This window comes from Eupeodes corollae, chromosome 1 (genome assembly GCF_945859685.1).
Source record: "Eupeodes corollae chromosome 1, idEupCoro1.1, whole genome shotgun sequence".
NCBI classification, from domain to species: Eukaryota; Metazoa; Arthropoda; class Insecta; order Diptera; family Syrphidae; genus Eupeodes; species Eupeodes corollae.
Window position 1 is genome coordinate 90,175,468 of NC_079147.1, and position 72,089 is coordinate 90,247,556.

Consider the following 72,089-nt stretch of genomic DNA (forward strand, 5'->3'; position numbering starts at 1 on the left):
TTCCTTTTTTCTTTTTGTCTTCGTGACGTAAACAAATGTTCAAGCCCAGGCTATTTACTCCACTAGCAACTTTTAATATGTTTGGGATTCCTTTCCAACACAAATACTTTTCATACAATGTAGATACCTATAGAAAAGAAAAACAAAACACCAAGTAAAAAGTCTTATATAATTATTATAAATATAAACACTTCCCTAGGGATTCACAAACATAAACTATGAAGTGCAATTTAAACACTTTTTTATGCACACAAAGGATACAGACAAGCCCCACGTTTGGACGCCAATTGTTGTGAAAAATAACGAACCGAATATTACGATGGCGGATTGATTATCCGCAAACTCAAAAGATTGTAATAAAAAAAACGAAAACGAATTAAAATTGAATAAAATAGGTAGCCGACGCGCACGAGTAGTACCTATTTGTGATTTATCTAAATCAAAGACAACTGTCAGACGCGAAAAGGTTTGTTCGTCAATTTCCTCACATACAGCAAAAGCAGTGCTGTCGCCCGATAGCTCAGTTTTGGGGTGGGTTTAATTAATTGGGAACAAGGTTAATTTTATTAATCGAAATTATCAAATTAATTTGATAGTGGGTTGCGAATAGGGTGTTCTTGAAATATGTATAAAATCAAATTTAGAAGGAACAAGATGGGCGCCAGTAATTTTTTTTTTTGTAAAAAAAAAGGAAATTACAAACCTTTTGGAGCGGAACCGACCAGAACAATTTGTGAACAAATAAAAAAAATGTTTTAAATGGATGGAATATTTTAATTCGTTTTCGTTTTTTTTATTACAATCTTTTGAGTTTGCGGATAATCAATCCGCCATCGTAATATTCGGTTCGTTATTTTTCACAACAACACGCATATTCGATAAGAACTCTGTAAAATCTTTACTTTCTTCAAAACGATGTAAAGATTTGTTCCTCTTATCGGTGATAATTAACAAGCGTTTCCATGACCCTAAAAGAAGGACAGTGAGTGCTTTTGGAAGATAGTTGGAGATTGACGAGGATTCGGCTATTTACTCACAGGTTGTGCAAATACTGTTGTCCATGCACTGGGAAAGAGATTTGTAGAAGGGGACAGATGGAAAAACGTTGAAAAACACCTTATTATTATTATCTCTTGGTTGGTTTGAACTTTTGAAGACAATATTTTCAATTGTTGTCAAAATTATGATTTTAATGCACTAAACTCGAATAAGCGTGGTTCAACCCCCTAAAAACGAAGCTCTACCAGCAAAACTCAACTTCATCGAAAAATGTTCATCAAATTCCTGGACTGTAATTATTGTTTTTCTTTTTTTTTTCTTTTGTCAATCCTTTGTATAAATGCTTGTGACCCTATGACCCTGTGAGTTTTCATGTGGAATTATAATTTTCAAAAATGTCTTCGAAGAGAAACAAACAACAGTGAGTCTGTCAAAGGAAAATGTACTTTTATACTCTTCTCTTCTGCATTCTTCCCTTTGTGAGCTTCACATCATTATCGTTATTATTACACTTAACCTCTTTTGTTTTTCTCTTAATGCTGTATTTAAGGTATTTAGTTTAATGCCAAAGACAATCAGAATTCCATTTCACGTCCATGCCAACTTCATAACGTCTAGAAGATAGACATCAAAGTATTATATTCTATGTGCAGAGCTGGAACTTAAAAGAAGTTTATAACGACGACGCGAAGGCGATACGATAATAATATAAATTATTATTATCATAATAGAGATATGTATCTCTGTTGCTATATAAAATTCTTAACAGCTTTTATTTAGGTTGGGTCTAGAGCCAGGCTGCTGACAGAATATCTACTACAAAAAAAAATATTATATTTGATATAATGACTCAAAATTTTGAGGATTAACTTTTTTGATTGGAATAATAATTTAGAGGTGAATCATTTTAAGGTATTTCTGAGGCTTTAGGGGTTGTCTTTGTCTGTTGTACTTAAGACGCCATTAAGGGTGATTTAGAACTAAGGCTGTGGTAAGCGGTGGTGGTCGGAAGGATTTGTTTTAGGCAGAAGGCTAATCTTCTCTCAATCGTTGACTGCTGGCACCGTTCGTTGTTCATAAAATACAAAAATATCATTTTATCGGCCTAGAGGAAATTTATATCGCTTCGTTGGGTTTATGGATGTTGAAATAAAAAACGAATGTTGGTCGGTTAGTTCGAAAACAAAAAAATTAAATTTTTACAAATGTAATTTGTGTGGAGGAGATTTAAAGTCCTTATGCTATGGACATATAAACTAGGTTATAATTCTTGAGAAAAAAAGTTTTACTATGCAAAAAAAAAATACAATTTGATTCACTGGAATGGGATAATAGGATATGTTATTTTATCAATTTACAGTTGAGCTCTATTTTAGACATACTGTATAGTATAGAGATTCTTTTTTTAACCGCAAATCGAGAATTTGGAATGCTATACCCAACTCTGTTTTCCCCTTGTATTTTGATATTCTAAACTTTAAGGCCAATGTGGAACAGTATATCCTCTTTTAACGTTCCCTATTTTTACCGCTCGCATTCTATTTAAACTGAATTCATGATAACTGAATAAATAACCTTCTGAGTGCCTACAAATTATATAAAAATAAGAGAAAGTATTTTTCAAACCACACCCTTCGAGTGAAAGTAACCTAACTTAAAAATTGCAACGGTTTATATTTATAGTTTAGTTTAATAATATTAATTTGTTCATAAACTTTCAATATATAATTTGGCAAATCATTAAATCCAATGAAATATTTGTGAAATACAATAAAAATTAATCAAAACTATATTTTCTTGAAGACTTTATTGGTCATTTCCCATAAGTTGCAATTTTTGAGTTAGGTCACTATCATTCAAAGGGTGCGAAACTATATTTAAATTACTTGTAATTTGGTTGAAAATGTATGGAATAATGAGCACGGCTAACGCAGATAAAGGCTTTCCTATATACAATGACGGATCCAGGGAGGGGGGGTCGTAGGGGTCATAACATCCCTGGGAGATAATTTGTTTGCTGTTTTCGTAGGAATTCCCTTCAATTCAAAACTAATCGTATATTGCGTTAATAGATATGACCCCCATTATATTTTGAATTATTTATTTTTTGTATATGATAACAACATTTGTATTTTACTTCCTTAAACTTTGTTGGTAAAAGTACTACTTTTGACCGAAGATAGGACCAAGAGCATAATATGAATCGGATATTCAGCCCTGTTCCAAAAACACAGCACAAATACATCAACTTTTGACCAATTGACGATTCAGGGGGGGTGGTCATATGAGCCAAAAAACTTATACAGTTAAGTTGTATAAGTAAAGATTTCATTTAAAGATTTATTAGTAATTTAACGACATTCACCAAAAAGTGGTTTGCTGTCAAAAACAACTCAAATTTTGATTTCCGCTCAATCAAGAACTTGACAAAAACTTTAGTCATGCTTTCAATTATTTTCATAAAAATTGGTTCTAAGAAAAAGAGCAAATATTCAGGTTCTTAAGAAGAAACCTTGATGATCTCTTAGATCATCAATTTTATATTAAGTTGCTTTGAATTCCTTAAATTAGCCTTTAATTTTATTATTACATTTTTTTGATACACGTAAATAGTGATTATTGAAGTGATTTTTACTGCGACATATAGGAACTAGAAAACTAGACAAACAAGAGTTTTTAAACAAATATTTCGAGGGTAGAGAAGTCGAAAAAAGTGGGTACCTCGATTCCTTCCGTCTGTCTGTCTTTCCTGGCCACTACAGCCCAAACAATTGTGTTGATTGAAATTAAGATTTTTAGGTGATTAGTGTAAGGAGTTTTTATCATTTTATTAATACAAAGAATAACAGCAGTCCCCACACAAATTTTTTGGTTCAAACATGTGATTTTTCTAGAAATTTCTCAAAAATTTGTGTTCTTAATTTGGCTTCTTTCTACAAGAAAAACATATTTTCGTATTGCTTCAGAAGGGTACCCCTCAAAAAAATTTTTATTTTGTTTTTAAGTTTTCTCAAGAACTAATGGAACGATTTCAAAATTCTTCTTTCTCTGTGCAAGCTCTTGTCAATGATCAAATTGATGATGATTTTTTATGATCAAAAATGTATTTTTTTTATTTTTAATAAAATACTAATTTTGTTTGCAAAACTCGATATCTCAGAAAGGGGACAACATTTTTTTACGATATTTGAATGTAAAATGTTCATATATTTATAAGCTCTTTATTTAGTGCTTATACCAAAAATATTTTTAAGACAAAATTTAAAATGATTTTCGAAAAAAATAGGTTAATCTAGATTTTTCGACAAATAAAATGGCATTTAAATTTTTGAGAAGAACTTATTTTGGAGGTACATTTTTAAATCTTAAAATAGAGGCAATATTTTTAAACAGACTTTTTGGAAGAAAATATCAAGTTCTTGCGACTCAGTCGTGCAAGAAAAAATAAAAATAAATCTACTTTTGATGAATTTGCTTTGGATGTTTTAGAACTGAGATTAACACGAATTTTAATAATACAAATGTCCCAAAAAATCAAGTGGCACTTTTGTTAAACTTTTCCTATCTATTGATATAAAAGCTTTGAAACGTATAATTTTTGCTCTTAAATATGACATATATAGAGAACTGTTCGAATCTTGGAATGCTTTCATATGAGTCATCCAAATTAAATAGTTAGACCATAACTTGCTGGACAACAGTGTTCTAAATAGTTTAATTACTAAAGTTGTCGTTTTAGCACTTATTAAATTTTGTTAGCATCCTTTACAAAACTTTTAAGAACATTTTTAAGCGGTGAGTAAAAACTCATCTAAGTGTGTGACCCCCCCTGATGAAAAATCTGGATCAACCCTTGGCTATATACCTATAAAAACAATAAATTTCAAGAAAAAGATTGTCGCCATCATTTCTTTTTAATGATTTAACATAATATTTGATTGATTGTTTGTCTCAAGTGAAATACTTTCAATAATTCTCAGTCTTTCGACATTTTCATGGGATTTAGGTGTCGAGTGTTCTTGCTTTCCTAAATCAATATTTTTTGGATGGATCAATTTATGATGTATTGCTTTAGGTCAATTTGAATTGTTTAATATTTTACCAGTCTTCAATGAAAAACAATGCGTATGGTTTCTTAATTTAATCAAAAGGAAGGCATGTTTTAAAACGTAATAAAGATTATTTAGAACGCCCTAATTTCTAGTCACAATTTTCAGAAAAACTTATAAATCAAATCGCATAACATTGCAGCGGAATAGTCGCAACTTAGTTTGAACGCTAAATATTTGATTTTAAATATTCTAAAGCACTTAAAACGCAGTCTTTGTGTTTCTGATACGGCCCGACTTAGTTTCGCCACAAATAGGGACGCTAATCCCAAGGTTTTGGAAGTCTTCTGGTTGTCCAAAAATATCGACTTAAAAGGATGGAAAAGGTCTAATGCTCATCCTTTTAGTTTTTCCCGAATTGATCTTTAAACCCACCGTTCTCCTGCACCTGCGGAAACGAACCAAATACATTCTCTATTGACACTGCCGTTCATGTCAATTTAATCTGTTTTCCTTATCGAAGTCTAAATCTGGACAGAAATTCAACTTTTAACGAATTTGATGCTCTGTCTGACTCCATTGACAGAATTGCGGGCCATTATCCTCGTCCATTATAATCGTCATTGCGGGCGATTTCAATGTACACAATTCTTCTTGGCTTCGCTATTCTGACCAATCAATAGCCGAAGGAAGGTATGTTACGGTCTTTGATGAGTTAAATTAATTTACTCAGCTTGTCAATGAGCCAACTCGAATCCCTGACATTGCAGGCCAATCCGCCAACACCCTAAGCTTGTTTCTTACCTCTGACCCTTATAAATAAACAATCAGTGTATTACCGTCTTTAGGCACATCAAACCATTGTCTGCTATCTGCAAAATTTCTCATGTCAAAAAACGCAGTTAAAGAAAAAACTCCTATGAGAACCGTTCAGCAATATGAGAACCACTGGGACAGACTCAATAAATTCTTCAGAAACTTTAACTAGTCACTATGCTTGCTCGATAGTGACATGGATTCCAGCACAGATATGTTTACAAATCTAATTCTTTGTGGAATGTTTGAACGCTAGTCCACAATGACACTCCCAATTTAAGCTCGATTGATAAAGCTAATTTAATTGCAGCTACCGGATAATGTCATGAGTCCTCCTGTTCTTGAGAGTGTTGTATTCATGGTTAATCTCAGCGCACAGTGGAACAAATCTTTACATCGTTTTGAAGAAAGTAAAGATTATTGCACTTGATATTTCAAAGCCATTTGATAAAGTTTGGCATCAAGCTCTCTTATCGAAAATGCGTGTCCTTTGGTATTGATGGATTTCTTTCTTGTTGGATTAGGAACTACCTTTCGAACAGTTTCAAATCGGAAATTCATAAAATAAATGCTGGTTTCCCATAGGGTTCTATTTTGTCTCCGACTCCCTTCGTTATATTCATAAACGATCTATTGTCTTCCACTTCTAATCCAATTATTCCCGCTTTTCATATTCGTTTTTAGATTAAAACCCTTGTTCTTTAAATGTGGAACTTCAACGTGCAGCGTATGAGGTCAAAATCAACAGATGCCAAAAGTGACAGATGTCAAAAGTGACAGATGTCAAAAGTGACAGATATCAAAAAAGACAGATGTCAAAAGTGACAGATGTCAAAAGTGACAGATGCCAAAAAGACAGACGTTAAAAGTGACAGATGTCAATAGCGGTTTTTGACAAAATTGACAGCTTTGAAAAGTGACATGTTTAAAGATTTAAAACACTTTGCTGAATCCACTGTCCATTATTTTAAAATTGAAAATTCTAGTAGGCCTTGAAGTTCAAAATTTTCTATAAATATAACCATCGACCTCAGAAATTTCATTGCCAAAAAGTTTCGGGAGTGAAAACATAAAATTTGAAATTTAAAAAAAAATGATTTCTTACCTTATAAGAAATTTATTAAAAAATGTGAGCAAAATTACCTTAAATAGAAAAAGTGAGAGGGAAGAAATTGAAAAAGATAAAGGAGAATATGATCTTATTTTAAAATATTATATGAGCTTTTGGAAATTCTAAATTTCAAATAGTTTATTTTTTAATATGATAATATTTTCTTTGTAAAGTTAAAAAATGTATTTATTTTATTAATTTATTAATTAATTATTTAATTAATTAAATGCTTCATTAGTTAAATAATTAATTAATTAATTAATTTATTTTTTTATTTATTTATTTATTTATTTATTTATTTATTTATTTATTTATTTATATATTTACTTATTTATTTATTTATTTTATGTGGTTTGGTAATTTATTTGTTTGATTTCAGTTTATATTTCTGAAATCAAACAAATAAATTACCAAACCACTGTCACTCACACTGCGCTCAGTAGCTCAAGTGTGACAAATCTCAAAAGTTACAGATGTCAAAAGTGACAGATGTCAAAAAAGACAGACGTCAAAAGTCACAGATGTCAAAAGTGACAGACGTCAAAATTGACCGATGTCATAATTGGCAGATGCCAAAAGTCACAGATGTCAATTTTGGTATTCAGAACTTTAAGGTATATCCTCTTAGACCCTTCACTATTTTCCTAACGCTAGGTCTTTGTCGGTAATGCAAAAGTATCGCTCCTAAAAAAAATGTCTTTGAATTAATTTATTTTCTAAGCTTAGTTACAAAATGTGTCAAAATTCGATCCTTATCCATTTCGAGCCATATCAGCTATAGTTTCATATTTTATAAATTTTTGTGTTTCTAATATTGATCTTCTTAAAATAATATCTGTTTTACTTACATCAAAAACTCATAACACATTAAAGCAGAAATCTCCAAAAGAGGCTATGTTAAATAAAATTGATAAATAAAACTGATTCAACAGTCAAATATGAGGAAAGCTTTAAGTACCAGAAGATAAGTTAGATGAAGTTGGTAAATAAGTGAAATGAAATGTAATTGGTCTAATAAATAATATTTATTTATAACATGATTAAATATTTTATCAATTTAATGTTTTATACACCAGAATGTTTTAAGCACCCTTAAGGAATTCCACAAATCTGTTAATCTATCTTTGGTCTTTTCAAACGGGGAAATGATCGCCGCCCACAACACAATCATCACGAAGATCTGCTTCTTGAAAAAAAAACGTAGCTAAGGGCGCAATGCAACGAAATATTGTCTCTAATTAATCATAATCATATCCTCTAGCACCAATCAACGAATCAAGTCGAGAGGGAATGAATTATGTTAAGATTATTTATATTATATATTTTGTTATAAAAAATATAAAAGGAAACTCAAAACTTCAAATTTATTAAATTTTTCTTTATTTTAGAAAACACCCTTTTCAAATCACAATTTAAACCGAAGTGTCCATGGTTCTTGTAGTAACCTCCATCTGACCTTCTTTTTATGAAATTTGTATAACAGTTGGTGATTTTTAATCCCACATTAGATTAATGGTAAGTTGACATTCCGATTGTGGCAGCATCCAACATTCTCCCCCCCCAGTGCACAAGGTAAACGGTCATATCACTTTGGTCGACCATAAGCGTTAAAGAGGTACCAAATGTATTATTTTAGAAAATTACATGCAAAAAGAGATGTGATTAATTATCTTTTCAATTACAATTTATTTTAAACAATATAGGTATGTATCAAATTCATTTACTTCACCAAAACCTATTATAGTTAATAAATTTCAACCTTCGTTTTGCCTTGCATCATGTAAACCCTAACAAAAAGTTAACGTCAGTTTTGTACGACATCCCTGACTTATAATTGCATATTGCAATCGAAGCTTAAGAAAGTTCGATACTCGAGACAACATATGCAGTTTCCTTTCGATTCCGACATTATTTTTCATTCAGGTTTATTTTGTGCAGTACTTATGTATATTTTATTGTTGGTAAAAAAAATAAAAAACATAATTATCGCGATCGGTGTGTGTTCCATTTTCCATTCATTTATTTGTTTGGTAAGTATATGTTAATTGTTCCTTATTATTTTGATATTTCAGTAAGTAATAAATAATTTAATTCAATCTAAAGTGTTTAATTTGTGTACCATAATCTGTGTAATATAATTTATGTGCTATATGTTCGAAATGTTCTTCCGTTATTTCTTACTTTGGATCCTCAATTAACTATGTACATAATGTGTAATTTCTTTTGAAGAGGTTCGCGTCATTGAGATTTTGTCCAGTGTTGTGATTTTAATTTACTTTTAGCTGTGTATATCTTTATATTTCATGCGGCATTATTAATTGAATACCTCCTATTTATTTTGTTTATATGTGAATTATTATACATACATTTGTACATATATTTTGTTTCATTCTTAAACAGGTTGATTGGTGATTATTATAGTTAAGCATAGATAAGCTGCTGATGCCGACGCACGATGGTAAGTTGCAATTATTTTTCGCAATAATGGTTTGAATATATGTATATATGTTTGTTTTCTTTTTCAGGTGTTGTTATGGTTGCCACCTCAGTTAATTTGATGAATTTATTTATGTGAGTTTTATTTTGTTTGTTTTTGATTTTATATTTTATATTAATAATTTTAATTAGATTATATTACTGAGTTTTATATTTTATATTAATAATTTTAATTAGGTTATATTATGAGTTTATCAATTTTAAATTTATTTTGACTATTTAGTATGTTTTCTCTTTTAGCATTTCTTTAGTGGACTGTATGTGTTGAGTTGAGCTGTGATATATATGTGGGATTGTATTTTGAGCACAAAACACCCCATTTTTTTTATTTTGCTTGGGTGGAAGTTGTTTAAATATGTGTTGATAATTAATTTTATATAAATGTGTTGATTATATGATGTACCTATATGTTTTGAGTTTATTTAAATGATTTGTAAATGTGTTTTAAATGTAATTTTAATATAATATAAGATTTTTTCAGTACATTGTAATTTGGTTTAACCGAATTTTGATTGTGTTGAAAATATATGTGTGTGTGCGTGTGTATGTGCGTATATATTTATACATATCTATAGATATATATATTCTGGTTTTTTTGGATATAATTTTTATCAGTTTCTTATATGTTTGGGTTTAAGTTTTTTTTTTTTTTTCACAAATTTTGCGGTATTTTAATTTTTTTTTTCAATTTAAGTTGATCTTTACACTGTTGTGGTTTCTGTATCAATGTTGTTCGATGGGAGTGGGCAGATTTTTGTGATAGGCCTTTTGAATTCGTTGTTCTGGGTTCTTACTTTTACAACGCGGATCAATTCATCTTGTCCTGGATAGGTTTCAACAATCCTTGCTAGGGACCATTGTGACGGTGGAAGTCTTTCATCTCTCAGCAAGACTAAATCTCCGATCTTAGGTTGTTTTTCGATTTTCAACCATTTCGGTCGATTTTGAAGCCTTGTTAAATATTCTCCGCTCCATTCCTTCCAGAATGACTGCAGTAATGCTTGTAGTCGTTTCCATCTGTCCAAGTAGCCTATCTTTTCAGTTGGTAGGTTGGCTTCAGGGACTGTATGCATTGATGTGCCGATCAAAAAGTGCGCTGGTGTTAGGGCGTTAAAATCATCTAAGCTATCTGTAACGGGACAAAGGGGTCTCGAGTTAAGACAAGCTTCTATTTGTGTTAGAAGCGTACTGAGCTCCTCGAATGTTAGGGCTTGGTTTCGGGCAACCCGTTTTAAGTGGTATTTGACTGATTTCACTCCTGCTTCCCATAAACCACCAAAGTGAGGAGAAGCAGGAGGAATAAATTTCCACTTGGTACCCAATTTACTTAGTGAGTCAGCTATTTCTTTATAATCATGTTTGGCTACATTTAACATCTTTTGAAGTTCGGTATTAGCACCCTTGAAATTAGTACCGCAGTCGCTATAAATATTTGAACATATTCCTCTTCGAGATATAAATCTTCTGAACGCGGCGATAAAGGCTTGAGTTGTGAGATCTGTTACAGCTTCAAGATGAATTGCTTTGGTGGAGAGACATATGAAAATTGCAAAATATCCTTTAAATTTCTTGGAATTTCTTCCTTTCCAAGTTTTAACTTCCAAAGGGCCGGCATAGTCTACACCAGTGTGAGTGAATGGTCGTGACATATTTACTCTGGGTGCAGGAAGGTTTCCCATCAGTTGTTGCATTGATTTGGGTTGATTACTAAAACAAGTGAAGCATTTACTCAACCACTTCTTCACTGTTCTTTTCATATTGAAAATCCAAAATTGATTTCGAATAAAAGCGATTGTTTGCTGGATACCTCCATGTAGGGTTTTCTCATGAGCATCTTCAATGATGAGTTTCGAGAAGTTATGATCTGGTTTCAATGCAATAGGATGCTTTTGATCATATGTAAGATTGGCATTTTGTAGTCGGCCACCAATTCTTATAATACCAGATCGATCAATAAACATGTTTAGAGATTTATTAAGCTTTGTTCTCTTAGTAAGTTCGAGTTCTTTTATGACATCGGAAAACATGAATTGTTGAACACTCCTTATGGTTGTACGCAATGCAATGTCAAGTTCTATGGGTGAAAGAACTGATTTCATTCTTAAAACATCATCCTTTCTTAAATTATAGATAAATCTGTTTACTAAGGCGACGATTCTTAATACCTTGATAAGCTTGGATTTTTTGCAAACTACATCAAGAATGCCATTAGCATCTTTGATGGTGACATGAGTCTTGATTTGTTTCTTTTCTTCTTCAGTTTCTAATTGGGCAGGTTGTTTCGGTACTGAGAAATCCCATTTTTCATGAAAAAAGTGTGGTCCATTCCACCATAGTGTATTGATCTTCAATTTCGATGGAAGGATACCACGAGATATTAAATCAGCTGGGTTTAATTTGGTGGGAATATGTCGCCATATACTTACATTGGTCAACCGTTGAATTTCGGTGACTCTATTGGCTATGAATGTCTTCCATTTTGATGGTAATCCAGATATCCAGCTCAATGTTATTGTAGAATCAGTCCATGCAAATAATTGGACGGTTTTAAATGGAAGAACTGATCGGGTATAATCGAGAAGTTTTGCCAGCATAACAGCTCCGCAAAGTTCTAATCTTGGTAACGATATTGTGTTTACAGGCGCTACCTTTGTTTTAGAAATGAGCAAATGAGTGTGTATGAGGTTCTGGTTGTCTAATACTCTAAGGTAGACGACGGCTCCATACGCTTTAATTGATGCATCACTGAATCCGTGGAGTTCTATTTGTTTGATGTCAGTTTGAGTGTTTATCCATCTTGGAATGTGTATGTCTTCTAAAATGTCTAACTCTTCTTGAAAAGAGAGCCATTCTTGTTGTAATTCAACTGGAATATTGTCGTCCCATGAGAGGCCCTTCAGCCATAATTGCTGCATGATGATCTTAGCCTTGATAATACAAGGTGCTATCCATCCTAATGGATCAAAAAGACGAGCGATGGTTGAAAGAATGGAACGTTTTGTAACGATATTGTCGAGAACGATCTTTTGGAAAGAAAATGAGTCAGTAGATGGGAACCAACTGATTCCAAGAGTCTTCGTGTGATCCAGAGATCCGAAAGTCAAAGAAACACTTGTTTCTCGGTCTTCTTCCGGAATGGATTTCAAAAATTCCCTGTCATTACTCATCCATTTACGAAGATGAAATCCAGCTGAAGTTAATAATGTTGAAATTTGATGGTACTTTTCGTTGGCTACCTCTAATGTGTCAGCACCTGAAACTAAATCATCTATGTACATGTCTTCACGGATTATTTGGGCGGCTAGTGGGTATGCTGATTCTTCGTCAGAGGCAAGTTTTTTGAGAGTTCTGTTCGCTAAATATGGAGCTGGAGCAGTACCAAACATCAAAACCTTTACCTTGTAGAGTTTAACTGGTGTTGTTGTATCTTCACGCCAATACAGCATTTGATAATATGCATCATCTGGATGAATGTAGATTTGTCTATACATCTTTTCTATATCAGATGTAAAGGTAATTTTATGTGTTCTCCACCTTAAAACTATTGCTATAATATCTGTTTGTGTCTTAGGTCCAGTCATAAGATGGTCATTCAACGAAGTTCCATTCGAAGTTTTAAATGATGCATTGAAGACTACACGCAGTTTTGTGGTTGTACTGGAGTCTTTTATGACGGCATGATGTGGAACGATGTTGTGAAAAGGTGAGTTGTAGATGCTGTCTTGAGTGATATCCACTTCTTCCATTTGGTTAAGTTTGAGATATTCTGCCAGACATTTATTATATTCTTCGTGTAATGTTGGGTTGATAAGTAACTTTTCTTCTTGCTTGTAATACATCCTTAATGCTGTTTGTTGTGTTGATTTTAGCTCTGGCCGTTGATTTGCCTTGAAAGGTAACGATACTTCAAAACGCCCTCCCGGCAACCTCTTGACGTGTTCTAAAAAGTGATTTTCGCACGCTTCATCTTCCTCTGTTTCGGTTTTTTGGTATGGAGATTCCTCAATCTCCCAAAACTTTCGCATTTGTGTGTCTATGTCGACAATTTGTGTGTAGACTTGAATAGAGTTGGGTTTTTCAAGCGGTACTTTTCCTAAAATGATCCAACCAAATTCGGTTTTTTGAGCGATTGGACATATTTGTTCATCATCACGAATGACTTCATTCAAAATTATTTCGCAATAAACGTCATTCCCTAACAAAATATCGATGTTTGATGGTCGATGAAATGTTGGATCGGCTAATTTTAAACCTTGGATATGTTTCCATTTTGTTGAAATAATTTCATGACTTGGTAAAAGCCCTGTTAATGTTTTATATACATAACCTTTTGTCGACATAGTGAAATCTGAATAATTTGAACTTAGGGTAAGTTCAATATAGTTTTGACAAGAACCGCTTTTGTTCTGCCCTAATACCGAAATATCAAATGAAGTATTGTATTTTTTGAGTCGCAAAAGTTGAGATGCTGATTCCGTTATAAACGTAGCTTGTGATCCAGGATCAATCAAAGCTCTTAATTTTATAAAGTTTCCATCAGATGATTTGACTTTTATGATTGCTGTTGCAAGTAGAATTTGTGTATTTTTAAAGTCCTTCAAGTGAAAGCAATTTGATGATGTTGATGGTGGTGGATCGTTTGGATAGAAGGCTGATGCATTTGGATTGAATTCTGTTGATATATGGTGTGCATGTGAGCTGTTTGTGTTATATGTGTTTGGATTTGTGTTGTTGAATGAATTTGTTTTATTGTGTGGCATAGTTCTGGTTTGAGTTTGAGAGATTGTGTTATTTGAATTGGGTGGTAATTGATTAGCTTGAGTGAATGTTTGTCGTTGGTATGTGTTTTGTTGATTGTGTAAGTTGAGTTGGTTTTGTGCGTTACCGAAATGAAGCAATGAATTATGTTGCTTTTGACAAAAATGGAATTTTTTATCACTAGGGCAACTATTTGTCTTATGGCTATATGCCAAGCAGTTAAAACAGTTCCCTAATTGTTTTACAGTTCGTTGCCTTGTGTTGACATCCATTTTTAAAAACTTTGTACATGTTCTTAATGAGTGTGCACCCTTATGGCACAGTTTGCATGAAAAATTTGCTGTTTCAGCATTAACATGAAATACTGTTTTTAATGTGTTGAGGTTGATTTCACATTTTGTTGCTCATCAACCATTTCCAGTGTTCGGAATCTTGTCTCTAAGAAATCCGAAAATTCCTTATAAGTGGGTATCTCTTTCTTAGTTCCAAGTGTTGCTTCCCATTTCGTTTGTACTGTTGATGGAAGCTTTTTTAAAAGCATGAAAATGATGATTGCATCCCAATGTTGGACTGGCAGTCCTAGGTTTGTGAGGGCGTGTAAAATTTTGGTTGAATTATCCAACAATTCGCGGATACCTTTCGAATTCTCCTCATGAATTACTGGTAATTCATAAAACAACTTTAACTCGTTATTAACAAGAATTCTCTTAAAATCATACCGTGAATTTAATAATTCCCATGCCTTTTCATAGCTAGCATCATCTACGATTATATGTTCGAGCAAAATGCCTGCTCCTTCTTTACAGCATGACTTTAAATAATGAAGCTTTTCTATATTTGTTAGTGATTTATTGCTATGGACCAAAGAAACGAATTGATCTCTAAATGAACGCCAATTCTGATATTCACCCGTAAAAGTCGGAGGATTAATTTTGGGTAAGCGTACATCGTGATACTTATTATCGTCAGATTTTGCAACTGGAGGAACAGCAGGAGGTATTTCTTTCGCTTTCGCCTCTGCAAACTTGTCCAACTCATCTAATAGCATAGATCTGTAGAGCGTATATATCTCATTTGCTTCATTAAACAATTCTTCGGTGCTTTTTACTACATCTTCTTTGACGTCATCACTGCAAATCACTATTTGATATTGGTTTTTTATGTTCACCCAATTGCCTTCAAGGGTTTCGAGACGTGTGGTTACATAATTTTTGGTTCTCCGAGTGGGGCTCACAGTCTTTTTAAAATTTTCAAAATCTTTTGAAATTTGCGTGCAGGTGTGTTTTACGATCTTGGTTGCGTTCATTGTTTGTATTTATAAAACAAATTGTATTTCTATAATTGTAATTATTTCAACAAATAAACGAAAAGTGTACTCACTGTGATTTTGTACTTATTCCAGATAAATGACTGCTTAAAATTGATGGCGCTTTGTGATGGGTTGCGATTGGTGATGGGCAGCGATTGGCGAAGGGTAGCTGTTTGCGATGGGTAGCGATTTGATTACTCTTCAGACGATCGGCGATGGATTGCACGAATTTCTTTATTTTTATAAATTATTTTATCAATGGAAACTTGTTTCAATGTTGTTTGTAATTTTAAAAGTTTAAATATATATTATCAAACGACAAGATGTCGGCACACACTCTTTTAATTTTTGAGGATTTGTGTAGCAAAATTAAGTGTTTATGGTTCGCTTTTTAATAGCCAACAAAGGACCAAAATGTTCTGCACAAAAAGTTTGATTTTGTTATAAAAAATATAAAAGGAAACTCAAAACTTCAAATTTATTAAATTTTTCTTTATTTTAGAAAACACCCTTTTCAAATCACAATTTAAACCGAAGTGTCCATGGTTCTTGTAGTAACCTCCATCTGACCTTCTTTTTATGAAATTTGTATAACAGTTGGTGATTTTTAATCCCACATTAGATTAATGGTAAGTTGACATTCCGATTGTGGCAGCATCCAACAGTGCGACTGATGAAATTTCGCGGGTTGGATAATTTATCATATTAATCATTACACATTAAAGAACAGATGACACCTGAGAATATTTACCCATAGAGAATTATTGTAGAAGATATCGGATTCAAAATTATAATTATTGTTATTTTATCGTCTACACATTATAAAAAAACCGATACAGTGATGAAAAAAATTATAAAAACAATAGTCCATCATTTTCAATACACAACTTACTCAGATTTGTTTTTCTTTAAAATAAGAACAAGATGGAAGTATGAGTTTAATTTTGTATTTGACTAATTTCAGCGAACTTATAATAAAAAATAAATAAATAAATAATTAGCTTAAATAAAATTAAAATAGTATAAATAACAATAATATAATTGAAATAATAAATGTGTATTTATATATACTTAGTTTTCAGACCTAATGCCGCATTCATATTCGGTTGAAGAATCGTCACCTGGATTAATTATATTTGAATACAAAATTGTGTCCTACATCAGGTAGTGAAAAAAGTATTCTTACTCAGCTCTTATGGCTTTTTCACACACTTTTCGTCAATCTTTAGGCGGGTTTTTGAAAATACGTCCTCTGCTAATTTTTGAACATCTAATACCTTGAATGTTGTATTTCGTGAGCCTACTCTTGAGATCTGGATAATTGGGTGGTAAACGTAGTACCTCATGTTCCATGGGTTGGTTGTAGCTCGGTGCCGTTTTATTACCTCATACTATTCTAGTTTCAACATCTGAATGGTATGCGGAATATTGTTTTCGTTTAGCCATTGTATCATCTCGGATTTATTTCAAGCAGAAGTAATTTGTTTTTCTTATTATTTATTGGTGTAGGAGGTGTTGTCCATTAATATAACTGAAAGTTCCTCCAAGTCGTTCAAACTTGTTCCTGAAGTTCATGTCGTCGTGATAGTCTCCAATTTTTGTTTCAGATTTGAATAAAAGTAATGATGTTTTTCACGAAACCTTTCTCACCACCTAAATGCGCCATTATTATAATTTCTGTCCATTTGAAATTGTGGTCTTCAACCATCAGGACAAGCCCGTGGTCTTGTATGCTATGAATATAGCTTTTGTTTGAATACATTTATTTTAATTCCCGAATTTTTCTCAGATACTTCACTCTTATGAGTTCAATATCAATTCTTTCGCAGAAAACTTTCCATTTGATTTTTTAAATATAAACTCAATGCCCCATAACCTTTCTGTTGCAAAATTAATAAAATGCACGACTGGGTCGCACGAACTTGCTCCTGTATGCTAAGAGTATGTTTAAAAAAGTACTTATATAAGATTTAAAAATATACCTGTAAATTAAGTTTGTCTTCAAAGATATCAATGCCATTATGTACAATTGTACATAATGAAAACCATAGTACTCTCATGAGCAGAAACTTTTAGGGCGACCAGATGCAGAGTCGTTGGCGCGGCGTTAGTATCGAAAGTGGAGAAATTCAGCGGGAGCGCGAGAAAAATATTATTTCCATTCCCATAAGCAGCCAGCAGAATAAGGGAGATAATTAATTTTCGACCCAAAAAGTCTACACAATTTCCTTCATTCTACTTGAGTCTATCCTTATATATATTTTCACATAAAGAGCTTCCATATGAAGGTTGATAAATTTGTTTTTGTTTTATTTATATCAATGCACTTTATATAAAAAACAAAATGGCTTAATATTGTATATAATAAGGGGATGAAACAAACTTTTGCATTCTGTTAATTATCTTTTACCGATATTTGTTTTTATTTACATTCATAAGTCTGCTTTTACTTCGGTCCGATCTTTGTATATGAAAAATGGTTTCTATTATGTATAAATCTACGATGCGTTCGATATAAATTCAACTTGTTCCTTAAAAGCTTTTTTCCTTTAGATAGCTTTATTGTAATTTCATATTAGAAAAACCAGGATGGAAAATAAATAAGATAAGAAAGAGGCAGACCGTGAATGTTTAGATTGTAAGGCGATCGCCTATTGGTTGTGTAGTTAGGTAACAGGTAGATGTCTAAAACGACCATAGAATAGTTCACTTGGCGTGCTTAGCTTTATGCAGATAGATAGATAAGGACATGTTTATGATGATAATGAAGGAATGTTATTGGTGGCTAGAAGGTACATACTACATTCCTTTTTAAGTTTTCAGCGCAAACATGGGGTTATTACGTTCAGTCTATTTTTTTCACTAAAGTTTTAAAAAACAAGCATACGAACAAGAACAAGAAATTGCTATTTATATGTTGTTTACAGTCAGGCTCTTGTGCGTTTTGAATTTTAGTTAAGAAGTGACACGTAAGCAGTAGTTGAAGAAGTTGTACGTAATACCTTTATAAATAGTTACAATGTGTATGCGTTGAAAAAGTGATTCTAATAGAAAATACTTATACTCTTTCTGGCCAGTTTCTTTAACTTGTAGGTACTAAGTATTTATTTTTATATTTTTTATTCATGTGTGAGACAACCTTATTCGTAAAGAATAATATTTTAAAATCATATATAAAAAGTTACCAAGATAATACTTCTTGATAGACTCTTTAAAATAGATTGTTGATTAAATATATCATATAAATGTGTACCAAATGCATTAGTTTGGATGAAAGATAGGAATGTAATTACAATTTTGTCAAAATAATGCGCTCTTTCAGGCTCATGCACATTAAAAATAATTTAAAAAATAATATTTTAAGATTCAAAATTTTACCTGAAAAATAAGTTTGTCTTCAAAAATTTAAATGCCATTTTATAAATAAAAAAACCGTTGATTTTTCAAATTTTTATTTTGAAAATCGTTAGAGCGGTTTTTTCTTAAATTAATTTTTTATATATAAAATTTTCCAATTTTGATCTAAAAATATTTTTGGAATGCAGTTGTTTAGTGATTATAAATATACGTCTTACGTTTGAATTTCGTAAAAAATTGTTGACCCGTTTTTGAGATATAGAGTTTTGAAAAATAAAAATTCAATATTTTTTAAAAAATCCAAACAATTAAAAATTGCATTTTTGTTAATCAAATATTGTTAAGGCAATATAGGAGCTTATTCAGAAAAAAATTTATTAAAATCAGTTCATAAGTTGCTGAGAAAATTAAAAAACAAAATAACGGTTCTATGAGTGGTACCTTTCCTGAGCAATACAAAAATATGGTTTTCTTATAAAAAGAAGACAAGTTAAAAAATAAAATTTTAGAGAAAATTTAAAAAAAATCTATCGGTTTGTTTTTGAGAAAATTCGAATTTTCGGTTTTTGACCAAAAAAATTGTATGGTGGCCACTGTTAGTTTTGATCTTTAAAAAATAATGAAAAAAACGCCTAACGCGAATCTGCTCAAAACCTTAACTTCCAAGTTTAAGCTCAATCGACCCAATGGTTTAGGCTGTAGGAGCGTGGACAGACAGACAAAACCGACCGGACGGAATCGCGGGACCCACTTTTTTCGACTTGTCTACCATCGTAATATCATGTTTGATTAAAATCTCGAGTTCGAAATTTTGCACGAATGCAAAACTTGCCATATAGTTCCTATATGTCGCAAGTAAAAATCATAGAACATAGAAATAAACAATAATCTCTTTTTTGTCAATTAATCCTAAGGCGCAGCTCGAAGGTAGTTTTTTATGTCTAACCCAATTACATTTTGCTTTAGACTTATTTTTTTTATTACAGGATGCACTGCACTTTGTCCCAATAATAAAAACAAAAATTATTAATTTTATCTTTTCGAAGTAAAGTTTACACCTAAACATTTGTTTTTTTTTCTCTTACCGGAGATGAAATAGTTTTTCAGACATCAAGCTTTGAAAGGAAAATAAACCATGATCATGTCTTATTCAAAGAAAGCTCACTGTTTGTGTTTTAACCATTAGTGATTCAGTCATTATGGCTGAATCACAAACACGATTCGTCTGCGTTACTTTTGGCCTGCTTCAGTTTGCTTTGAATGACATATGCATTGTGACATTTCTAAAATGACACTTCTGTCATTAGCAGTTGTTATTTTTTCTCAAAAGTTTGTTTTAGATTGTCGTGCAGTAAGAAATATTAATTTGGAGAACGAACAAATTAAAATCAAAGTGGAAGTAGCTTACACAGCCTATCGTTGGTATGTTCAGCTCAGGGAGCAAGAAGAAGAGCAGACTGATAGACGTTGGTGGGTCTGGGAGCTCAATCTTCGGAGAGATGAGGAAGAATTCTATGCTCTGAACTTTAACCAAATTAAGGATAAAGACCCAGAGCACTTCTTTAAAACAACAAAGATGTCTCCTAACGCATTTCAAATACTTCGCGCTCTTATTGGACCACATCTGGAGAAGACTAGTTGGAGAAAACCTATTGAACCAACTGCACGACTTGTCTTAACTCTGTTTTAAGTTGTTCAAATGAAAATGTTTATTTCTTTGTTAACAACATTATTCTCCATGGTATTTGTCACAAGAAGTACCAAAGCAAGTCCTCGCGTGGATGTTTCGTATGGGATATTCAACAGCTGCGAACATAATTTTCTTCGTTGACATCTGCCTATATTTTGGCGTAGGAATACGCACTCTTTGGAGTAATCATCTCGTTGCAGTCGTCATTTCCACAATTAAAATCTGTTTGGCGACGGCGAATCTTCAGAGAAAAGCAAATATTTTCTTTGTTTACATTTTTTTACAGGTGTTGAGCTGTCAGACAAAGCAAATATTCAGAAAATTGACTTAGAGCTTCCGTTTGGGGTCAAATTACGTAACATTACGTTCTTTTCCTAACGATTGTCAAACGAAACGTGATGTCGAAGCTCCATTTTGATAGCATGCATTGAATTCCTATGGCTGGTCTCGTAAACGTCAGGCGAGGCCGAAGCTGAATCGAGTTTGTGATTCAACCATTACTGCTTCAGAATGATTGCAGCAGCTTTATTGGCGCCATTTTTCTTTTTTCAGGGATATTTATTGTCTCTTTCAGAATTAAAGAGTTAATCAAAGAAATTAAAAGAGAAATGCGCAGTAGAATGGCCAACTGAATTTCAAGCTATACTTTAACTGTTATTCCAATGTAAGGATCCATTTTTTTTTATGAAAATAGATGTTTTGAGTTTGTTGATTAGTTTGTCAGATATTTTGCTTAGATACTAAACAAAATTTTTAAACGTCATCTATAATTTTAAATAGAGGCTGGAATGCGACCCACACTGATAACTTCCCATCCCGGCTGTCGATTTGTCTTGCTTAAAAGTTTGTCTTTATTTACTCGTATCAATTTTTACCAAATTTGCGTACTATTTTTTGTAGATTTTATTTTTTTATGAAGAAACGGACTGTTGGATTTGTATATAAAAATTACTGAATATCAAAAACAATATTTTATGTGAAATAAAATAAGTTTGAAGCCAATATTTCAATTTTTTGAAAAGATATTTGAGTCGAAAATCAATTTTTACCAACTTTTATTATTTTTTTTTACTTTTCTATTTTTTTGTAAAAAAATTGTTAATTCGATTTTTCTTAACATTTTTCAGAATATTGAAAACAATATTTCTTATAAGATAAAATAAGTTTGAAGCCTAAGTTTCAAGTTTTTGAAAAGGTATTTGAATCGATATTCAGTGTTTACCAACTTTAAGTAATATTTTTAATAAAAAAAAAGTCAAAAACATTATTCTTCGTTGCACAAATTTGTTTTGGATATAAAATCTAATTTTAGTCGTAAAATTTTGGAGGTTACAAATTTTGTTTAAGTTTTTTTGATTTATAAAAAAATAGTTAATTGGATTTTTTCAAAAAATATACTTCTTTGATATCACAATACAATATATAATATTAAATTTAATTCAATTCTGTTGCGTTTTTGGTTCGTAAGATATTTAGGGTTAACCAAAATGTTCACCTTTTTTGAAACTGCTATTGTAAAAAAACCACCCACGCAATTTTCTTGATATCAGTTTCTTCATCTTTCTGCCTTATTTTCTGTATACCAAATTTATTTGAAATCGATATCTCTTCTGGTTCTTGAGCTATGGACGACGAAAAAAAAACATCGCGACTGTACGGCCGTAGGGACAGACATCTTTCTAAAAATCTTTTATTTTTACTCTATTGACCTTGAAACTTCGAGAAATGTCAAAATTTTCAACTTGACAAATCGGACCCATTACAATAACTTCCTATGGGAAATTAAAAAGAAATTAAAGATTTAAAGTCCTTATACGTTATGGACTTTTAAACAAGGTTATAATTCTTAATAGAACAAAAGTTTTGCTATGAAAAAGTCGGAATAAAGTGTTGTTTAAAAAAATGAAAAAAAAATAGGCTGGAAAGAGCAAAACCATTGCTCAGGCGTTAAGGTGATGGAAGGTACCGTAACATCATGTTTTCAGATGAGAAAATTTTCACCATTGAAGAAAAATACAATCGCCAAAATGACAAGGTACTCGGAGTTCACAGGAGGCAACAAAAAACTACCAAGAAGACGTTTTAGAGAAAGTGGTGAAACCACTCACCAATACTCTATTCAATTGGGTGTTCCAGCAGGACTCAGCTCCAGCCCACAAAGCCAAATCGACCCAATTGTGGCTGAAAAAGAATGTTCCTGAGTTCATCAAGGAATCAGATTGGCCCTCAGGCAGTCTCGATCTCAATCCTCTGAATTATTCTTTTTGAACAGAGCTAGAGCTGATGGCTTTCCACAGAGGACATCCGAATTTGAAAAGTCTGAAATTAAGCCTTGTCCGAGCAGTGTGGATTTTTCCTGAGGAAAAGGTGCGTGCTCTCTTAGACGATTGGCCGAAGCGACTCAAGGCCTGTGTTGAGGCTAAGGGGGGCCACTTCGAGTAGCAAGTCAAAAATATTATTTTTAATTCTATTTTATATCATACTTAATAAAATTTATAACATATTTGATATTTTTGTCTTCTTTATTTTCATAGAAAAATGTGTAACAGTAATCTTGGCACGACTGCGAAATATTTAAAAAAAATTAAATTGATTTTTTGGAAACTTGCGTTCTTTGAAATGTTATCATTCAACGGCAATAACTCAATAAGAGCGCTACAAACGTTTATAAAAAAAACGTTAATTAAACTAAAATTGTTTTGGATATGAATAAAATTCTTTACTTACTTACTTAAGGTGGCGCTACAGTCCTGTGTGAACTAGGGCCTCACCCAACAAACTTCTCCATCTAGCTCGGTCCCTAGCTAGATGTCTCCAGTTTCGCGCTCCAAGTTGGGTGAGGTCACCTTCCACTTGTGCGCGCCACCTGATCCGCGGTCTTCCTCTACTGCGCTGTCCTGTGGGTGCGGATTCGAAGACTTTCCGGGCCGGAGCATTGGTTTCCATGCGCTCTACGTGACCCAGCCATCTTAGTCGTTGGACTTTTACTCTTCTTGCTACGTCGCTGTACAGCCCGTACAGTTCGTCGTTCCATCTTCTCCTCCACTCCCCTTCGATGCATACGGGACCGTAGATCACACGAAGAACTTTTCTCTCGAAGCGACCCAAGGTGCTTTCATCCGCTTTTGTCATGGTCCATGCTTCTGCACCGTATAGCAGGACGGGGATGATAATGGTCTTATATAGCAACACTTTGGTCCCTCGAGAGAGGACATTACTACTCAATTGCTTTCTTAGTCCAAAGAAACAGCGGTTAGCAAGAGTTATTCTGCGTTTGATCTCAGCGCTGGTGTTGTTTTCTGCGTTTACAGCGGAGCCTAGGTAGACGAAGTCCTTGACTACCTCAAAGGTACGTCTGTCGATTGTGACGTTTTGACCAAAACGTCGGTGTTGTATGTCCTTTCTAGACGACAGCATGTACTTTGTTTTGCCCTCATTAACCGTTAAACCCATTTTTGCCGCCTCTGCCTCAATACTCACAAAAGCCCCATTGACATCACGCTGAGTTCTTCCGATTATGTCAATGTCATCAGCATATGCCAGTAATTGGACAGACTTTTGAAAGATAGTGCCTCTAATGTTGACGTGTGAGCTCTGCACTATTCTTTCAAGCACAATGTTAAAAAAATCGCATGACAGCGCATCACCTTGTCTAAAACCTTTTTTGACATCAAAAGGTTCTGTTAAGTTGTTTCCAACCTTTATGGAGCAGCGTGAATTCTCCATGGTCATCCTGCACAAACGGACGAGTTTGGCAGGGATGCCAAAACTAGACATGGCTCTATACAGCTCGTCCCTGTAGATGCTGTCATATGCGGCCTTGAAATCGATGAAAAGATGGTGGGTGTCGATTTGGTGTTCTTGGGTTTTTTCCAGGATTTGCCGTAATGTGAATATTTGATCAACTGTGGACTTTCCTGGTCTAAAACCACACTGATAAGGACCTATCAGGTTGTTGACGATGGGCTTTAGACGTTCACATATTACGGCAGAGAAGATTTTATAGGCGTTGTTAAGTAGACTATAGTTGGTGCAGTTTAGAGGGTCTCCTTTATTTAGGATCGGGCAAACAATACTGAGGTTCCATTCATCGGGCATGTTTTCTTCCGGCCATATCTTACAGATAAGTTGGTGCATGCTTCTAACCAGCTTATCCCCAGCTGCTTTAAAAAGCTCGGCATTCAAGCCATCTGCTCCAGCGGCTTTATTATACTTCAACTTAGATATGGCAATCTTTACTTCGTCTAAGTCGGGAGGACGGGATTGTTGGCTTTCGTCGTCTATATCGAATGGGTCATCCTGCCTGACAGCGGGATTCAGTTCTTCGTCGCCGTTATACAGTCTGCAGAAGTGGTCCTTCCATATCCTCAGCATTGACTGCGGTTCCACTATGATGTTTCCACTTTCGTCTTTGCAGCCTTCGGTTCTAGGTTTATGTACCTGTGAATTTCGTTTCACCTGTTCATAAAACTTTCGAACCTCATTCCTGCTTTTATACCTCTCAACATCTTCGACCGCACGCTTCTCATGCCCTCTCTTTTTCCTTCTGAAAAGTCGGCGTTCCTCTCGCCTCTTCTGCTCATAGAGCTCACGAGCAGCTCTCGTCCTTTTATGTAGCGCCGCTTTGCGTGCCTGTTGTTTGGCTGCATTTGCCTGCCGACATTCCTCATCAAACCAGGGGTTCCTTGTTTGTGGCTGTTTGAAACCCAGCACATCAGAGGCGGCTTCTCTGATTGCATCTTGGCAATGTTGCCACTGGTTTTCGATACATTGTGTTGGCGGCAGAGAACTTCGAGAGAGGTTACTTGTCACTCGGTCGGAAAAGGATTTGGCGATCTCTGGCGATTGTAGCCGTTCGACGTTGTATCTTCTCCCAGCACCTCCCTGTTTTGCCTTGGGTCTGGAAATCCGAAGTGCTACCCTGGCTACAACGAGGTAGTGGTCCGAGTCGATGTTAGCTCCTCGGAAAGTTCGTACATCCATAATGCTGGAAGCGTGTCTGGCGTCGATCGCAATATGGTCAATCTGGTTGACGGTAGATTGATTTGGAGAAGTCCAAGTTCCTTTGTGGATGTTGAGGTGTGGAAAACGCGTACTGGCTACCATGACGTTTCGCCCCGCAGCAAAATCTATGAGCCTGAATCCATTGTCGGAAGTGTTGTCGTGCAGGCTGTTTTTCCCGATTATTCCACCAAAGATGTCTTCCCTTCCTAGCTTGGCATTAAAATCGCCCAGGACTATTTTAATATCGTAGCTAGGGCACTGCTCATATGTTTTGTCTAAGAGCTCGAAGAACATATCTTTGGTGTTGTCGTCTTTCTCTTCTGTGGGGGCGTGCGCGCATATCAGGCTAATGTTGCCGAATTTAGCCTTGATGCGTATAGTCATGAGGCGCTCATTGATGCACCTATAGCTCAAGACTTCTTGCCTAAGTCTGGCTCCAATGACGAATCCACATCCAAATAAGCGCTGTTGGTTTTCGTGGTAGCAGTCACCATAGTAAATATCGCAGTTTTTCATCCTCTTTTTGCCCGGCCCATCCCATCGTATTTCCTGGATGGCGGTGATATCTGCTTTATATCGTTCTAGGGCCTCCGCTAATTCTTCGGCCGCACGTGGTCTGTTAAGGGACCTAACATTCCACGTGCATATCCGAAGTTCGTTGTCCTTTATTCGTTTGCGTTGGTTGTCAACAGTAAATCCGTCCGTATCCGAGGCTTGTTGGTGCTTCGCAACTTTGAAAGCTTTTACGTGGCCAGGAAGTCACCCCGACGCACAACCCCCAACCTGGAGGGCCAGATCCTAAGTATAACTCCAAGGATGGGGAGCCGGATAAAACCGCTCCTTACAGGCCTGGGCTCCGAATAAGTCGAAGAAGCCCTATAAGGTGTTTACTAAGTAGTTCAACCTTACTGGAACTGTAGACGCCACCGTTGATTCCATCTCGGGAATTCCTCCGCTGCCGTCTGGATAAGGAGAGGTGCCTTAGTGGAAACACCTCTCCCCACCTCTCTCGTTTGCTGCCCCCAACAACTTTCCACTGGGGTTGGAACCCAATCTCTAGTTGAGGTACTAGGCACCCGATGTTCACCACGTGGAGGTGAGAGTAGGAGTTGATAGACAGAGGTTGGTTTTAAGAAAAAACCTGTGGACGCTTGTGTCCTCTTGAATGCACATGTCTACCATTTGAACATCGAATAAAATTCTTTATTCCTATTAAAATACGTTCAATGCTATTATGTATGGAATTTGATTTCTTTTTGCATGGCCACCACGGGCACGCTTGCAGAAGTCCAGACGCTGAACCCAATTCTTGAGGGTTTTCAAGCATAAATCAGCCTATACTGCTGCAATTTCACGACGAAGTTCATCAATCGAACGATCCAGGCGGCCAACAGACTGGACCATTTCGTGAGATAACACGTTCTCAAAACTGGGTTTCCAATAAATTGATTGTGACATTAGTTGTGTGGCTTGTAACGCCGTCCTTTTGGAACCACATGTCCTCCAAGTCCATATCATCCAATTTGGTCCAAAAATATTTGGTTACCATTGAACGGTAGCTATTCACAATAACATGCCGGGCTTGAGCATCACGGAAGAAGTACGGCAAAATAACGCCACCGGTTCATAAACTACACCAAAACGTAGTTTTGATGCAATGATGACTCATGGAGTAAGTGTGGATTGCGGCCTGACTAATATCGCATATTTTGTCTGGCTCTTCAGCCAGAAATGAGCCTCATTGCTAAAGATGATTTTTCGAAGAAAATCCGGATAATTTTCAAGTTGTTGCTCAGCTCAATAATCAACGAACATAATAACGCTTCTGGTGGTCAAGTAGCTTCAGTTCTTGCGTCAATTTAATCTTTTAAGGATATGACCAAGATCTTTTCGCAAAATTCGCCACAATGACGTCACAGAGATGCTTAATGCTTGAGAATGACGTGTTAGAGACACATTTGGGCTTTCTGCAACTGAAGCAATATTCTTGACACTACGGGCACTTCTCTGTTTTACTGTCACAAGAACATTTTGTACTGTGCCTGTGAATTCAAATTTGTTTACACTATACGCTTAATTGTTGATCTGCTAGGACGATTATGACAAACATAAATTGGACATAGCGCTTCTATCGTTGAGGCCACTGTCTCCGAATTTCGATAGTATATTTTAATCATTTTAACTCGTTGTTGGCTCGTATAGCTTTCCAGCATGAAATGGCAAACCTTACTACAAGGAAATTTCAAAAGAGCGGCAAGAAATATGGCGTCGTTAATAACTTGCAAGAAAAAGATTGTCGTCTTCATTTCTTTTTAATGATTTAACATAATATTTGATTGATTGTTTGTCTCAAGTGAAATACTTTCAATAATTCTCAGTCTTTCGACATTTTCATGGGATTTAGGTGTCGAGTGTTCTTGTTTTCCTAAATCAATATTTTTTGGATGGATCAATTTATGATGTATTGCTTTAGGTCAATTTGAATTGTTTAATATTTTACCAGTCTTCAATGAAAAACAATGCGTATGGTTTCTTAATTCAATCAAAAGGAAGGCATGTTTAAAAACGTAATAAAGATTATTTAGAACGCCCTAATTTCTAGTCACAATTTTCAGAAAAACTTATAAATCAAATCGCATAACATTGCAGCGGAATAGTCGCAACTTAGTTTTAACGCTAATTATTTGATTTTAAATATTCTAAAGCACTTAAAACGCAGTCTTTGTGATTCTGAAACGGCCCGACTCAGTTTCGCCACAAATAGAGACGCTAATCTCAAGGTTTTGGAAGTCTACTGGTTGTCCAAAAATATCGACTTAAAAGGATGGAAAAGGTCTAATGCTCATCCATTTAGTTTTTCCCGAATTAATCTTTAAACCCACCGTTCTCCTGCACCTGCGGAAACGAACCAAATACATTCTCTATTGACACTGCACATCTATTTCTGCCGTTCATGTCAATTTAATCTGTTTTCCTTATCGAAGTCTAAATCTGGACAGAAATTCAACTTTTAACGAATTTGATACTCTGTCTGACTCCATTGAAAGAATTGTGGGCCATTATCCTCGTCCATTATAATCGTCATTGCGGGCGACTTCAATGTACACAATTCTTCTTGGCTTCGCTATTCTGACCAATCAATACCCGAAGGAAGGTATGTTAGGGTCTTTGATGAGTTAAATTAATTTACTCAGCTTGTCAATGAGCCAACTCGAATCCCTGACATTGCAGGCCAATCCGCCAACACCCTAAGCTTGTTTCTTACCTCTGACCCTTATAAATAAACAATCAGTGTATTACCGTCTTTAGGCACATCAAACCATTGTCTGCTATCTGCAAAATTTCTCATGTCAAAAAACGCAGTTAAAAAAGTTTACAAATTTAATTCTTTGTGGAATGTTTGAACGCTAGTCCACAATGACACTCCCAATTTAAGCTCGATTGATAAAGCTAATTTAATTGCAGCTACCGGATAATGTCATGAGTCCTCCTGTTCTTGAGAGTGTTGTATTCATGGTTAATCTCAGCGCACAGTGGAACAAATCTTTACATCGTTTTGAAGAAAGTAAAGATTATTGCACTTGATATTTCAAAGCCATGTGATAAAGTTTGGCATCAAGCTCTCTTATCGAAAATGCGTGTCCTTTGGTATTGATGGATTTCTTTCTTGTTGGATTAGGAACTACCTTTCGAACAGTTTCAAATCGGAAATTCATAAAATAAATGCTGGTTTCCCATAGGGTTCTATTTTGTCTCCGACTCCCTTCGTTATATTCATAAACGATCTATTGTCTTCCACTTCTAATCCATTAAATCCCGCTTTTCATATTCGTTTTTAGATTAACACCCTTGTTCTTTAAATGTGGAACTTCAACGGCAGCGTATGAGGTCAAAATCAACAGATGCCAAAAGTGACAGATGTAAAAATTGACAGATGCTAAAAGTGACAGATGCCAAAATTGCTAGATGTCAAAAGTGACAGATGTCAAAAGTGACAGATATCAAAAAAGACAGATGTCAAAAGTGACAGATGTCAAAAGTGACAGATGTCAAAAGTGACAGATGTCAAAAAGACAGACGTCAAAAGTCACAGATGTCAAAAGTGACAGACGTCAAAATTGACCGATGTCATAATTGGCAGATGCCAAAAGTCACAGATGTCAATTTTGGTATTCAGAACTTTAAGGTATATCCTCTTAGACCCTTCACTATTTTCCTAACGCTAGGTCTTTGTCGGTAATGCAAAAGTATCGCTCCTAAAAAAAATGTCTTTGAATTAATTTATTTTCTAAGCTTTCGAGCCTTTCGAGCCATATCAGCTATAGTTTCATATTTTATAAATTTTTGTGTTTCTAATATTGATCTTCTTAAAATAATATCTGTTTTACTTACATCAAAAACTCATAACACATTAAAGCAGAAATCTCCAAAAGAGGCTATGTTAAATAAAATTGATAAATAAAACTGATTCAACAGTCAAATATGAGGAAAGCTTTAAGTACCAGAAGATAAGTTAGATGAAGTTGGTAAATAAGTGAAATGAAATGTAATTGGTCTAATAAATAATATTTATTTATAACATGATTAAATATTTTATCAATTTAATGTTTTATACACCAGAATGTTTTAAGCACCCTTAAGGAATTCCACAAATCTGTTAATCTATCTTTGGTCTTTTCAAACGGGGAAATGTTCGCCGCCCACAACATAACCATCACGAAAATGTGGTTCTTGAAAGAAAACGTAACTAAGGGCGCAATGCAACGAAATATTGTCTCTAATTAATATGCTCTAGCACCAATCAACGAATCAAGTCGAGAGGGAATGAATTATGTTAAGATTATTTATTTATTAATGTGCGACTAATGAAATTTCGCGCGTTGGATAATTTATCATATTAACACATTAAAGAACAGATGACGCCTGAGAATATTTACCCATAGAGAATTATTGTAGAGGATATCGGTATCAAAATTATAATTATTGTTATTTTATCGTCTACACATTATAAAAAAACCGATACAGTGATGAAAAAAATTATAAAAACAATAGTCCATCATTTTCAATACACAACTTACTCAGATTTGTTTTTCTTTAAAATAAGAACAAGATGGAAGTAGGAGTTTAATTTTGTATTTGACTAATTTCAGCGAACTTATAATAAAAAATAAATAAATAAATAATTAGCTTAAATAAAATTAAAATAGTATAAATAACAATAATTTAATTGAAATAATAAATGTGTATTTATATATACTTAGTTTTCAGACCTAATGCCGCATTCATAATCGGTTGAAGAATCGTCACCTGGATTAATTATATTTGAATACAAAATTGTGTCCTACATCAGGTAGTGAAAAAAGTATTCTTACTCAGCTCTTATGGCTTTTTCACACACTTTTCGTCAATCTTTAGGCGGGTTTTTTGAAAATACGTCCTCTGCTAATTTTTGAACATCTAATACCTTGAATGTTGTATTTCGTGAGCCTACTCTTGAGATCTGGATAATTGGGTGGTAAACGCAGAACCTCATTTCCCATGGGTTGTGTGTAGCTCGGTGCCGTTTTATTACCTCATACTATTCTAGTTTCAACATTTGAATGGTATGCGGAATATTTTTTTCGGTTAGCCATTGTATCATCTCGGATTTATTTCTAGCAGAAGTAATTTGTTTTTCTAATAATTTATTGCTGTACGAGGTGTTGTCCATTAATATAACTGAAGGTTCCTTCAAGTTGTTCAAACTTGTTCCTGAAGTTCATGTCGTCGTGATAGTCTCCAATTTTTGTTTCAGATTTGAATAAAAGTAATGAGGTTTTTCACGAAACCTTTCTCACCACCTAAATGCGCCATTATTAGTTTCTGTCCATTTGAAATTGTGGTCTTCAACCATCAGTGAGTACCATCCCATCCTTACTTTCCCCTTCTTCCACAGTTGCACAGCCTAGTTTATGTATCAATTACAATTGGAATTGGTGCATTTGCTAATCTGTGTTTCAGCAGATTATTTGAATTGAATTTACTGTTTTGCATCACAGGGTCGGATCGGTTCTCGTCACTGCTAAGGCATAACACTAGCAGTGAAGGGTATTGATAATTATTCTGTGTTTCAATTCAGTGAATTTTATTTTTCATCTCTATCAGTATTGGTCTTAGACATTTTTTTATTTTGCAATGACTGGACAATTCAGAGTAGATTATTGTAATATTCGTGGGCTAAGGGCAAATTTTTTGTTAGCATACCGCCATACTGTTTCATACAGGCCAGCTGTTTTGGCACTAAGTGAAACCCAAGTAGGTGAGGATTCCGATCCTGCTGAATTTTTTATTCATGGGTATAGCTTGGTGCCTTTATTCTTTTCCCACCATGGCCTCGCCATATACATTAGGAATGATGTTGCTTATCAGCTCTTACCACAATATGGTCTTTGCACCAATTCCTTTTTTAATTATATGTGGTTTAAATTCTCCGTGAATAAGCAAATAATTCACTACTGCTTCCTTTATCGAAGCCAAAATTTAGACAGAGTATCAACTTCTCGTGAATTTGATGCTTTGTCTGATTCCATCTAAAGAATTGTTTCGTCCTATCCTCGCACTGAAATCGTTGTTACGGGCGATTTCAATGTACACAATTCTTCATGGCTTCAACATTCGGGCCAGTCAACACCAGAAGGAGTGTGTTTGACATATGTTATAGATTTATATTTATATTATTTTAAAGAAACAATTAAAACAAACTAAATCATAACATTTTAAATAAGATTAACCTACTATTGTGAATTACATAATATGATATAAGCCCAATATGACATTTCTTGTCAAACTAATCATTAATGTTATAATTATAAAAGTTAGCTTTTTAACCTTCTAGAATAAAAGGACGGTCATTTATTATTCTGATTATTATTTTCGATTTAACCCGACACCATTTTGTAAAATATATATTTTTTGAGAATTAAAGTAATTATAACGAAGTTTAAAAGAAATTGAGTTTTAATTTGTATCAATTGGAAATAAAAATAGAAATTTTAACTGGCGACAAGAAACATTGGTCCTTCGAGCCTTAAATAAGATTAAATTAATTAAAACAAAAAGAAAAGTGTGTAAATTTGTCTTTTATATAAAGTGGAATATACATAAATATATATACATATATATATATATACACATTTTTAAACTTTAATTTTTAAAATTAATAAGTTGTGCAAGAAAATTGCGTAAAACAAAAAAACAATAAATTGAAATTGACTATAAATTTAAATTATTTTAAAGAACATAATTGTGCTGTGCAAACCGGGGCTCCCGCGACGCGTAATTAATACCAAACTCAACTCTACATCATCCATCGAAGGCACACAAAGTAAGTCCTCATTTTTAAAGTATTTTTTTTGCTCTTTTTTTTATTACATTTTTTAAATAACAAAAGTCCATTATGTCGTTTGGGGAGCTTTAAAAAGAAGTTTTGGCGCAATTAGAGCGCGACTATTCAAATTTTAAGAAGACAGGCCAGGCTCGTCGAACGAGTAACTATTTGAAAACTCGCATGGAGCTACTTGAACAAAATTTAGAAAATGCCAAACGTTATCACGAGGAAATCGTTAGCGGGGGGAAGCTCGAAGAGAATTTTAAAAAGGAAGACATGATAGCGGTGTTCGATCAAATTCGCGCCATTTATCTCGAATATAGGACTGAAATAATGGATGGTTTAGACAAATTATGTCCGTCCGCTCCACTTACGCCTGCAGTGGGAGCACCTCCATCAACAGGCCTTCCATCAGCAACACACCAGTCACAGCCAAATGTCCTCAAGCTTCCTCCAATCAAACCTCCCACGTTCTCGGGGTCTTATACATCGTGGCGTTCCTATCACGATATCTTTACGTCACTTGTTCATAACAATCCTGGCTTGAACGAAATCCAAAAAATGCATTTTTTGAAAGAGAGTTTGACAGGCGATGCCGAACGTCTTCTGCATCATTTAGATCTTAGTTCTGGGAATTATGCAAAGGCATGGGATTTATTGAAAGAAAGGTATGATCATAAAAGAGTTTTGGTCAATTCTTATCTCAAGGTCTTTTTTGGCCAACCTGTACAAAGTAAGGAATCTGCCGAAACCCTTAAAAGCTTACTTGACACAACAATCGAAGTTGTCCATGCTCTGGAAAATTTAGGATTACCAGTGAAGGACTTGGGCCAAAACCCAACAGCTATGGGAAGAAAAGCTCGGCAATAACAAAGAACTCCCAACCTTCGCCGATTTTACTGATTTTCTTAAATCACGTTTTCGGACTTTGGAAGCTATTGTGCAGCAAGCCAGTTGCACTAAACAGCCAAAGCCAGTCACAAAATCGCCTGTCACAGCTAAAACATTTCATGCTAAAACCCAAAAACAACAATTTAAAACGCAATATCAATGTCAAATTTGCAAAAAAGGACAACACTCGTTGAAGAAATGTTATCGGTTTTTAAACATGGATGCATTACAAAAGCAACAGGCTGTACAGCAAGCTGGAGTGTGTGAAAACTGTCTTGCTTACAGCCACAAAACCCGTTTTTGTTTAAGTAACCGGTCCTGTTATTTTTGTAACCAAAAACAGCACTCTTTTTTGCACAAATTTCACAAACTTCAAGTTCTAATGCGAACAACTCAACACATTTTCAACAACGAAGTTCACAACTTCAGAACCAACAGGTAGCCTTGAATCCAAATGCTCCTGCTTTCCAACCAACAAGCGAAAGTGTTCCTGGTTGCAATACCCGACACAATTTTTATGCGTCTCAAGTCCACGGTACTCAAATTTTATTAGCCACTGCGATCGTTAGAGTTAAATGTGAATATGGAAGATTTTCAGATCTCAGAGCACTTATTGACCCAGGCTCAGATGCCACCTTTATCTCTGAGTCAGCAGCAAGGCTTTTAAATCTCACCCAACACCAAACAAATGTTAATGTATCAGGGCTAGGGAAGGTCAGCAGCGGCATCAGTCAAAGTAACGTTAACATAATGTTTAAATCTAAACATTCGACGTTTGAAGGCGCAACCAAAGCGTACATTTTTAAATCGTTGACTGGCCTTCTTCCGGCCCACAAAATGATACCACACAATTATGATCATTTGGCTAATTTGCAGTTAGCAGATCCTGAATTTTATGTTCCCGCTCCAATCGACATACTTTTCGGCTCAGATGTTTATCCGGACATTATATTACGGGAAATTATTCGCAGCGAGCACGTAGTCGCTCCCATTGCACAAAACAACCAATTGGGGTGGATTATATTGGGTAAGAATCCTGAAGTTATTCCAAAGCCGATCCGAAGTTTCTTCCAACACATTGATCTCGATACACAAATCCGAAAATTTTGGGAGATTGAAGAAATTCTTTTCGTGATTCGAGCTTCAGAAGAGGATATTGCCTGCGAAAAGTATTTTAATGAAACAACCAAGCAATTATGTGATGGACGGTACGAAGTGAATCTTCCATTTAAAGTAGGATTTCATCCTGAACTAGGATCCAGCAAAGAAATGGCAACTCGACGTTTTTTATCTTTGGAACGACGATTTGAAAGGGACCCAAAATTGCAAGAAAGTTACAGCATTCAAATTTACAATAACAGCTGATATTGAGAAGATGTATCGCCAAATTTTTGTGCAAGAACTGGATAGATACTATCAACTCATTATTTGGCGTGAAAATCCAAAGCAACTCATCAAGGTCTTTAAACTGAAGACGGTCACTTTTGGCACGGCTTGTGCGCCTTACTTGGCCATTCGAGTCCTACACAAAGCAGCTGATGATGAGTCTGAAAGGTATCCAAAGGGAGCTCTTGCGGTTAAAGGTGAGATGTACGTAGACGATTTCATGAGTGGAGGAGATTCTATAGACGAAACTCGTATAAAACGCGAAGAAACACGAAATCTTTTGGCGTGGCGTCTGCAGGTCTCAAACTTCGGAAGTGGACGTCCAACTGCAAGGATCTTCTGCAAGACTTACCCAAAGAAGATTGTGAGATAACTTTTGAAGTGCCTTTTCAATCAACAGATCATGTCAAAACATTAGGCATAAGATGGAATTCACAAGAAGACTCATTTTCGTTCAAAAACTTTCAACAGGAAACCGATTAAGTGACAAAAAGGACAATTGTTTAAGCTGCGAACTCCGAATAATATGTTTATATTATAATTTATTTTACTATACACAATTTTATATCTTTGAAGTATTGTATGCATTTGTATTAGACTATAAGTAATGAAAATGAATCAAAAAAAATAATTAATCTTAATTAATACTAAATTGAACTAAATAGTCAACACTAAAACTTTGCTGAATGTCTCTCTTATATTTTAACGAAAATTGAACATAAGGATTGTCGAATAAAATAAAAAGAAATGATATCGTTGAACTAGCCACGACAAGACAGACGTGTATTTTTATTAGCAGCAAGTACTTTAAATATATATCAAATATCCTATAAAGTTGGACTTGTCTCTTTAATTTAATTTTAATTTCGCTTGTGAAAATTATCACAAGAAACATTGGTGCCGAAACCCGGGAATATATAGTATTTCCAATATAAATCAATCTAAATTTTATTGTAAATTTATAAAATTAAAGTTTAAAAATTGCAATAAGTGGATTCTGGCAATTAATCAGAATTTGCCCTACAAAAGTTGGAAGGAAAACGATCGTGGTAAACTCTAAAAGTTCTTAATTTCTTTACTCATATTTGCAGTACATAAATTCGAATAAAGAAGAAGAAATATAAGTCTCTGAGTCACCGATCTATATGTATGTACATCAAGCTTTTTGGTCATCGTTTTCTTGGAGCAGTGACATACAAATTTAGCAAGGTTGCAACCGCATGGAGAAAAAGCTATCACTCATACCTAGAAAAGTTATCCAACATTTCATCAAACCAGGCAATTAGATTATAGCTTTGATCAAGTCTGCAGTGTGAAATCGTCACTCAAACGCTGAAAGAACTCTAACCCGGTGTTGCAGTGTGGATTGTATCGAGGATCGTTTGAAACATTGAGTTGATTGAAACCACAAGTAAGCTTGATTCTATATATATGATTTCTTATTAAACTTGTTGAGAAACTTATTCGTTGTTGCTGAGACAAAGTTGTTACTGATAGAAATTTGTTGCGAAGTAAATTGTTGGTAAACAAATTTGTAAATACTTGCTGCTAGAAGATCTAGTGTGGTGAATTAAAAATCATTTAAACATTGTTGCTAGAAGAGTTAATAAGTCAACATTTATCAATTATGTTGATAGGAAACGTAAACAAACTAGAAGTATAGTTGTTGCTAGTTATTTACCGAATATTTTCCTTAAAAAGTAAACTTGGCATAGGCTTAATTGGATACAATAAGTTGTCGTTGATAAGAAAATTGATTTCATCTTCAGAGAGGCTAATTTATTTTGCATAGCTTATTTCTTGCATTTGGGTTTTTTTGAATCTACTGTTGGACTTACTGTCGGAGTTGCTGCTGCTGGTGCAATTATCCATTGCTAATAGATAGTTTATTGTGGTGTTGGGTCTTTTATGAAGTCTTCGGTTGGAGTTGCTGTTGTTGCTGCTGGCGAATTTGGAAATTGTTGTGTGCAGATTTGTTGTTGCTAAAGATTATCCTCGATTTAACGAAAATTGTTGGCATTAGATAGCTACGATGCCTGACGATAAGCAAAGTAAAGATGAGGCATCACAAAGTGAACAGAGCGTAGGGAAGACTTTGGCTGACTTGAAAGGATTACGTGCGTCATCAAAGGGAAATCTGAGTCGAACGAAGAACCTTATAATACAGAAGGGAAGTACGCTTTCAGAACCCGAACTAGAATGTCGTTTAGGGATTCTTGAGTCATATTTTAAACAGATATTGAATGTTCAATCGTCCATTGAAAGATTTAATAACCCTGACGAAGAAAAGACTAATGAGGCTTTTCGTGAAGAGGTAGAAGAAATTTATGTTTGCGCGAAAACAAAAATAATGACATTGTTATCGGACATGAGGGGCAACACAACTGCTGCTGAGCATTTAAATGCAACATATTTTCCAGAGCACCCCCGCCCTCGCTCAAAGTTAGAACCAATAAAACTACCTACGTTTTCCGGTAAATTCTCAGAATATCCTAATTTTATGGAATTATTTACGAATTTAGTTCACAAAGACGAAAGCCTTGACACTTTGCAAAAGTTTAATTACTTGCTCAGATATCTTTCTGGTTCAGCATTGGATGCTGTAAGAGACTTTAATGTCGTTAGCTCAAATTATCAGAAAGCACTAGATAGATTAAAGGCCCGCTTTGATAATAAGACTCTTTTATTTCAAGAGCACATAAATAGTTTGTTAGAATTTCCAAAACTTTCTAAAATATCTGCTTCATCTTTACGTCATTTGGAGGATAGTTTTAATACACATTTCACTGCAATGCTTGCAATAGGAAATTACAAAGACATAGCTTCCTCGATTTTGATCTCGTTAGCTATGGATAGAGTGGATGAAGAAACTCAATCGAAATGGCAGGATGAAATGGACTATAATAAGCTCCCAACGTGGGATGAATTTAATAAAGTTTTAGATCGTCGTTGTAAAAGCTTAGAAGCAAAAGAAGCTAGGATTCCAAAGCCAAGCACTTCTGCTAAGAGTCAGGCGAAATTCGATCATTCAAGTTCGCAAAATAGTGGAAAAAAGCAGTTTAGGAAATTTAAAGCTACAACGTTAGCCGCGGAGCGCATACAATGTGAATATTGTAAGTCCTTGCAACACTTTATTGATTCTTGTCCAGAATTTGATAGCTTGCCAGTGGGAAGGAGGTTCCTGGAAGTTAAAAAGCGTATCCTTTGTATAAATTGTCTGGGAAAGGATCATTCTGTGCGACATTGTACTAAGCCAAAGTGCAGCATTTGCTCGTTACCTCATAATAAGCTACTCCACAGATTTTCGGTCAATAATGCGAACGATAGCTCAGGCCAGGGCCAGTCTAGCTCGGCTTCATTAGTTGGCAGGTCATCTAATCAAACTATTCTAGCCACAGCTGTTGTCTTAATTAAAGATAGTTATGGTAATTTTCAACCTGCGCGTGTTTTGTTAGACTCGGCCTCGCAATTAAATTTCATAACTGAAAGTATGGTGCAAAGACTTAGACTATCAAAATCCAAGGCAGATATACAAATAAGTGGAATAGGGAACGGGGTCACAAATGTCCGATACACCACAAAATCGGTTTGTAGATCCAGGATTTCTGAGTTTGAGACTGAATTAGAGCTTCTTGTAATCAAAAACATTACTAATCATCAGCCTAGCAAATCATTTGAGGTAGAAAGTTGGAAAATACCAAAAAATATTGTACTAGCAGATCCAAACTTCAACGAAACTGCTAAAGTTGATATGCTGATAGGCGCAGACCATTTCTTTGACCTTTTATCGATTGGTCAGATCAAATTGGAAGAGAAGCTTACTCTTCAAAAGACCCTTTTTGGATGGGTCGTTTCGGGATCATATGATTCATCAGATGCATCAGCCAGGACAGTTTGCCTTGTAGGAGGGGAGCAGTTGTCGAAAGACGAATATCTCCACGAACGTGTTGAAAAGTTGTTTGAAATAGAAAACTATCCCATAACTTCTAAACTGCTTAACCCTGAAGAAGAAAAATGTGAAGAACATTTCAAAAATACAGTAGAGAAAAATGGGGAAGGCAGATATGTTGTGAGTTTTCCGTTTAAAGAAGATCCATCGGCATTAGGAGAATCCTTTGAAATAGCAAAAAAGAGATTTATGTCGTTGGAAAGGAGGCTTATGAAGAATATCGTTGTAAAAGAACAATACGTAGATTTTTTGAAAGAGTATGAGGATCTAGGACATATGTCGGAAGTTAGTGATGCTGAGACTAAAAATATGAAGTACTTTTGCCCCCATCAGTACGTGCTCAGACCGGAATCAACAACTACAAAACTTAGAGTAGTTTTTGATTGTAGTGCTAAAACTTCATCCGGTAAATCCTTAAACGATATTTTAATGAAAGGTCCGATAATGCAAGATGATCTTTACTCAATTATATTACGTTTTCGCTGTTACAAATACGCACTTACAGCTGACATCTCCAAAATGTACCGCCAAATAGTAGTGAATCCAAATGATCGTAAATACCAATGTATTCTTTGGAGATCTAATCAAACGGATCCGTTAAAGGTGTACCAGTTAAATACAGTGACCTATGGAACAACTTCGGCGCCTTATTTAGCTATCCGCTGTTTAAAGACATTGTCAGAAGAAGGTGCAAGTATGTTTCCATTAGGTTCAAAAGTTCTGAATGAGGATTTTTATATGGACGACCTAATCAGTGGGGGAGATTCGCCAGAAGAAATTTTTGGTATATATGAAGAAGTTAGAACCCTTTTACTTAGTGCAGGCTTTGAGCTTCGTAAGTGGTGGTCGAATGAAAAAACTTTGTTGGATGTCGTACCAGAAGTAGAACGAGAGAAACCACTTAGAATAAATGATGCAGACATTATTAAAACTTTAGGAATCAAATGGAATCCATCTTCAGACGAGCTCCAGTATGTGATTCCAGAAATTAAGTTAAACCAGAAAATAACAAAGCGCATTATTCTATCTGAATTGTCTACTCTATTTGACCCATTGGGGTTAGTTAACCCAGTTGTTGTGAAAGGTAAAATTCTGTTGCAAAGCTTGTGGGTAAAAAAGACTGATTGGGATGAATCAGTTCAAGCACGAATTTTTACTGAATGGGAAGCTTTTCGAAATCACTTGAAAGAGTTGGAATTGGTCAAAGTTCCGAGATATGTGTTAAGCTTGAGGTCAAGAAACACACAAATTCATGGATTCTCGGATGCATCTTTACGTGCATATGGCTGTTGTGTTTATTTAAGGTCTGTTGACGAAAATGGGGTAGTTTCTTGCAACTTGATAACGGCAAAATCCAGAGTAGCGCCTATAAAAACTCAAAGTTTGCCAAGATTAGAATTATGTGCAGCGGAATTGCTTGCTTCTATTATTTTAAAGATTCTTCCAAATTTCTCGCATATAGTTGACGATATTTACTTATGGACCGATTCCGAAATAGTGCTTTGTTGGTTTTCAGCACATCCTTCGAGTTGGGAAGTATTTATTGCGAATAGAGTATCAAAAATACAAACAAATTTGCCCCAAGCTACTTGGAAGCATGTAAACACAAAACAAAATCCTGCAGACATTGTATCTCGGGGTGCCTATGCAAGTGAGTTGAGGGACAGCATGTGGTTTTCGGGTCCAAAATTCCTTAAATTGTCACAAGATATGTGGCCTAAACAAAAAGATTTGTCAATGATAAGAAAAGATACTCCTGGAATGCGAAAATGTAATGTAGTTCTTTTGGCGAAAATTATAGATGATCACTTTGAGAATATGTACTTGCGTTTTAAAAGCATTGACAAAACATGTCAAATATTTGCGCTTATACTTCGCTGGATCATCGTAGTTCGCAAAAAGATGATAATTAAGAAAGAAGAGAAAGAACAAAAAGAAGAAAAAACAGTTTTTGAAGAATATGAACTTCGTTATAATTCACCTATCAGAGCTGATGAGATTGACAATGCGTTGCTCAGAATTCTTTGGAATATTCAACAAAAGAACTTCCATGAGGAAATTTATAAATTAAAAAAAGAAGACATAATTAGCCCTACGAGTCCCGTCAAAAATCTCAATCCTTTCCTCGACGGTGACTCATTTAAACTCCTTAGAGTGGGTGGGCGTCTGCAGAATGCGGACATACCTTATTCTGTAAAATATCCCATCCTTCTTCCTAAATCTAATCCTTTTGTCAAAAACCTTTTAACTTTTTTACATAATAAAAATTACCATGCAGGTCCCCAAGCTCTAGTTGGAATAGTGCGGCAGAGGTTCTGGGTGCTAGATGTACGCACACTTGCAAAGAAAGTCGTTAGTAGCTGTTGGACTTGTTTCAAATATAGACCAAAGATGTTGGGTCAAATTATGGGCAATCTGCCTACCGACAGAGTGCAGCCTGCAAGAGCATTTTTAAAGAGTGGTGTAGACTTTTGCGGTCCGTTCCAAACGACTTACAAGCTGCGAGGGCAAAGAACTTCAAAATCTTATGTAGCCGTCTTCGTCTGTTTCGTTGTGAAGGCGGTCCATCTGGAGGTTGTCTCAGATTTAACTACTGAAGGGTTTATTGCAGCACTTAAACGATTTGTAGCAAGGCGAGGTTTATGCAAGGATCTGTATTGCGATAATGGAACGAATTTTGTTGGGGCCCGTAACCAGTTAGAAGAGTTCAGGCGAAGTTTTCTTGACCAGAAAACGGAACAAAGAATAAGTCAATGGTGTGCCGCAGAGCGAATTCAGTTCCATCATATACCTCCAAAGACTCCACATTTTGGTGGGCTATGGGAGGCCGCCGTAAAGTCAGCCAAAAAACATCTCGTTCGCACCGTCGGGGAAACTTCCCTTACCTTTGAAGAACTGTCAACTGTTGTGGCTGATATAGAAGCTATATTGAATTCCCGTCCAATGTATGCGATGTCCAATGACCCGAGCGTTGAAGAAGTCCTTACTCCTGGTCATTTTTTAATTGGTGGTCCATTAAATGCAATAGTCGAACCAGTGGTCACTGACTACAAGATGTCTGCGTTGAAGAGATGGCGACAGCTGACGTTGATAAAGCAGCATTTTTGGAATCGATGGTCGAAGGAATATCTGGTAGACTTACAAAGACGAGTAAAATGGTCTGTTTCATCTCAAAATGCCAAAATTAATAGCCTAGTTCTCGTTGGGGATGACAATGCACCTCCACAAAACTGGCTAATGGGACGAATAACAAATTTGATTCAATCTTCAGATGGGAAGGTTCGTGTTGTTGATATCAATACCAAAAAGGGCGTGATTCGAAGGTCAATTCATCGGATAGCACCGCTTCCACTAGATGATTGAAGATACCCTTTGGATACTTCAAGGCGGGCAGGATGTTTAAGCTGCGAACTCCGAATAATATGTTTATATTATAATTTATTTTACTATACACAATTTTATATCTTTGAAGTATTGTATGCATTTGTATTAGACTATAAGTAATGAAAATGAATCAAAAAAAATAATTAATCTTAATTAATACTAAATTGAACTAAATAGTCAACACTAAAACTTTGCTGAATGTCTCTCTTATATTTTAACGAAAATTGAACATAAGGATTGTCGAATAAAATAAAAAGAAATGATATCGTTGAACTAGCCACGACAAGACAGACGTGTATTTTTATTAGCAGCAAGTACTTTAAATATATATCAAATATCCTATAAAGTTGGACTTGTCTCTTTAATTTAATTTTAATTTCGCTTGTGAAAATTATCACAAGAAACAACAATGCTATCAGCAATTGCAAAACTTTTTGATCTGCTTGGCTGGATTGCGCCATGTGTGATCAAAGCCAAGATCATAATGCAAAAATTATGGTGCAGAGGAACCGATTGGGATAAAACCATTTCATCAGATCTTAAAGAAGAATGGCAAGTTTTTCAGAAGGAATTGCCTTTAATACAACACGTTAAAATCCCACGATGGATAAATACACACCATACACAGAAATCGGTGGAATTTCACGGTTTTAGTGACGCGTCGGAGAAGGCTTATGGAGCAGTTGTCTTCATACGTGTCCTTGATAATGCCGAGAATATTCACATGCATATACTAACATCGAAAACAAAGGTGGCTCCATTGAAAACAGTCAGTCTACCACGACTAGAACTAAGCACTAAGTGAAACCCAAGTGGGTGAGGATTCCGATCCCACCGAATTCTTTATTCAAGGGTATAGCTTGGCGCCATTACTCTTTTCCCACCATGGTCTCGCTATATACATTAGGAATGATGTTACTTATCAGTTTTTGCCACAATATGGTCTCTGCACCAATTCTTTTTTCAATTTTATGTGGTTTAAATTTTCCGTGAACAAGCAAATCATTCACTATTGCTTCCTTTATCGAAGCCCAAGAGTATCAACTTCTCGTGAATTTGATGCTTTGTCTGATTCCATCCAAAGAATTGTTTCGTCCTATCCTCGCACTGAAATCGTTCGGGCCAGCCAACACCAGAAGGAGTGTGTGCTGAGATCTTCGCTGAGTTAAACCACCTAACTCAGCTGGTCGACGAGCCCACTCGAATATCGGACGTGGTAGGTCGAGCAGAAAACACTCTTGACTTGTTTCTTACCTCTGACCCTGTTAAGTACACTATTAGTGTTCTATCTCCTCTAGGCACATCTGACCATTGTGTCATATCAGAAAATTTCTCGTGTTAAAACTCTCCAGGTAAAGAAAGAGCTCCTAAGAGAACCGTTTGGCAATACGAGAAAGCCAACTGGGACGGTCTCAATAATTACTTCAGGATCTTTAACTGGTCACTATGCTTCCTCGATAGTGACGTTGACGCCAGCGCTGATATGATCAAAAGTTTGATTCTCCTGGGAATGAGAACTTTTATCCCGAATAGGGTTAAAAGCATCAGACCTAAGGAAAACGCATGGTTCGATGCGAGCTGTAAAGAGGTTATTAGGGTTAAAAAGGTAAATTTCCGTTGTTTTAAAGCCAATCCTACTGAGGAAAACCGGAATAAGTTCAAGCAAGCCAGGAAGGCCTGCAACGCCCATATACGACGGACCAAATTTTTACATGACCAAAAACTACGGCAAAAAATACTGCAATGTCCCAAAGGTAGTAAAAATTTTTGGTCATTTGTAAAAAATATGAGGAATTCTTACTCTTCCTCGGTTCCTACGCTCGTTGTGACTGACACTCCATTTGTTAGCTCTTAAGAGAAAGCAAATCTCTTTGCTAGGCAGTTCGCCGCCAATTCAACACTGCCAGTGAGTGTTATGACTCCGCCTGTACTTGAGCGAGTTAATGATTCTATGGGGCAAATCTTTTTTGGCACTCGTACTGTAGCGAGAGTCCTAAAAGATCTTAACATACACAAATCTGCTGGTCCGCATGGTATCCCCGCTATTGTTCTGAAGAGGTGTTCTTCATCGCTGGCAAAACCACTGCGTAAGCTTTTTCATTTGTCCTACTCCTCAGGTCTCGTTCCGAGCGGATGGAAAACCGCATTTGTCCAGCCTATTCCCAAAAAAGTCGAATCTTCCTCACCGTCTAATTATCGACCGATTGCACTTACGTCCCTTCTTTCCAAGGTCATGGAAACGCTGATTAATTATCAGCTCAAGAAATATCTTGAAGAACGGAAGCTTCTTAATGACCGACAGTATGGCTTTCGTTGCAACAGGTCCACTGGTGATCTCATGGTTCATCTCACCGAACGGTGGAACAAATCTTTACATAGTTTTGGAGAAAGTAAGATTATTGCACTAGATATTTCAAAAGCATTTGATAGGGTTTGGCATCTGGCTCTCTTATCGAAAATGCGTGCATTCAATTTTCATGAATCCTTGCTTCATTGCATTAGTAATTACCTTTCGGATCGTTCAATACAAATAGTATTGGATGGATTCAAGTCTGAAAACCACAAAATAAATGCTGGTGTGCCCCAGGGCTCTGTTCTATCTCCAACACTCTTTCTCATTTTTATTAATGATCTCCTGTCTGCAACATCTAATCCAATACATTGTTTCGGTGACTATAGTACTCTTAGCTTTTCATATTCGTTTTCAGACTCACATCCCTCTTCTTCGGATGTGGAACTGCAACGACAAAATATGATAAGCTCATTAAATTCCGACCTAAACAGCATTATACAATGGGGAATAAGAAACCGTGTGGAATTTAATGCTTCGAAAACGCAATGCTGTCTTGTATCGTTAAAGCGAAATATACCCCCCTGCCATTATCCATAAATGGCACTTGCATCGAGGAAATTGAACATCTCGATATTCTTGGTATGTGTATCACCAACCATCTTTTGTGGAACGATCACATACGCGATGTCGCCTAAAATGCCGCAAGATGTTTGGGTTTTCTAAGCGGTGCAAGAAGTTTTTCTCCTCCTCTGATCTGGCTGTTATTTACAAGACTTATATACGTCCATAACTTGAGTATAACTCCCAAATCTGGGCTGGTGCTCCTGCAACCTACTTAAGCCTCTTGGATAGTATTGAACGTGGAGCATTAAGATTGATTGGTGATATTACCATCATAAGATCATTTAAGTCACTTGAACATCGTCGAAATGTTTCTTGTCTCACCCTCTTTTACCGTTATTTTAATGTTTTATGTTCTAGAGAAATAGCCAGCTGCATTCCTCCCCTTAAACAGTTCAACCGTAATACTCGCGCTTCTAGGAATGCTCATCAATATATCCTCGAGCCCATCTTCGGTCGTACTGTCAAGTACAGAGATTCATTTTTTAGCAGTACTATGCGAATGTGGAATGCCTTGCCACACTCCTTTCAACCCCTCTCTCCCTTTCCTAGTGCTCACACTGTGTCTACATAATAAGGGTAATATATCCCCTTGAGTGTGCGCTTATTATAAAAAAAAAAAGCCACTAAACACGTCTATAGGAAATTTGCCAATACCAATGTCAATGAACTGTTTAAAGAACATGTTGTTCATTTTGCAACTCGACATGCACATTCTTGCTTAAATTAAGTACTTTGACATGTTTCCACGAATTAGAGGCCTTTAGACATGCATTGATTTCATCTGCGGCGTTGATTGTAAAATCACTGGCAAAGTTTTACGAAAACCATCTACTAGTAAAATCATTGCACCACCAAATCTGTTATTATTGCTTCGTACATCTTTTGAGGTTCGGTCTAAAGCATCCAAAGATTTGTTATGTTTCATCCCAAACAATCAATTTACATTGCTGCAAAACCTTTGCCATTGCAGAGTTCTTCAAAATGTTGCATGTCGGATTTTCAGTGCTTTTCATATTCAATGGCAATTTTAGTGCTGAATAGGCTGTTCGACCACCTTCAAGCAAAGTTTCTGCGATTTCTGACGAATCGAGTGCAATTTTATATTGTGAGCGAATTGTTGCTCATATTAATGAAATCAAAAAAGTTTTTCCTATACCACCAGGAGCATCTAAGAAGTAAATCCCTCCAGTTTCATCACTTGTTACTTTCATAAGATGTATACTTTTGTTGTTCATTCAACAGTGGAATATCTGTTTGTATTAATTCTTTCAAAGAGAGTTTTTCGCGATGCCACTCTTGGTTAAAAGCATCAGGCATTTGACGATTGGTCGCGATCTGGCCTAATTGAATTAATAGTTTGATTGACATTATCCGGCACATGTCCTCAATTGAAATCAATGCTGTTAACAGTCAAATATTTCTTCTTCAAAAGTCCCATAAGCAAGGCAATAAAAATAGCTACAATTTATTTTCTATGAAGACTTGTAGAAACTACATAATTCACCCAATGTAATGGTTGGGCTCATCATAAGATGACCATTACAACTTGTCTTGACGCATATTTTCTCGGATTACATGGAATCTCGATTTATTCGAGAAAATATGAGTCAAGACAAGGTGTAATGGTCATCTTCTGATGAGCCCAACCATTACATTGGGGCAAAACGCATATATGAACACCTATGCTGGTTTATATTTATTTTCATTTTCATGATTTTATATCAAATTTATTAAAATAAATTTATGGATTGTCAATGATCATAACTTAAATAATATTTGATCTTAAAAATTAAATATTTAGATTTAACTAATATCCAACAATAAACATCTTAACTTAAGCATTTGTCATAGTGTTGGATATCTGTGAAAAAGTGTATTTAATCTGTTCCTATTCCTGAAACTAATGAGTACAATGGCTCTGGTGGTGGATCCAATCATGTCAATTTGACTTAACCATTATGCTTAAAGTTGATAGAACCAATAACAACACATTGGTGGGTACTGTAGTCAATTGAAACATCGTAACTGAAAGCAGCTCGACCCAAACTTGAGCGATCATTAGTTGAATTTCGCGCTCGCGTTTCACGGTATCCAAATTCTTTCACGTTCAATTTGGTCTTGACGTTCTTGTGCAGTACGATTAGATCGATAATTAGCTTGATTTGTAGCAGTTCGGGTTCTTCTACCTAAATTGCTTAGTCTTAAAGGAGGCATATCAAATATAAATTAATTTGTCACTAAACACTTACTAGACCCACACTACGAGTAACACTCTGTACAGAACACGACATACGGATTTGTTTCAGCCGTTAATCAGTTGACAAAAGCAAACTCAGTAGATAAGGTAACAGAAGATCCACGAAAAACAACAGCAAATCGACATACAAACTTTTTTTTTTTTTTTAATTTGACTTGAAGGCAAACTCTTTAAGCCAAAATTTGTATGGAAAAAAGAAAAGGGCTGTTTTTATGGTTTTTCCGGCAATTATTGGAATTTTTCTCGCCGTAAAAACCATCCTTGAACTTCAACGAACATTTAAAAAAAAAATTGGACACATTGGTTCAGGCATTGTTTAGTTATGCGGTAACCAACACATTTTGCAATTCATTTTTATATATAAGATTCGTGCAGTTGAATTTCTAGAAGTTTTACAAGATATTTATTTTGTATAAGATAAGACACTTTGATTTCAATTATCTTTCTTTGATCTCAATATTCTTAATTCAATTTTTTTTTTAAATATTTTCGGTTTTTGTAAAAAAAGTTGTCAAATGGATTTTTCTGAAAAATTAACTAAAAGTTAGTAACACTATTTTGCATATGATTAGAAAGGTTTTTTTTCGAAAATATTTGTTTACCAATGTTACAATTTTTTCTATTTTTATACCGTGTGAATTTTGTTTTGTAAATCCTCCGGGATTTTTTTTAAAAGATTTTAAAATAATACGCTAGATTAAAATTTTAAACAAGTATTTTATTTATTAATTTGAGCATCGGATCCCTTACAACTGGTGGGGGGAAATTTTCTGCTATACGTAGGAGTGTCAAGATGGAACTGAACTGACTGTCAGGAAAAACCCTGCTTATTTATACCATTTTGATATTCTTAATTTCTTCTTACAGACTATAAATATGTGTGTATTGGTACATATTGGCATTCCTTGCAGTACGGGTATTACGGTTGAATTGTTTAAGGGGAGGAATGCAACTTGCTATTTCACTAGAGCCTTGTTTATAAAAATAACGACAAAAGAGTGATAGACATGAGAACCTGCGGCGGTGTTTCAAGAGAAGGAAACGTTTAGTTTTAAGAGCTCTCTTTTCGATTCTATCCAGAAGAGTACGTTTTTGGGGCACTAGTCTAAATATGAGAATTATACTCGAGTTATGCACAAATAAAAGCTTTGTTAATTATGTCCAGATCAGAAGGGGTACAAATCTTTCTTCATGGTCTTAAAAAAGCTAAACACTTAGCAGCATTTTTGGCAATGTCGAATATGTGATCACTTTACAACAAGTGGTTTGTGATGCACAGACCTACAACTGATAGTTGTTCAGTCTCCTTCATGGAAGTACCAACCAAAGATTGGGGCATTGGGGAGTTGTAAACATTAAATTCCATTTTTGATTTTTCCCCATTGGAAGGAAAATGCAGTCAATATCAGAAATAAATAAGCTTTTCATACGCTGCCCTTGATTAGAAAAACAAAGATGAGAATCTATAAACTAAAATAAAAAGTGTACTGTCATCATCGAAACAATTAATTCGGTTAGAAGTTTTAGATAAAATATGATTTTTAAAAATAAGGAAGAGCGTCTGGGGCACAATAGTATTTATGTTATGGATATCAGATTTGAATCGATACTATTTGAATTCAACGGTCTGAAAGTAATTTATAACCCAACAAAGAAGAGATTTACTAATACCAAAAACACGCATTTTCGATAAGAACTCTGTAAAATCTTTACTTTCTTCAAAACGATGTAAAGATTTGTTCCTCTTATCGGTGATAATTAACAAGCGTTTCCATGACCCTAAAAGAAGGACAGTGAGTGCTTTTGGAAGATAGTTGGAGAGGGACGAGGATTCGGCTATTTACTCACAGGTTGTGCAAATACTGTTGTCCATGCACTGGGAAAGAGATTTGTAGAAGGGGACAGATGGAAAGCTCTACCAGCTGGAAGCTCTACCAGCAAAACTCAACTTCATCGAAAAATGTTCATCTAATTTTCTTGGACTGTAATTATTGTTTTTCTTTTTTTTTCTTTTGTCAATCCTTTGTATAAATGCTTGTGACCCTATGACCCTGTGAGTTTTCATGTGGAATTATAATTTTCAAAAATGTCTTTGAAGAGAAACAAACAACAGTGAGTCTGTCAAAGAAAAATGTACTTTTATACTCTTCTCTTCTGCATTCTTCCCTTTGTGAGCTTCACATCATTATCGTTATTATTACACTTAACCTCTTTTGTTTTTCTCTTAATGCTGTATTTAAGGTATTTAGTTTAATGACAAAGACAATCAGAATTCCATTTCACGTCCATGCCAACTTCATAACGTCTAGAAGATAGACATCAAAGTATTATATTCTATGTGCAGAGCTGGAACTTAAAAGAAGTTTATAACGACGACGCGAAGGCGATACGATAATAATATAAATTATTATTATCATAATAGAGATATCTCTGTTGCTATATAAAATTTTTAACAGCTTTTATTTAGGTTGGGTCTAGGCCAGGCTGCTGACAGAATATCTACTACAAAAAAAAATATTATATTTGATATAATGACTCAAAATTTTGAGGATTAACTTTTTTGATTGGAATAATAATTTAGAGGTGAATCATTTTAAGGTATTTGTGAGGCTTTAGGGGTTGTCTTTGTCTGTTGTACTTAAGACGCCATTAAGGGTGATTTAGAACTAAGGCTGTGGTAAGCGGTGGTGGTCGGAAGGATTTGTTTTAGGCACAAGGCTAATCTTCTCTCAATCGTTGACTGCTGGCACCGTTCGTTGTTCATAAAATACAAAAATATCATTTTATCGGCCTAGAGGAAATTTATATCGCTTCGTTGGGTTTATGGATGTTGAAAGAAAAAACGAATGTTGGTCGGTTAGTTCGAAAACAAAAAAATTAAATTTTTACAAATGTAATTTGTGTGGAGGAGATTTAAAGTCCTTATGTTATGGACATATAAACAAGGTCATAATTCTTGAGAAAAAAAGTTTTACTATGCAAAAAAAAAATACAATTTGATTCACTGGAATGGGATAATAGGATATGTTATTTTATCAATTTACAGTTGAGCTCTATTTTAGACATACTGTATAGTATAGAGATTCTTTTTTTAACCGCAAATCGAGAATTTGGAATGCTATACCCAACTCTGTTTTCCCCTTTTATTTTGATATTCTAAACTTTAAGGCCAATGTGGAACAGTATATCCTCTTTTAACGTTCCCTATTTTTACCGCTCGCATTCTATTTAAACTGAATTCATGATAACTGTATAAATAACCTTCTGAGTGCCTACAAATTATATAAAAATAAGAGAAAGTATTTTCCAAACCACACCCTTCGAGTGAAAGTAACCTAACTTAAAAATTGCAACGGTTTATATTTATAGTTTAGTTTAATGATATTAATTTGTTCATAAACTTTCAATATATAATTTGGCAAAACTATACTTTCTTGAAGACTTTATTGATCATTTCCCATAAGTTGCAATTTTTGAGTTAGGTCACTATCATTCAAAGGGTGCGAAACTATATTAAAATTTCATGTAAGTAGATATTATGGCACTTGTGACTGGGAATTTTGTGGTAGAAAGAGATAGCGATATGAGTGAGTGAAATAGATGATAAGAATTTAGATTTAAGTAGTTTTTTGTGAAAGCAGATAAGTATATTTAGGTTTGTGGTGATTTAATTGTGTGAATTTGTTACAGTTTTTTGTGAAAGCAGATAAGTATATTTAGGTTTGTGGTGATTTAATTGTGTGAATTTGTTTTTGTAATCAATGGGTAAGGAATATTTAGTTGAATGAGTAATGGAAGTATGATAGGAGTATTATAATTTTGTTTTTGTAGGGGGGTATTTTGTGTGGTCGCGTGCTTGAAATGAGATAAAATAAAAACTGTTGGGTCTTTGTGTTATTTGAATTTGAACAAAAGAGAAATAACTGATAATAAATTTAAATCGGTTTGGAATCTCAAATTCAGAGTATTTCTGAACAAAATAAGTAAATTTGAGAATATTTTGGTGCTTAAAATGTGTACTCAAAAAGAGGGATCATAGTTTGGTGAATGAGTAATGAAGGAGAATGAGTCATAGATGTATGCATGTCAAAGTTTTTAATTGATTTGTTTGACCTTGTTATAACACTACAATTAGGGTGTTATTTCTTAATTTTAATAATTTTTGATCATTCTGTGAATATCGCTTGTTTGTTAAACATCTTATCATCTTTGTAAGAACGTTTTGTTGAAAAATGTTATTCAACGTTTTATTGGTTGCTTTATGCATAGCATTGTCTCATTCTGTATTCGGTACTCCGATTCCGATAGGTATTGATTTGAATCAGCCCAATACCTCAAATAATTTAACGTTTGCGCTGAACCTTCCTAATAACGATACGGTGACCATAGGATTATCGTTTAAGCTGTTATCTTATTTTCCTGCTGGTATCCTTAAAAACACGTCAAATGTAGATTTGTCATTGCAAAACGATGAGGAATCTTCCCACCCCACTCAAAGAACTACAACAACATTATCAACTTTGACAGAGGAAAGAAATATTATAACTGTTGAAGAGGCCATCGAAAAATTTAGGCAAGATTTGATAAAAAAGGAAATTGAAATATCAGGAATCATTCAAAGTAAGGACATATTTTATAGACATTTTAAACTGGAGTTTAATGATGACCAAGCTTTAACAATTCGGTGCACATATGACAGCAACTACAATTTACGCACTCTGAACATTAAATGTTATGAATACCATGAGTACGAAACTGAGAGAGTGTTAAGTAATGGAGAAGTTGAAGTCTTTATCAAAGAGGATCTGGAATACAAATCTGATGTAGAATTAATAGATTTCAAAAAAATGAAGCAAGTCTATACAATGAACGTTTCCTAATCTTGCTAAAAAAAGTAAAACATTGTTATAATTAAAAAATACAAGATTTTTATTAAAAACAAAAATTTTATTACAATAAATGATTTTTATTACAGAAAATATGTACAAGATTTTTATTTCTTTTCTTTTGGAATAGGTATCCAAGAGTTGTGATCGGAAGAGAACCCCAGCCATTTTACAAACATTTTATTTTTTTTCTTTTGAAGCACTTTTTCAATTAAATATGTATCAGGAAATTTTGTTTTTTGCAGTTCCAATTCGTAAAATCCACCTTTAATAGGGTTTCCTTGATAGTCTTCTAACAAATGAGTAATTGGATTAGTGAGTTTCACTTTTGCTATTTTGAAGATTTCTGTTGTCCAATTAGGGGTATACCCTTTCTCAAATACATGTTTGTATTTACTTATTCTGATTGAGTCTCCTATCTTGAATTTAGGTTTGAGACGTATTTTAATGTAATCATAGATATTGGTGAGTAATTGTTTTTCGTTATCAGAATTGACCTCAGATGGTTTCATTTTTATAGTACGATGTTTTGAATTATTATATTTTTCAATAAGTTGAGCTATGATATCTATCCAATTATAATTTCCATAAACAGCGAATTCTTTCCACATATTAGATTTCAAGGTTCGATTAAATCGTTCAACAATAGAAGCTTTTAGATGAGTATACGTTGAATAATGATTGATATTGTATTTTGTCATCAAATTTTCAAATTTCCGGTTGAAAAATTCTTTACCGTCGTCTGTTTGTAAATTCTTCGGCCAACGACCTTCTTGGAATATGTTCTGTAAGGCCAGTGTGACTTCATAACCTGTTTTATTTTTAATCGGAATACCCCAAGCAAATTTGGAAAAAGTATCAATAACTGTGAGAAGATACTTGAAATTTCTATTTTCTGATGAATATGGAATCATCTCTACTAGGTCTGCCTGCCATAAATCGTCCAGCCCCTTTATAACTACTCTTCTCTTTGGAAAATGTTTACGGGCAGGTTTATGAAGTTCTTCGACAACTTCTCGTTTATTCATACTTATTTGTATTGATAGAAAATAATAACGAACTATTTAATGTATGTTTTATTATAATTTTATTGTTTTTTTTCTTATTTTAATCTTTTATACAATGCCATTAACTTTTTTGTTCTATTTACTTTATTATCAAGCATGAAACATGCACACGTATCAGGACCCACTCGGCATGTGTCAGCAGACCAAGGGCAATTCTCGAAATGACACCCGTAAATTGAAGTCTTACAAGAAACATTGACGAACTGATTATAATAATTTATGCTTCTGAGAAGTTCCTCATAATGCTCGTCAAGTAAAATTTGTTTATACTCTCTCAGAAATATTGTAATTTCATCTAATAATACTTTAAAATTAATTTTTGGCATAATTGAAACCTTTGAGTTCAATGTCTGGTCGATGAATGATGTTAGTTTTAAAATTTTGGAGTGTCTTATCAAACATGTTCTGAAAAAACTTTTTCACATGTTCTATTTCTTGATCAACGTACTGTTTTGTAGCAGCGTCTGTTTGTTCTAAAGGATCTTGAAGGTTTTTTAATAGTTTCCAGTTTATGTTAAAATCATTATTTTCCGTTTTAAGAAAACCTTCTCCAGGTGGTCCAGGTGGCCCAGCCGGTCCAGGTGGTCCTTTTTCTCCCCTGGGCCCTCTAGGTGGAGTTCTGAGTGAATAACGACCAAACTTATCAACGGTCATATTTTTCTTATTGAATAATATTCGATTCTCTTAGTTCTTCAATAATAGAAACAATTTCGTTTGAGTGATTACTATGTCCAGCTTGTTGTGAAGCAATTAGAAGCCTAATTCGTTCTACAAGCTCATTTGGGTCATCCCAATATATATATTCTTTTTGAGAATGTGACATTTGCATGAGACCACTTCCTGAATGCGTTATTGGTGTAGAATATGGTGTTGATGGTGTAGGTGGTGATGGTTTTCGTACAGAATAGGGTGACTGAAATAATTTTTTTATTATTTTTTTATATTTATGGCCCCTATTTCCTCGTATTCGTTTTTCTGGATCATAACCGATTCTACATGCATTAGTATCATTTAATATGGTTTTGTAATTTTTTAAATCTGTATCAGTGTATATGCTTTCATTTGGTTTGTTTTTTAATAATAGTTCATATAATCCTCTTGTGCCCTCGAAAATTCTATTTTTAATTTTAATATTTTTATCAAGAACACAAAGTTCTTCGTTACCGATGTGGTATTTTCCATTTTTGAAATACACACCATACGTTTTATCAAGGTCTTTGGAGTTATTTATTAATAATTCTTTATACTCGTGGGGTAGTTGATTAATTTCATTTTTTTGCATTTGTTCTGTTAATTGGAGAAGTTCAGATTGATTTTTCTCTGATGTATTTCTTTCCGGTATAGATAATAAAGAATTTTCAAAAGTGGAAGTGTCAGGTGTTATGAAGTCATCGTTGAAAAGTTTTTTCTTCACAAGATCAAGTTTATATTTTTGTTGTTGCTGTTTTGACTTTTCTTCAGATACGAGTTTTTTCTCTGGACTGATTAGACTTTTTACAATGTTATCCTGATGATGGTCCTTTTCATGTTTTGATTTGTTTAATAATTCGTTTAATGGTTTAGTAATAGGCTTCAGAGATTCTTCAATTTGAGTTTCAAAAGCAGCTCTACCAATTTTTAAAGCTCTATATTTCTTACGTAGAGCGTCTGTTGTTTTGATTAACTCTTTCGTTACCTTTTCATTTGTGTTCAACATTGTTTTGAATTATTTTTTTTCATACAAACAACATGTGAACAAATTTTTTAGCTGATGTAAGACCCTCTCAAAGGGGCTAAGACTAAATTTAATATTAAGATTGCTGGATTTAACTGAAGAATAATGCGCATCAAATTTGTTTGCTTTATTTTGTGCTGATATTATTTTTTCGTCAAATTGTTCTGTATTGCTTTCATATAACATTTCTTGATTAGGGGTGGGTAAAACTATGTTTATATTACATATATATATATATTTAGATTAAACAACTGGCTATAGTTTTTAAACTTGTCACTTAACTGCGTTTTTCGTTTATAAAATTGATTTGTACTGTTTCAATAGTTTCTTTATCGTTATAAATTCTCTTGAATTTTGTGTCCTGCTCCCACTGAGCATTGCCTCATATATGCTTTGATAAGTAAATGCACGTATCATTTTAAAGCTTAAGGAAGCAGTCCAAACCTTTCCTGTAACGACCTTTATTCAAAGGGCTTTCTTTTTCAATTACCACAAAACCAAATTTTGTATTCCAACACTCTGTGCACACATTTTGAAATGATTTGAAAGTCATATCTGAATGAAAGTGATCATTGTAAATATGTTTTAAATTCATTTCGTCTTGTTTGAAAATAATAAGAAAATTTGCGTTATCTCTAATCAACTGTTTTGGTATCTTTGTATAAGTTTGACATAAGTAAAAACTGTCTATGTCATGATGTCGCCCCATACTAAAGTATTTTCTTACTGCTTCTTGTTTTTCACAGGCAATGTCATCAAATATAAATATGGAATTTGGTTTAGCTTCTTCAGGAGGGATGACATCATTGTTATTAGAAAATGTAAAAAAACCCATATTCTTAATTGGGTGAATTGCTTCACCTAAAAACTTGTACTTTGGTTGATTTAAAGATTTAGAATATAAGTATATATTTTCAAATTTTAATCCGTTCGGATGTAGCAATAAGCTCATCATTACATTGGTTTTTCCACAGTTTGAGGGTCCTGTAATTAAACCTCTAATACTGTTCGGAAGTAGTTCGCTGTGTTTTTTCTTGATCTCTTTTATTTTAGAGAGATCTGCATTTTCTACAGGTAATTGACATGCTTGTTTAACAAAACGCATTATGTCGTAAACTAAACAATTTTTTCTATAAAAATTAAATATATATCAAGAAAATATCATACTTATACGGGTTTCTCTTACGTAAACATATTTAAAAATGATCGACTATTCAAAGAAATTCAAAGTTCTGCAAAATATAAGAAAAGGTGGAGGCTTATTAAACTCATTAATTGACAAGCTTCCACTCGAACTACATCTTCCTGGCTATCAGTTCTGTGGTCCAGGAACAAATCTTAAGGAACGTTTAGCTCGTGGAGATTCTGGAATTAATTCTCTTGATCAAGCATGTAAAGAGCATGACATTTCTTATTCTAAGTTTAAGAATACATCTGATCGACACATAGCTGATAAAATATTAGCTGAAAAAGCCTGGCAACGTGTTAAATCAAAAGACGCAAGTATAGCAGAGCGAGCAAGTGCTCTACTAGTTACTAACCTCATCAAGGCAAAAGTTAAATTTGGGATGGGGTGTTCGAATTCAAAAATTAAAACAACTAAGCGAAAAAAAAGCAATATGAAATCTAAGAAATTGTCATTTAAAAAACTGGTCAAATTGATTGATGATAAACTTAAGAAGCGAACAAAATCTGTATGTCTAGAAAAAACGATCAAATCTGCAATCACGAGTGCTAAGAAAAACATTGGCAAAAACAACAATATTAAAATACCAAGAATTATACCAGTACCAAAAATTGGAGGAGCTATCCCCTTTCTTATCCCCCTTTTCGCAGGGCTTTCAGCTCTTGGAGCACTAACGGGTGGAGCTGCCGGTGTAGCTAAAGCAGTGAATGAAATAAGCATTGCTAAAAAAGACCTCGAAGAAAAACAACGTCACAATCTTAAAATGGAATCAATTGCCGTTGGACACGGCTTACATCTTAAACCTTATAAAAATGGATTTGGACTTTATTTGCAGCCCCAAACAAAAAACTTCTAAGTTCACTACCCAATCGTGCATTGAATGAAATAGATTTAACAAATTTCTGCACTAAATTTATTCCAAATTTTCGAGGCGTGTTTATGCGGGACAACTTACCAAAAAGTAGCCCCAAGAAAAATGAGTGCGGAATTGTTAATCTTGATTCTTCCAATGGTTCTGGAACACATTGGGTAGCGTATTATAAAAAAGGCAAGCGGATAGAATATTTTGATAGCTTTGGAAATCTTCAACCACCTGTTGAAGTCTTAAATTATTTAGGTGAAAGCATCAGCTACAATTATACTCAATATCAAAGTTATGGTTCCTATAATTGTGGACATTTATGCGTGAAATTTTTACTTAATTGTTATTTAAATAAATAAAGAGACTTAAGTTCAAATAATTTCATTGTTTTTTTTACCATCATGTCGATAACACTTACAATAAGCGGAACATCTTCTGTCCTCACTGTCGAATATTTTCCACCTATATACTTAGATGAAGACTATGTTTGTGGTTTGATTGACTTTCACTCGTATAATTCTATACCTAATATTGATGAACATAACAACTTATTTCATACAGGGGAACATGAAATCGAAATCCCCGTAGGAACATATGAAATAGAAGATATTCAAGATTATATTTCCAGAGAGTTATTAAACCGAAATTCTGTTACAGAAGTTACTTTAACTGCAAATAGTAACACAATGAAGTGTGAAATCTATTCAAACGAAAAAATATTTTTCAACAAAGAAAGAAGTATTGGAAAATTATTGGGTTTTGGTAAAACTATTCTATCTGGAGATAAACTACATGTATCAGACATACCTGTTGATATATTCAAGGTTAATGTTATACGTATTGAATGTAACATAATAACCGGATCTTATTTAAACAATGCTCTTTTGCATACTATACACGAATTTTCACCCGAAGTTGGAGCAGGGTATAAAATCATAGAAGTTCCAAAAAATGTTATCTATTTACCTGTGAATGTCAAACGAATAAGTACTCTTACATTAAAATTCTTAGACCAAGACGGCGATTTAATAAATTTTAGAGGAGAACGGATAACAGTTCGATTGCATTTAAAACCATGTTAATCTATAGTAATAATATAAACAGTAACAAGGACCAACGTTCAATTAGTTTTCCCAAGACACTTAAACTGTCAAGAGCTAAACTATTACCAGAAAACAAAGCATATCTTCTTCAATTAGGATTCAAACTCAAATAAAATCGATATGCAAGACATTTTGAATATTAGTGACGGACCTGGCTATGATAACAGTATAACTAAAATTGAGTTCCATAGTTATTCACCATTCCTGCAATCCTTTAATACTAGTGACGAAATTCGAATACCTATTCAACAACAGGACTTATGTGTTTTACCTAGTGAAAGCTACCACCCAAGTTCCAATCAAAGCTCTTTCGTCATCAGAATGGGTACAAAGTTCTAAGTTTTTTTCTAGGCTGCACGAACTACATAAGGAAAACATTAACTTTTGATTTTGTTTCAAGGGTAACACTGGATGAAGTAGATACTCCGGTGGAAGAACTTTACATTTAACAAGTCCGTTCATATTTTCCATTTTCGATATTGAGCAGTTTGTGTCACCATGAACATGAACTTTTGGATGCCCTACTGGAAATTTTCCAGTTTTGCACACCCAAGGGTAGAGTGAACAAACATCTATGTATCTAATTTGTTCACCTTGCTTACATTTATAATAATTAAATGTATTACCCGTTCTTCCACCGTAAAAAGCATCGCGGGGATTAAGTGGTGAATTTTCTATTAGCTGATGCGTCTTTAAAAAGTTTAATTCTTCTTTGCTTAAACTCTTAAGAAGATGATGGAAGTGACAGGACCACATTTCAATTACTTCATAGTTAAATGACCTTAATCGCTCTGTCTTTGCTAGCGTTCTCTCATATCTTTTGTTTAAGGTGTCGGCTTTATTTCCATGCAGGGGTTCATTTCGTTGATGCTTCATACAAAGAGGATGACCATGAAAATAGCACCCATGAAACTCAAAAATTTGATTTGTTTCTGCACAAAATCCATCAACTTTAACGCCATGGATTTTTTCTTCTTTTCCCTTATAGGCGTGTTTTATATTTATTTTTCTTCTTTTTTCTTCTAAGATCATCCATTGAATTGCTTCAACGGATTGATTATTCACGCATCTATACCCATTTTTAGGGATTAACGCAATAGTATTTTCTTTTAAGAAATTTCTTCTAAACAGAAGATTACAAGATGAAGCTATTGTAATGGCTTCAAGGAAAGGTTCAACGTTGCTCTGGTTCATAAATAATTTTCTGAATTTAATGCAAGCTTCTGTCAATATTTTAACATCACTCTTGCAATATTCGACGATTTCATGTTTCATGTCGAACTCATCTTCCTTGTGCTCAGAATACCAATGCAAGAAGCTTTTCCTCTCTTCAATTTTCATTGACTCTGGGGAATAAAACTCTAATGCAGGTAATTTTCCAATGTAATTTTCATTAGCTTTTGTATTAAATAAATATGGGAAATATCCTTTTTTTAAAACTGGTGATAAATCAAAAGCTTTAGGAAGCTTAGACAAAGCCATAGGAAAATAGTTGATGGAGTCAATAAATTTAACGTTTCCGAGATATAAAGCCAAAATTTTTGTTCCTCGCATAATAATTTCTGGTGTTAATTGCGTTTTTGTCAAAATATAGTTCAGAATGAACTGGTGGCCTGACCATTGTGAGCAATCACAATTACTTTTTTGAATTTTTTTCGTATTTCCAAAACATGTTTGAGAAATTGAGAAATTATTTCTTCACCTTTTATAATATTCATTGAGAACTTGCAAACATTGCAAAAATACAAATTTTGATGGTCAATACACTCATCGCATTTCTGGTGAAAGACGCACAAATTTGGTTCATGTAGTTTTATATTTAAATCTTCTTCAGTATCCTCATCATGTTCAGATCTCAACGACTTTTCTTGCCGGCACTCTAGGTCATAAAAAATGTATAAGACCTTCATAAGACTTGGCTCATTGATGTTGGGGAGAATGTAACACAAATGGTCTTTTGATACATGCTTTTTACAATTTCTGCAAAAGAACTCATCACAAATGTGTTCTCGTTCTCTCTCGTAACATATAAGGCAGAGATTGCAACGTTTTATCTGCTCACAAATGGGTTTTCTTCCAATTGAGGCTGATAATTTGTGCTGGTCATAGCAAACTGACCCCTTGAAGCGGCGATTACACTCCGAACATTCAACTGAGTTTGATGTTTCTTGGCAAACTGGGGCGTGCTGACATTGAGAACAAATTTTTTGACAAATTCTGTGTTGGTCTTTGTTGTTAAAGGAAAAGTGACAATCTTCACAATAATAAGAGCAGCAAAAAGCAGCAGTAAGGGATGTAACCACGTTGTAATGGTTTTGAAAATATATGAGATTTATTTTCTTCTCATTCGGGAGTCCCTCGTAAAGCACTTTTCGTGATCTACCTCCATACTCATAGACTGTTATTTTATAGTCAGGTAGGAGGTTTTGAAATATTTTGATGTGCTCTATACCGCAACCAGATTCAGGTATAGTCACCTTCGAATCTTTTAAGAGTTGCAATGCTCTTATTGTTTGGACTTTCCCTACGTCTCGCTTTACTCTTTGATAAATGTCTTCTCTATCCGCAAAGGATTTTGCCACAATCAATGCTCGTGGTAAGCATAAATTATCTTTATTTTTTATGCTTACAATACCCCTTCGTTTGATCGATTCCTCCTCAAACGAGTTGTACATTTTAGAAGATTTTCTTCCTGTCCCAGCTGGCATGGCAACAGAAGTTACCGTCATAGTGAATTCGTCGGTACTGATACCTTCAGAATTACTCTGAAATATTTTGGTAATCATTTCCCAGATGTCTGAGAATTTCAGGTCGGCGCAGTCTCTAAAGCTCACCCACCCATTACCCTTTTGATTAGAAAAATATTTCCCCCCAAAAGTTATACCTACTTTATCGGTTGCTTTCACGTTTTTTACTGCAAATGTAAGAATATCTTCTACACTGTGTTTGAACCAAGTTGTAGGCTCTTCATCCTGAGGGGCGAGTTGATGGAAAATTCAATTTTCCGACCTCGTAGATTGAATTTCCTTATGTAAGTCATATAATCCCTTTTAATTGTATAGTTCTGCACAAAAAAGAAAAACGACAACGACAATGTTTATTTTCGTTTACATAATATAATTTTTATTTTATTTTTTATAATTTTTACAGATCATAAAACATTTTTTCATAAAAATTTTTGAGAATTAAGCAGATTGTTATCTGCGTCAAAAAAAAGGGTCGGACTAGGTATTTTTACCTCTTCTCTAATTTTCTGCTTCCTTGTTTTAGAAACAGAGGGTGATGATGATGTAGGCGGAGGTAAATGATGTTGTTGCTGGAGTTGATGCTGCTGATGTTGGTGTTGTTGTTGTTGGTGTTGTTGTTGGAGTTGTTGTTGGTGTTGTTGTTGGAGTTGATGTTGATGGAGTTGTTGTTGTTGGAGTTGGCTTTCAAAAGAGTCATAAACCTGCTCATTTTGATCTGTACTATCTTTAAGGTGGAAGTCTATATGGTAAGACGTCTCACCATACGGCTCCACCACCTCGAAATTGCACTTTGGCAACTCCTGTACATCCTCGTCAGATAGTTGTTTTATGCACCTTTTCGGTAGAAAAACAACACAATCCTCCAGCTCGAGCAAAATCTGCTCACCAAATTTTGTGCTTATCCGCTTCGATGAAAAAATGGGGTATTTTTTCTTTTGCTCTAATTTCGATAGTGATGTTACCGGTTTTGTTTTTGACTCCGACCTAATATTAACAGAATTTTTTATTCTATTGATGAACGACATTATTAGAAAAATACAAAAGTACACAACTGAATGCAAACAAAACAGAACTGTAGCAAAACTAAAAATCATACTGCTTTTTATCTTATGCAAAAGGTTTCATCATGTTTCAACCTTTCGCACCAAAACATTTTACTTTTTTTTTTTTTACGTTATTATCAGTACAACAGACTAATATAGACTAAAAAAGTTTTACCTAGATATCTACCTATAATATCGATGTAAAACAAATTCACACAATTAAACAGTTTTTTATTTTATCTCATTTCAAGCACGCGACCACACAAAATACCCCCCTACAAAAACAAAATTATAACATACTCCTATCATACTTCCATTACTCATTCAACTAAATATTCCTTACCCATTGATTACAAAAACAAATTCACACAATTAAATCACCACAAACCTAAATATACTTATCTGCTTTCACAAAAAACTACTTAAATCTAAATTCTTATCATCTATTTCACTCACTCATATCGCTATCTCTTTCTACCACAAAATTCCCAGTCACAAGTGCCATAATATCTACTCATGTAAAATGAAAATGTATGGAATAATGAGTCCGACTAACGCAGATAAAGGCTTTATCGAGATAAAGGCGTTTGAAGTAATTTTACTATATACAATGACGGATCCAGGGGGGGGTTCGTATGGGTCATGACTCCCCCTGGGAGATAATTTGTTTGCTGTTTTCGTGGGAATTCCCTTCCCATTCCATTATATTTTGAATTATTTATTTTTTGTATATGATAACAACATTTATATTTTACTTCCTTAAACTTTGTTGCTAAAAGTACTACTTTTAACTGAAGATTGGACCAAGAACATAATATGAATCGGATATTCAGCCCTGTTCCAAAAACACAGCACAAATTCATCAACTTTTGACCAATTGACGATCCAGGGGGGGGTCATATGAACCAAAAAGCTTATACAGTTAAGTTGTATAAGTAAATATTTCATTTAAAGATTTATTACTAATTTAACGACATTCACCAAAAAGTGGTTTGCTGTCAAAAACAACTCAAATTTTGATTTCCGCTCAATCAAGAACTTGACAAAAACTTTAGTCATGCTTTCAATTATTTTCATAAAAATTGGTTCTAAGAAAAAGAGCAAATATTCAGGTTCTTAAGAAGAAACCTTGATGATCTCTTAGATCATCAATTTTATATTAAGTTGCTTTGAATTCCTTAAATTAGCCTTTAATTTTATTATTACATTTTTTTGATACACATAAATAGTGATTATTGAAGTGATTTTTACTGCGACATATAGGAACTAGAAAACTAGACAAACAAGAGTTTTTAAACAAATATTTCGACGGTAGAGAAGTCGAAAAAAGTGGGTACCTCGATTCTTTCCGTCTGTCTGTCTTTCCTGGCCACTACAGTCCAAACAATTGTGTTGATTGAAATTAAGATTTTTAGGTGATTAGTGTAAGGAGTTTTTATCATTTTATTAATACAAAGAATAACAGCAGTCCCCACACAAATTTTTTGGTTCAAACATGTGATTTTTCTAGAAATTTCTCAAAAATTTGTGTTCTTAATTTGGCTTCTTTCTACAAGAAAAACATATTTTCGTATTGCTTCAGAAGGGTACCCCTCAAAAAAATCTTTATTTTGTTTTTAAGTTTTCTCAAGAACTAATGGAACGATTTCAAAATTCTTCTTTCTCTGTGCAAGCTCTTGTCAATGATCAAATTGATGATGATTTTTTATGATCAAAAATGTATTTTTTTTATTTTTAATAAAATACTAATTTTGTTTGCAAAACTCGATATCTCAGAAAGGGGACAACATTTTTTTACGATATTTGAATGTAAAATGTTCATATATTTATAAGCTCTTTATTTAGTGCTTATACCAAAAATATTTTTAAGACAAAATTTAAAATGATTTTCGAAAAAAATAGGTTAATCTAGATTTTTCGACAAATAAAATGGCATTTGAATTTTTGAGAAGAACTTATTTTGGAGGTTCATTTTTAAATCTTAAAATAGAGGCAATATTTTTAAACAGACTTTTTGGAAGAAAATATCAAGTTCTTGCGACTCAGTCGTGCAAGAAAAAATAAAAATAAATCTACTTTTGATGAATTTGCTTTGGATGTTTTAGAACTGAGAATTACACGAATTTTAATAATACAAATGTCCCAAAAAATCAAGTGGCACTTTTGTTAAACTTTTCCTATCTATTGATATAAAAGCTTTGAAACGTATAATTTTTGCTCTTAAATATGACATATATAGAGAACTGTTCGAATCTTGGAATGCTTTCATATGAGTCATCCAAATTAAATAGTTAGACCATAACTTGCTGGACAACAGTGTTCTAAATAGTTTAATTACTAAAGTTGTCGTTTTAGCACTTATTAAATTTTGTTAGCATCCTTTACAAAACTTTTAAGAACATTTTTAAGCGGTGAGTAAAAACTCATCTAAGTGTGTGACCCCCCCTGATGAAAAATCTGGATCAACTCTTGGCTATATAAAAACAATAAATTTCAAGAAAAAGATTGTCGCCATCATTTCTTTTTAATGATTTAACATAATATTTGATTGATTGTTTGTCTCAAGTGAAATACTTTCAATAAATCTCAGTCTTTCGATATTTTCATGGGATTTAGGTGTCGAGTGTTCTTGCTTTATCAAATCAATATTTTTTGTATGGATCTATTTATGATGTATTGCTTTAGGTCAATTTGAATTGTTTAATATTTTACCAGTCTTCAATGAAAAACAATGCGTATGGTATCTTAATTTAATCAAAAGGAAGGCATGTTTTAAAACGCAATAAAGATTATTTAGAACGCCCTAATTTCTAGTCACAATTTTCAGAAAAACTTATAAATCAAATCGCATAACATTGCAGCGGAATTGTCGCAACTTAGTTTTAACGCTAAATATTTGATTTTAAATATACTAAAGCACTTAAAACGCAGTCTTTGTGATTCTGATACGGCCCGACTCAGTTTCGCCACAAATAGAGACGCTAATCTCAAGGTTTTGGAAGTCTACTGGTTGTCCAAAAATATCGACTTAAAAGGATGGAAAAGGTCTAATGCTCATCCATTTAGTTTTTCCCGAATTGATCTTTAAACCCACCGTTCTCCTGCACCTGGGGAAACGAACCAAATACATTCTCTATTGACACTGCACATCTATTTCTGCCGTTCATGTCAATTTAATCTGTTTTCCTTATCGAAGTCTAAATCTGGACAGAAATTCAACTTTTAACGAATTTGATGCTCTGTCTGACTCCATTGACAGAATTGCGGGCCATTATCCTCGTCCATTATAATCGTCATTGCGGGCGATTTCAATGTACACAATTCTTCTTGGCTTCGCTATTCTGACCAATCAATACCCGAAGGAAGGTATGTTACGGTCTTTGATGAGTTAAATTAATTTACTCAGCTTGTCAATGAGCCAACTCGAATCCCTGACATTGCAGGCCAATCCGCCAACACCCTAAGCTTGTTTCTTACCTCTGACCCTTATAAATAAACAATCAGTGTATTACCGTCTTTAGGCACATCAAACCATTGTCTGCTATCTGCAAAATTTCTCATGTCAAAAAACGCAGTTAAAGAAAAAACTCCTATGAGAACCGTTCAGCAATATGAGAACCACTGGGACAGACTCAATAAATTCTTCAGAAACTTTAACTAGTCACTATGCTTGCTCGATAGTGACATGGATTCCAGCACAGATATGTTTACAAATTTAATTCTTTGTGGAATGTTTGAACGCTAGTCCACAATGACACTCCCAATTTAAGCTCGATTGATAAAGCTAATTTAATTGCAGCTACCGGATAATGTATTCATGGTTAATCTCAGCGCACAGTGGAACAAATCTTTACATCGTTTTGAAGAAAGTAAAGATTATTGCACTTGATATTTCAAAGCCATGTGATAAAGTTTGGCATCAAGCTCTCTTATCGAAAATGCGTGTCCTTTGGTATTGATGGATTTCTTTCTTGTTGGATTAGGAACTACCTTTCGAACAGTTTCAAATCGGAAATTCATAAAATAAATGCTGGTTTCACATAGGGTTCTATTTTGTCTCCGACTCCCTTCGTTATATTCATAAACGATCTATTGTCTTCCACTTCTAATCCAATTATTCCCGCTTTTCATATTCGTTTTTAGATTAAAACCCTTGTTCTTTAAATGTGGAACTTCAACGGCAGCGTATGAGGTCAAAATCAACAGATGCCAAAAGTGACAGATGTCAAAAGTGACAGATGTCAAAAGTGACAGATGTCAAAAAGACAGACGTTAAAAGTGACAGATGTCAATAGCGGTTTTTGACAAAATTGACAGCTTTGAAAAGTGACATGTTTAAAGATTTAAAACACTTTGCTGAATCCACTGTCCATTATTTTAAAATTGAAAATTGTAGTAGGCCTTGAAGTTCAAAATTTTCTATAAATATAACCATCGACCTCAGAAATTTCATTGCCAAAAAGTTTCGGGAGTGAAAACGTTAAATTTGAAATTAAAAAAAAAAATGATTTCTTACCTTATAAGAAATTTATTAAAAAATGTGAGCAAAATTACCTTAAATAGAAAAAGTGAGAGGGAAGAAATTGAAAAAGATAAAGGAGAATATGATCTTATTTTAAAATATTATATGAGCTTTTGGAAATTCTAAATTTCAAATAGTTTATTTTTTAATATGATAATATTTTCTTTGTAAAGTTAAAAAATTTATTTATTTTATTAATTTATTAATTAATTATTTAATTAATTAAATGATTCATTAGTTAAATAATTAATTAATTAATTAATAAATTAATTAATTAATTTATTTTTTTATTTATTTATTTATTTATTTATTTATTTATTTATATATTTACTTATTTATTTACTTATTTTATGTGGTTTGGTATTTTATTTGTTTGATTTCAGTTTATATTTCTGAAATCAAACAAATAAATTACCAAACCACTGTCACTCACACTGCGCTCAGTAGCTCAAGTGTGACAAATCTCAAAAGTTACAGATGTCAAAAGTGACAGATGTCAAAAAAGACAGACGTCAAAATTCACAGATGTCAAAAGTGACAGACGTCAAAATTGACCGATGTCATAATTGGCAGATGCCAAAAGTCACAGATGTCAATTTTGGTATTCAGAACTTTAAGGTATATCCTCTTAGACCCTTCACTATTTTCCTAACGCTCGGTCTTTGTCGGTAATGTAAAAGTATCGATTCTAAAAAAATGTCTTTGAATTAATTTATTTTCTAAGCTTAGTTAAAAAATGTTTCAAAATCCGATCCTTATCCATTTTGAGCTATTTCAGCTATAGTTTCATATTTTATAAATTTTTGTGTTTCTAATATTGATCTTCTTAAAATAATATCTGTTTTACTTACATCAAAAACTCATAACACATTAAAGCAGAAATCTCCAAAAGAGGCTATGTTAAATAAAATTGATAAATAAAACTGATTCAACAGTCAAATATGAGGAAAGCTTTAAGTACCAGAAGATAAGTTAGATGAAGTTGGTAAATAAGTGAAATGAAATGTAATTGGTCTAATAAATAATATTTATTTATAACATGATTAAATATTTTATCAATTTAATGTTTTATACACCAGAATGTTTTAAGCACCCTTAAGGAATTCCACAAATCTGTTAATCTATCTTTGGTCTTTTCAAACGGGGAAATGATCGCCGCCCACAACACAATCATCACGAAGATCTGCTTCTTGAAAAAAAAACGTAGTTAAGGGCGCAATGCAACGAAATATTGTCTCTAATTAATCATAATCATATCCTCTAGCACCAATCAATGAATCAAGTCGAGAGGGAATGAATTATGTTAAGATTATTTATTTATTAATGTGCGACTGATGAAATTTCGCGCGTTGGATAATTTATTATATTAATTAAAGAACAGATGTCCCCTGAGAATATTTACCCACAGAGAATTATTGTAGAGGATATCGGTATCAAAATTATAATTATTGTTATTTTATCGTCTACACATTATAAAAAAACCGATACAGTGATGAAAAAAATTATAAAAACAATAGTCCATCATTTTCAATACACAACTTACTTAGATTTGTTTTTCTTTAAAATAAGAACAAGATGGAAGTATGAGTTTAATTTTGTATTTGACTAATTTCAGCGAACTTATAATAAAAAATAAATAAATAAATAATTAGCTTAAATAAAATTAAAATAGTATAAATAACAATAATTTAATTGAAATAATAAATGTGTATTTATATATACTTAGTTTTCAGACCTAATGCCGCATTCATAATCGGTTGAAGAATCGTCACCTGGATTAATTATATTTGAATACAAAATTGTGTCCTACATCAGGTAGTGAAAAAAGTATTCTTACTCAGCTCTTATGGCTTTTTCACACACTTTTCGTCAATCTTTAGGCGGGTTTTTTGAAAATACTTCCTCTGCTAATTTTTGAACATCTAATACCTTGAATGTTGTATTTCGTGAGCCTACTCTTGAGATCTGGATAATTGGGTGGTAAACGCAGAACCTCATTTCCCATGGGTTGTGTGTAGCTCGGTGCCGTTTTATTACCTCATACTATTCTAGTTTCAACATTTGAATGGTATGAATGGTTAGCTCTTTAGAGAAAGCAAATCTCTTTGCTAGGCAGTTCGCCACCTATTCAACACTGCCAGTGAGTGTTATGACTCCGCCTGTACTTGAGCGAGTTAATGATTCTATGGGGCAAATCTTTTTTGGCACTCGTACTGTAGCGAGAGTCCTAAAAGATCTTAACATACACAAATCTGCTGGTCCGCATGGTATGGTTCTGAAGAGGTGTTCTTCATCGCTGGCAAAACCACTGCGTAAGCTTTTTCATCTGTCCTACTCCTCAGGTCTCGTTCCGAGCGGATGGAAAACCGCATTTGTCCAGCCTATTCCCAAAAAAGTCGAATCTTCCTCACCGTCTAATTATCGACCGATTGCACTTACGTCCCTTCTTTCCAAGGTCATGGAAACGCTGATTAATTATCAGCTCAAGAAATATCTTGAAGAACGGAAGCTTCTTAATGACCAATAGTATGGCTTTCGTTGCAACAGGTGATCTCATGGTTCATCTCACCGAACGGTGGAACAAATCTTTACATAGTTTTGGAGAAAGTAAGATTATTGCACTAGATATTTCAAAAGCATTTGATAGGGTTTGGCATCAGGCTCTCTTATCGAAAATGCGTGCATTCAATTTTCATGAATCCTTGCTTCATTGCATTAGTAATTACCTTTCGGATCGTTCAATACAAATAGTATTGGATGGATTCAAGTCTGAAAACCACAAAATAAATGCTGGTGTGCCCCAGGGCTCTGTTCTATCTCCAACATTCTTTCTCATTTTTATTAATGATCTCCTGTCTGCAACATCTTATCCAATACATTGTTTCGGTGACGATAGTACTCTTAGCTTTTCATATTCGTTTTCAGACTCACATCCCTCTTCTTCGGATGTGGAACTGCAACGACAAAATATGATAAGCTCATTAAATTCCGACCTAAACAGCATTATACAATGGGGAATAAGAAACCGTGTGGAATTTAATGCTTCGAAAACGCAATGCTGTCTTGTATCGTTAAAGTGAAATATACCCCCCCTGCCATTATCCATAAATGGCACTTGCATCGAGGAAATTGAACATCTCGATATTCTTGGTATGTGTATCACCAACCATCTTTTGTGGAACGATCACATACGCGATGTCGCCTAAAATGCCGCAAGATGTTTGGGTTTTCTAAGCGGTGCAAGAAGTTTTTCTCCTCCTCTGATCTGGCTGTTATTTACAAGACTTATATACGTCCATAACTTGAGTATAACTCCCAAATCTGGGCTGGTGCTCCTGCAACCTACTTAAGCCTCTTGGATAGTATTGAACGTGGAGCATTAAGATTGATTGGTGATATTACCATCATAAGATCATTTAAGTCACTTGAACATCGTCGAAATGTTTCTTGTCTCACCCTCTTTTACCGTTATTTTAATGTTTTATGTTCTAGAGAAATAGCCAGCTGCATTCCTCCCGTTAAACAGTTCAACCGTAATACTCGCGCTTCTAGGAATGCTCATCAATATATCCTCGAGCCCATCTTCGGTCGTACTGTCAAGTACAGAGATTCGTTTTTTAGCCGTACTATGCGAATGTGGAATGCCTTTCTCATCATTACTCAATAATTTCAATGATCTCTCTAAGACTGTTCTTGATATAAAAAATGAACTTTCCTCTCTTAAACTACTTCTTAATAGCAGTTCCCCTCCCCGTAAAACAGCAAAAAAATCAGTATTAAGTAGTAAAAGTGCAACAACTGAAAACAATGAGATTCCTTATACTCAATTAACTGATTCAATCTCAATTCCAACATTGCCTCTTTCGTATTCTGCTGCTGCTGCTGCTGCTCGATTACATAAATCAACATCTTCATCAACATCTTCATCAACATCCTCATCATTACCATCATCATCATCTTCATCAACTTCATCGTCGTCATCATCATCCTCATCACTATCGTCGTCGTTACCTCCTTCATCATCGTCAACCATAACAAATCCATCAAGTGCCCTTCTACCTACTCTTGTACCTATCAAGGAGTTTTCTCCATATGTCAACATTAATGTACCAAAAAACAACAAAAGTGTGTCAAGAATTAAAAAAATTGTTGGTAGTGACCCTTCTTCACTTTGTGCTCTCCCAAATATAAAATGGCTTCATTTGTCAAGATTCGATAAAAATACAAAATCTAGTGACATTGTTGACAGTATTTCCCAAAAAACTAATATTCCAAAGGAAGAGTTAAAATGTTATGCTCTCATTAAAAAAGATGCAGATTTATCGACTCTTAAATTCATAACTTTTAAACTGAGTGTACCTACACATAAACTTTCTCTAGTTCTTGACCCGTCTGTATGGGGTTCCTTTGTGCAAGTAAAAGAATTCATCACACATAAAAAAATAGAGAACCCAAACCCAACCCCAACAACAATAAATGCAAATGCACCTCCACCTACAAAATCAATATCAACTGCACTTCCATCAACAGTATCACCACCAACACCGCCGCCCCCGCAACCACCACCATCACCACAATCAGCAACACACCGAGTCGTACACCCACTTCCGCAACAAGTTCACCCGCCATCGACTAATTGACTACCATCTTCTTCACCACCATCCCCATCAAAGCACTCAACCTATGCATCGCTCTCCCAAAAACAGGTTGTCTCTGCCTTATCATACCCACAAACATCAAAATCAGATCTAATCTCTTCGAATGATTTTCTATTATATTATCAAAATTCTGGTGGACTTCGTACTAAACTGCAACAAATACTTCTCTTTTCTTCTTCTTCGCAATACGACATAATCGCTCTCACTGAAACCTGGCTTAATAACAATCACCACGATGCCGAGATGTTTAATGATAATCAGTATGCTGTCTTTCGCAAAGATCGAAATTATGATTTACTTGCTTGTGAGAGAGGTGGAGGAGTTCTTGTTGCTGTGCGCTCTATTTTTCATTGCACTGAAGTTGTGTTGCCGTCATCTGATAATTCTCTCGACGTCGATCAATTAATAGTAAATATTAAATTAAATTGTATAAATGAACTTTTTCTTATTGTTTCTTACATTCCACCAAGTAGCTCATTTGATTTATATAAAGCTCACATTGAAAATTGTAAATTTATTTTAAAAAGCCGAAAAGAAAATCAAAAAGTTATTATTGTAGGTG

General features: G+C 34.3%; 4 protein-coding genes and 1 long non-coding RNA gene across 5 annotated transcripts; 3 read left to right on the forward strand and 2 right to left on the reverse strand.

The window, feature by feature from the left end:
* Window positions 1-10,172: 10,172 nt before the first annotated feature.
* Window positions 10,173-14,231, reverse strand: LOC129941325 (uncharacterized). Its single transcript, XM_056049929.1, has one exon. It carries the CDS (start codon window positions 14,229-14,231, stop codon window positions 10,173-10,175), a length of 4,059 nt encoding a protein of 1,352 aa, XP_055905904.1.
* Window positions 14,232-14,599: 368 nt separating this feature from the next.
* LOC129941335 (uncharacterized) lies at window positions 14,600-15,277 on the reverse strand. The gene has a single exon (XM_056049938.1). It carries the CDS (start codon window positions 15,275-15,277, stop codon window positions 14,600-14,602), a length of 678 nt encoding a protein of 225 aa, XP_055905913.1.
* A 4-nt stretch (window positions 15,278-15,281) lies between these two features.
* LOC129941958 (uncharacterized) lies at window positions 15,282-15,877 on the forward strand. Its single transcript, XR_008780953.1, has 2 exons — window positions 15,282-15,506; window positions 15,632-15,877. It is a non-coding gene; the product is annotated as an uncharacterized LOC129941958 (long non-coding RNA).
* A 21,387-nt stretch (window positions 15,878-37,264) lies between these two features.
* LOC129941346 (uncharacterized) lies at window positions 37,265-42,544 on the forward strand. The gene has a single exon (XM_056049949.1). It carries the CDS (start codon window positions 37,265-37,267, stop codon window positions 42,542-42,544), a length of 5,280 nt encoding a protein of 1,759 aa, XP_055905924.1.
* Window positions 42,545-56,020: 13,476 nt separating this feature from the next.
* LOC129941904 (uncharacterized) lies at window positions 56,021-58,294 on the forward strand. The gene has a single exon (XM_056050674.1). It carries the CDS (start codon window positions 56,609-56,611, stop codon window positions 57,446-57,448), a length of 840 nt encoding a protein of 279 aa, XP_055906649.1. The 5' UTR covers window positions 56,021-56,608; the 3' UTR covers window positions 57,449-58,294.
* Window positions 58,295-72,089: the final 13,795 nt, after the last annotated feature.

What these genes read in the sequence shown, in the direction of transcription:
- LOC129941325 (XM_056049929.1), bottom strand. Translation starts at nt 14,231, where the DNA reads ATGCCACACAATAAAACAAATTCATTCAACAACACAAATCCAAACACA.
- LOC129941335 (XM_056049938.1), bottom strand. Translation starts at nt 15,277, where the DNA reads ATGCTATTAGATGAGTTGGACAAGTTTGCAGAGGCGAAAGCGAAAGAA.
- LOC129941346 (XM_056049949.1), top strand. Translation starts at nt 37,265, where the DNA reads ATGCCTGACGATAAGCAAAGTAAAGATGAGGCATCACAAAGTGAACAG.
- LOC129941904 (XM_056050674.1), top strand. Translation starts at nt 56,609, where the DNA reads ATGATCGACTATTCAAAGAAATTCAAAGTTCTGCAAAATATAAGAAAA.